Here is a 72,089-nt window from a genome sequence, read left to right on the forward strand (position 1 = left end):
CAAACTAACTTTAAAATCCATGCTAATGTACTCCCATAGTGTATTTGGTATGGGTAAGGGTTGGTACAATCCATCATTTGTAGAAGTACCCTTGGCTTTATGACATACCACACACTAACCAAAAATACTTCCTAATATATTTTTGCATCCTTGGCCAATAGTAAAATCTCTCCACTATCTCTAGTGTCTTATTTATACAAAAATGCCCACTAAGGCTCCCATTATGTTTCTCTTGGATCATAGTTTCTCTCATCGAGCCTCTAGGAACACACAATTGGTTTCCACTAAACAAAAACCCATTTTAAAAGATAAAATCAGAATACTTACTATGAAAATAATTATTAAATTCTAGGAATACCTTATAGATCTCCAAAAAGTGTTCAACTTTAGCATACATGTCCTTAAAATTGTCAACTATAATGCTTTCCAACTAGATTTCTTGAGTGGTTAACAATATTCTACTTAAGGCATCATAAACCTTGTTAGTTTGACCTTTATTATTCCTAATTATAAAGTTATATGACTATATGAATTCCACCCATTTGATTCTCCTTAAACTCAATTTCTCTTGAGAGTTGATGTAAGTGAATGCTTGGTTATTTGTATGGACAACAAACTCTTCTTGGTAAATCGTAATGCATCCATTTCATGAGTGCTTGGACTACAACATACAATTCCAAATCATAAGAGGATTATCTTAACTTAGCCACATTTAACCTTCTTTCTCTTACTAAAGAAGGATACTAGTCTCCTATCTTGACTCAAAATTGCTCCAACAACAACATTTCTTGCATCACATTCAACAATGAAAAACTTGTCAAAACTAGGTAATACATGTATAGGTTTGGTAATTACCACTTTCTTCAATATTTAAAATCCCTCATTTTCCTCTTTGATCCATACAAACTTGGTTTTAAACCCACCTTTCATAGCTATCCAAGAGAGGAGCACATATCTCACTAAAACTTGTTATGAACTTTCTATAAAAGTGTGCCAAACCATGAAGAATTTTCATAGTCGTACCTATCTTTGGTGTAGGCTAATTGAGTATATCTTCAACTTTATCCTCATCCATCTTCAAGTTAGCTTATGAGACAAAAAATAAACTAGTTCTTATTTTAGAAACTCAATCTTCTCTAGATTGAAGCCTAATTTCTCTTCTTGTAGTCTCCTCGAAACAATTTTCAAGTGCTTAAAGTTTTCTTCATTATCATCACTCTAAATAAGTATATCATGATCAAGATATACCATCACAATGTTACCTATTTAGTTCTTTATCACTCCATTCACAAGCCTTAGGAATGTACTAGGTGCATTGGTGAGGCCAAATGGCATGACCAACCATTCCTATAGTCCTTTATTAGTTTTGAAGGTTGGATCCATTCATCACCTTCTTTCATTATAATTTGGTGGTAAACACTCTTAAGATCAATCTTGGAAAAATATTTAGTACCCCCTAGACAATGCATCAAATCCTTTATTCTAGGGATAGGAAACATATACCTTATGCTTATCATATTGATGGATCTATAATATTTACATAACCTCCATCTACTTCCTTTCTTAGGTTCCAGCATTACAAGATCAACACATGGGATAATTCTATTTTTAATCAAACCCTGATCTGGTAACTCCTAAACTTGCCTAGAAATCTCCTTGTTTTGTTCTAGATTCATCTTTTAAGAAGCCTCATTTGGTCGTGGAGCACTAATTTACCTTTTTGGAGGAAGTGTAGATTTTTTACTATCATTAAAATTATCTAACAATGATTGTACTTCTTTTAGTAAGGTGGTATGTTTCTTCACTTCTTCCTCTTTAGGTTTTAGCATTATTGCAAACCTGACCTCTTGTTAATCTTTGAAATCACACAAAAACTCTTTCCCACCCATAAGTAGGACATTTGGATCTTTGATTATATTGAAGCCTTCTTCAACAAGTGACTGAATCTTATATTTCATTAAATCTTTCTTGAATGTATATAAATTATTCTCTCCATGATAGATAGAATCCCTATCATATTGACATGGTCTACCTAAAATTATATGAATAACATCCATGGCTAACACAACACAAATTATTTTTTCTTAATACCCTCTTATTAATAAGTCTACCCAACCTTGTTCATTACCAAAACATTATGGCCTTTATTCAACCATGTAACTCTATAAAATGTGTGCATTTGCAATTATTTCCAAATGAAGGTTTTGATAGCCTCTTCAGATATGATATTACCAGTTCATTTTGAATCCACTAGGACTTTAAAAACTCTGGGTTGCATCTTGCATTTGACTCTAAAAAGTGCTCCCCTTTGTTTGGGTTCTTCTCTTCTTGGTTCTTTAAGAAAAACTCTTCTAAACATTAGGCTTTCCTGTTTCTCTAAATCAAGCTAGCATCATGATTATTGGTCCTATTATGGTCCTCTTGAACATAGTTAACCTTTATTTTACCTTTTGAAGGTTATGCCTTCTCATGATATCTATAAGAAGGATGACCTAGTTTTTCACAATGATAATATTTCATACTAGAAAATTGTGAACCTCTACTATGTTAAAAATATTTAAAATAATTGAGAGGGGTGTGGTTAATTAGCTACTCTAGGTCCATACGTACCATTTGCACAATTAAACATCAAAACATTCATAGTTCTTCTTATACTTATTTTTCTTGGTCTATATTGTACTCATAAAAATATTATTGTTCTAAACATAACATACTTTTTAATGCAAACATTTAAATGTTAACCACCATAAAACTTTAGGCACAAGTTCTACACTAGGATTTTATGTGGAAACCCAATTTGGGAAAAATTGCCAGCAACATGTCACCACTTTTTCAGTTTTTCAAAGTAATATCTATTAGGAGCCAACCTTTTGCAAGTTTAGATCATGATTCATTGTCTGTGTTGATTACCTGACAAATCCCCTTGTCAACTCTATCTCTTAGAGTAAAAACACAGATCTATGTCACCTTTTAGGATACACATACCTATTTTGGCCAAATTTTATTTCTCTATCAAAACTCATATTTTTTCAAAATCTGAAAATATCCTTTTATAGATCTCATATTCAATGTCATAATTATATAGATTATTGAGTTTTTTGATTAGTTATCATATGATTTAATCTCAAAATATTATAAGTTGATATTTTAATATTTTAGAAGATTATATCTCAAAAAAAGAAAAATATATTATTTAACATAAAAAAAAAAAAAAATTATATTTATCTCTAGAGGGGAGAGTCATCTTCACGAATATGATTTTTTTTTCCAAAAAGGTGTAGATTTGATAGGGAAGTTTTCATGGGAGGAAAAAAATGTTGGATTCTAATGAGCTTGATATTTTGTATTTATATGAAAGAAAATCTCAATAGAAAATAATTATTTCTTCTTTTGTTTCCTAGATATATATATATCATATATAAGATATGTTCAAATTAGAACAAAAAAAGGTGATATGCATATACTTGCTTGATGGAAACTACACCTATGTTTTTGGCAGTTAAAAAGGGATTTTAATTTTTTTTTAAATGAAAAAATTCTTACCCCAAAAAATTAAAAAAATAATAGACATAAAAGTCATCCAATTCTACATATTTCATTAGTTTACATTATCTTCAAATTCTAAACATAAATACTTTTTTTTATGTCATTAAAGTTGACCAAACACATTTTGATAACCATTTTCTTTATAAAAGGTGATATCTCTTAAAGTAGTCATCGCCCTTCACATAAAAATTTAAGCCTTCTCCTCAAATTCACTTATCAACTTCAACAACATTTGTGCAAGAATCTCCTTTTACTTTTCTCTCACTCTTATAAATGTGTGTTCACCCTTGTATGCATATTTTCTACCTTTCTCTATGCACATACTCTTATTGTTAGGCTCTATACCTCCTTAAATAGGTATTTCTTGCTTTTCCATTTTCTATGATGAATGTAGATCTTAAGGTTTATGATCTGGTTCATCAGGTTCATCATATCTGTTCATATTCCTTCTTCTCTAGAATCTTCTCATCCATTAGATTTGAGTATAGGTACTTTATATCTAATTCTCTCCTTGAATTTAATAATCCAACTCATCAATCTTATCTTCAAAAAAGTTTCCATATACCAAGAAATCAACTAAGTTAGCTGGAAATCATGATTCTCAAACACATTCAAAATACTATCACTCAGTAATCACTAAGTTCTGACACTCAATCATCACCTAATCACTTGGTCACTGTAGAACTTATTGGGTTGGCATCAACTATCTTGATCAATTGATAATGATGCTCAGTCAAAACTAGATTTTCTTAGCACTTACTATGGCTCATTTGACACTAGCATGACTCAATATTCCTTTGTATTTTACTCTATTGCTTGGTTAAGCTTTACATTCATGATATAAATAAACACTTTGTCCCATCAAAGTCCAACTAGTCAAATGTCCATTATAGCTTTCTTTCCATAACTAAACCTTTTCTCTAGGTTATATTGTGATGAGAAATCTCTCAAATACTCTTCATCAATCAAAAAAATATGACATTTAAATTAGATAGAAACATGTCTCATTAGTAGATTTGACATCAACGAAAAAACAATAATTGGTCCAACTGTAAGTTTCCAAAAATCTCCCTCATTAGAGTTGATGACAACACCTCAATATCTTAACACCTCAATGTATCTTAAAATTCATATCTTTACAAAAATCTAGCTCTTTTATACCATGTAATCTAAAATATTTCATTATTATGAATGATCAATATCCTTAGTTTTATTTTGACTCTCACCTCTACAAGTTCATCATTCTTCATTATGATTTTCTCCCTCTCTAAGGTACATCTCTCCCCTTTTGGTATATTTCTCTTCTTCTTTGATGGTTCTCTCCCTCATTAGTGTATCTCTCCCTATTTAGTGTATTTCTTCCTCTTTGACAATAATGCCAAATACACTTAGCATCCATGCCTTCAATGACTTCATACATTTGGATTATGTAGATATTTGCATGTCTAGTTGAGTTGTTTGTCATTTTTTTATGACTCAATTGTTATGTTTTCCTTGACTGTCTACCTTAGGCATCTCCCAAAGTAGAATTGTTTTTTTCTACAAGATTCATAAGAATCTATCCATGTCTCTTTTAAAGATATGACCAATAGAGTGGTCCATTCCCCAATGAACATATATTTTCTAAAAGGAATAAGAGGGGTAAATTAATTAGTGAGAAGGAGTGATGAAATATGATATTATTCATCTATCTAATAATATAGTGGCATTTTAAAGAATCAAATGTCTCACTTGTTTTATTTAAAAAATTACTTGGGAGAGTCAAACAACAATGGAGGAAAACTTGAATCTCTAAATCAAGAAAAATATCTTGAATTTTGTTGTAAGTTATAGATTATAGATTGAGGAAGATTTTTAAAATCAATAAATAAATCAATTTTCAAAATTTCAAATTATTTTATAGAGAAGAATACATGAACACAAAATTGAAATATGCACCAATGAGTAAATATCTTAATTTTAACATTTTTTCTTAAATGTGATGATGACTATAAATGTTTTATCATGAAGAATTGCATTGAAGGGAAATTTATTTTTAGGGCTTATCACCTTCTTTGTCATGTCCACCTTAGGGATAAAATTAATGTGTCAGGAATCAATTACTTCCATTTAGTATAATTTAGACTATTGATGTATCCTTGATAATTCTAAGTTCAAGTTTAACAAAGAAGAATTAGCTAGGTGAAGCCCAAGTTTGATGGGAGTATATTAAGGATTACATAAAGTTGTGGAAAGAAAGTCTAAGAGAAGAGGACACCCTTCAAAAATAGTTAATGAAGAAAATATTATTGTTAAATAGAGGTGATCACTAGAAATAAGGGGGAATGGTAGTAAATAAAAAATATCAATAAGGGTCATAAGTATTAGATCATTTTAAAATATTGGTATTACGTTAACCGTACTTTTCACATGATGCTTTTTCAACTCGATCACTTTTTCAACTCATATGATGTTTCCCCAGTAACCACTTTTCCAGCTTAATATCATATTTCCTAGATGATCACATTTTTTACCTCACAACCATTTTTTGAATTCAATATTATGTTTCATAGATTACCACTTCTTGAACTTCATGTATGTAATAGAATCCTTATAAAATACATTATAGTCTAAAAGATCACTTTTTCAACTGATGACCATTTTTTGAACTCTATATTATATTTAACAAATGACCAGTTGTTGAACTCTGTGTTTATTATAAAATCTCCATAAAGTAACTTGTAATGTAAAAGATAAAGTGAACATGACTAGTGGTACTACCTCCCACTCCTTTACATATGAGCATAAATAAACCATAAAATTATGGTAAACCTGAAAGTAGTCTGCATCTCTTCCCTTCCCAAAATAGAATAGAAAGGTTCCCCTCAAAGACATATCATAGTCAACTTCTTTGATACTGATTCTCATCAGAACATAGCAATGGAGAAAAAAAATTCTAATTTGACATCAACTAAGGTGAAGAAGACCAAAAAAAGAAAGCAATGTGATATTCCATATGAACACCATTGCTAGTGCTCAACTAGAAAGAAGAATTGGCAATGCACAAAACCCCCTGCTAATCACCTCAACTATCAATATCACATGGATTTGCTAGCAAAAATTATTTAGCAAGGTGAGAGAGGAAGAAGCAAGTTCATCTCAATTCCTTTGAGGAAAACCTTAATGAGGTATGAGAACCAATTTCAATGGGAGGAAGTCTGGAGGTCCAACTAAGTGAATGAGAGACTAACAATATGGTACAATAAGAAATTTGGAGATAGCTAAAGTAATTTTGGTTTCCTTGGACATATAATATCTTCAAAAACCTCTACCTACCATAATGATTGAAGCTTGGAATAGAGAGCTTACTTTAGATGAGGGAGAGTCTTCATTGTCTTTTAAATGAAGGTCACAGTGACGATTCTTCTGTAATGTCTATTTTCTTTGGAGCTTCTTCAAGATTTGGAATAGACTATGCTGGTAACTTGTTCAAAAGCTTTTGTAAAGGAAAGAAAAATATAGATGTAGTCCTAGAAAGAGAAAATTGTGGAAAAAGTTAAATCACAACCCTAAAAAAATTTCTCGGTAACAACTAATGCCAAGTGACTATTTTTCTCAGCACCAATGGATGCCAAGTGATAGAAGCATGATGTTGAGTAAGCTTGGCACAAGAGGAAGTTGAGTGAACTCGACACACAAAGGGTAACTCATCACAAGAGTATGTTGAGTGAGCTCATAGAAAAGGATGTTGAGTGAGCTTGGTACCCACTATAAAGTGGTGCTTAGCAGAAGAGCATGTTGTGTGAGCACGATAATAACTATAGAGAATGAACTAGGTCAAAGACTAGACCGAGTGAGCAATATGATAGACTACTATTAAAATGTAGAGAGCCAAAAGTTGAAGCTTTTAACAATGAATTTCACTAATACAAAATATCATGAAATGATGAATAGAAGAAGAGAACAACAAGATATGTTTGCTTGCTTCCTTGCTTGCTTATATTCTATTCAACAACACTATTACAAAATTTGGAAGCATTTGGCCTCAACCAAAAACCCCTAAAAATCTTCAAACTGGTAAAACTTAAAACTTATAGCTCTATTGGCTATATACAACAATTCCTAAAGCAATCACTACCTCATATTTTGAATCAATGACAACTTACAGGATAACAAAAAGCTTGACACGTGCACTACAAATACCAAGCTAAAACCCTTCTATCTTTTGAACTCTAACTTGATCTACTGATCAATTTCCATTTTTTCTCTATGCTCTTTCACTTCTCTACTCTACCCTCCTACAACTCTCTGATCTATTGAACTTAAACAAATGAATCAAAAAACTTTTTTTTTCTACTCGCAAGAACGCTTTCCCCCATCTTTTCAAATTTGAACTCACCTACCCATATTCAAGGTTTCTGACATTATCAAGGTGGTAGGTGGGTGTTTGGCTATAGGGTTAAACAACTATCTACATTAAGTATTTCAAAACTCCCACTTTGTCCCGAGCCAAACAAAACAAGGATCACTCTTGATCCAAATCAACTACACAAAGACTCTCTCTTAGGTGCACAAAAGTTCCAATGCCCAAAGGCTTTGTGAAAATGTCCACTAGCTGCTGCTTAGACTTGCAAAATCCCATCTTAATATCCCCATTCTCCACCAACTCTCTGATGAAGTGATATATAATCTCTATATTCTTGCTTCTCCCATAGAAGACTGGATTCTTGGACAATGCAATTGAGGAGATGTTGTCACAATAAATTGTGGTTCCATCCTCTTGCCTTTCATTCAAATCTATCAAGATCCTTCTTAACCAAATAGTTTGACATGCTACTATATTTTCTTCTATATATTCAGCCTCTATTGTAGATTGAGAACCAATAGGTTGCTTCTTGGATGCCCATAAAATTGTACATGATTCCATATGGAACATGTATCTAGAAGTGCTCTTTCTATTATCTAAACTTCTAGCCCAATCACTATCAGTGTAACCAACCAACTTAAAATCATTTTCTACAATATACAAAATCTCAAATCCCTTGGTACCATTCACATATCTTAGGATTCTCTTTCTTGCTTACTAATGGAAATCCTTTGGTGTTTCCATAAATCTGGAAATTAAACTTACTGCATGCATTACATCTGGCCAAGTTGCAGTCAAATACATCAAACTTCCAACCATAGTCTTGTATAGTGTTGGATTCACACTTTTCTTGCAATCTTCCTCGCTCAACTTCATACCTACTGTTGTTGGTGTTGGGGCTACCTTACTATTCTACATTTTGAATCTCTCCATGATCTACCTTGTATATTTTCCTTGAGAGATGAAGATGGCATCATGCATTTGTTTTACTTCTATGCCTAGAAAATACTTCAAGAGACATAGGTCTATTATTTCAAATTCATTTTTTATAGCCAATTTGAACTCATCGATTAGGAAACTTTCATTGCTCGTGAAGATTAAATCATCTACATACAAGACAACAATCAACACATTACCATTTTCTACCTTGATGTAAAGTGTAGGCTCGCCATCACTTTTGCTAAAGCCATCACTCATCAAATATGAGGCAATCCTACTATACATTTCTCCTGGAGTTTTCTTGAGCCCATATAGAGCTCTCTTTAATCTATACAATTTATGTTCTTCGCCTACAATTTCATAACTAGGTGGCTGCTCCACATAAATTTCTTCTTTCAATACACCATTTAGGAAGGAAAACTTCACATCCATTTGATATACTTTCCATTTGTGCTAGGATGCAATTGCTATTATAGCATGCACCATTTCCATTCTTACAATTGGGGCATATGTCTCATCATAATCTCTGCCATACTACTGTTAGTACCCTTTGACCACTAATTGTGTCTTATGCCTGTCTATTTTTCTTTTAACATTACACTTGGTCTTGTAAACCCATTTCACTCCAATTACTTTTTTCTTGGGAGGCAAAGTAGTTAACTCCCATGTTCCATTCCTTTCAATAGCATCTATTTCCTCATCCATGGTGTTACACCATTTCTCTTCATTCACAACTTCCTCAAAATAAATTAGATCACTACGAGAAAATAATGCAAAATTTACACTTACATCATAATCCTCTACATACCTTTCTTCTTGGTATATCTCCCTTAGACTTTTAGTCTTTCTTGGTAGTAGGGAGTCAAGAGTGGGATTTGAATTTTCAGTGTTATTGTTGCTACTATTTTGCATACTAGCTTGAGGTTGTCTTGATGTGCTTGGAGCTATTGCTCGGCATGTTAAGGGTTGCTTACATTTTTGACTCTGTCTACAATCCATGTTTGCTGCTCCATCTTCTTGTTGATCACCAATGTCATCATCTTCCTCTTCAATAGTAGGAACTTTACTTGAAGTGCTTGAGGATTCATCTATTGAGCCATCCCATGACTAATTTTGAAGAAACTTCACATCTCTTGAAATGATGATCTTCTTGGCGATTGGATCATATAGCATATACACCTTTGATTTTGAGTTGTACCATGTGAACATGCAGTTAACATCTTTTCCATCCAATTTTTTCCTTTTTTCTTTAGGCACATGTTCATATGCTACACACCCAAACACTCTCAAATTCTCAACTATCAATCTATTCCTTGACCATGCTTCAAGAAGAATTTTGTCACGAACTGACTTTGTAGGACACCTATTGATCAAATATATTGTTTTTGCTATAGCTTCTCCCCAATATTTATTTTGGAGTCCCTTTTCTTTCATCATGCTTCTAGCCATTTCAAAAATGGTCCTATTCTTCCTCTCAACCACTCCATTTTTCTATGGAGTATAACTGGCTGTAAGCTCCTTTCTTGTGCCATTTTTCCTACAAAAATTTACAAACATATTGGAGTTATACTCCCCTCCTCTATCTAATCTAAGGACCTTAATATAGTGTCCACATTATTTTTCAGCCATGACTTTGAATTCAACAAATTTATTAAATGCTTCAAATTTGTTCTTCAAAAATATACCTACGTCCTACAACTGAAATCATCTATGAATGTCATAAATAAGTATTGCACCCAATAGAAGTAGTTTTCATAGGGCCTACCAAATCAAAATGCAACAATTCTAATGGTGATCTAGTCCTTTTAGAATTTTTAGAATTAAAGGGAAGCCTATATTGCTTACCCAAAATACAAGCCTCACACTTGTCATAGGAATCTACTATGCTTGGAAAACCATCTACCATTCCTTTCTTAGATAGCAAATTTAAACCAGCAAAGCCAAGATGTCCATACCTAAGATGCCAAAGTTTGGAGGGGTCTTCAATCACACTCCTAGCAGCTGATTATTGTTGTACCATTGTACATGCATGATTGGGAGGTGCAGCATTTACTTGAGAAGAGAAACATGTCTCTATCCTCAATGGGAATATCTAGTTCTTTGTAATTTGGACTATTGCAAGTAATCTATTACTCCCATCCTTCTCATAAATGACACACTTGTCATTTTTATTAGCACCTTGTATCCTTTTTGAATGAGTTTTCTAACACTCATCAAGTTATGCTTCATTCTGGAGGAAAAATAAAATTTTGGATTTCCTTCGTTTCACCTTGCTTGGTACAAACCATAATAGATCCTTTTCCCACTATGGGAATGGTTCCATTATTTACCATCTTAATTTCAGACTTAAAAGTCTTATCAATGAAAGAAAATAAATTTTCATTACCACTCATGTGGTTTCTACAAGAACTATCGAAATACCATACCTCAGGGCTTCCTTCTCCACCTATGTTACACATGATGAAGGCTATGGGATTGTTTGCATTTTCCATGTTCACATCAGCCATATTAGCATTCTATTTTGACTAATCTCCTTGTTTCTTCCAACATTTACTTTCATAATGCCCATATTTATGATAGTAGTAGCATTCAACATTGCTTTTTTTAGTGTTGTAATTCCTCTTATCTCCTCTAGAGCTATTTTGAGACGTGCTTGCTCCCTCTTGGTTGCTTGCTCATCTTGAGCTTTCTACACTAGCATTCCTTTGAGCATTCCTTCCATAACCCCTACTTCTTGATCCTCTACTAGAGCCATTTTTACTTCTCCCCTTTCCTCTTGAATTCTCTTGAGCCTTGAAAGACTACTCTTGAGAAGTAGTTGCTGATCTGTTTATCTAGTACTCATGGGTTTGAAGAGTTCCCATTAACTCATCCATGGTTAATGTGGTGAGGTCCTTTTCTTTCTCTATGGTCATCAAAAAGTTGTCATATTTCTAAGGTAAAATTTTCAATATCTTCTCTACTATTCTCTACTCATCATAATCTTCTCCATTTGATTTGAGTTGGTTTATCAAAGTGGAGATTTCTGAGTTGAACTCTGCAATAGATTCATCGTCCCTCATCTGAAGGTTCTCAAACTCTCTTATGATCATCTATAGCTTTACTACTCTGACCTTATCAGTTCCCTTGAAGTTTACCTCAAGGATGTCCCATGCTTCCTTTGCATAATATTCTTCTACAATCTTGGGAAAAATTATCTCTATCATTGCTACCTTAATTAGAATTAATGTCTTTGCATCCTTTCCCTTTGACTCCTTCAATTGAGTCTTTTGATTGTTGATAAGGCTAACATACTAAGTTGGGTTTGTCACATCATTGAACCCACTAATAACAAACTCCCACAAATCATTTGCAACCATTATGGTTTTCAATTTCTTTCCCCATGTATCATAATTTTGTCCATTAAAGGATGTTGGCTATGACCATATCTTTCCTACATCTCTTGCCATGTCAAATATCCCAGAAAAATAACTACCCTAACTCACTATGGATGTGGAGCCTCATAGTTCTAATACCATGTGAAAAAATTAAATCACAACGCTAAAAATTTTTGTTCAGCAATAATGAATGTCGAGTGATAGTTTTTCTCTAAACCAATAGATACTGAGTCATAGGAGGATGATGTCGAGTAAGCTCAATACAACAGGAAGCTGGGTGAACTAAGCATACAAAGGGAAAATTGGCATAATAGTATGTATGTTGAGTGAGCTCGATAGCAAAGGATGCGGAGTGAGCTTGGTAGCCACTACAAAGTGGTTCTCAAGAGAAGAGGATGCTGAGTGAGCTCGGTAATAACTATAGAGAAGGAACTTGATCAAAGACTAGATAGAGTGAGCAATATCACAAACTACCATTAAAACATAGAGAGACAAAGGTTGAAGTTTTCAACAATGAAATTCACAAATACAAAATATCATGCAATGATGAATGGAAGAAGAAAACAACAAGATATGTTTTTCCACTTTCTTGCTTTCTTATTTAACTTTAACTAGAAAACCCTAAAAATCTTCAAACTAGTAAATCTTAAAACTTAAAGCTCTAATGGCTACATAGAACAATGCCTGGAGCAATCACTGCCTCATAGGTCAAACTGATGATAACTTATAGAATAACAAAAGGCTCAACATGTGCATTGCAAATACCAAGCTAATACCCTTCTATCTTCTGAACTCTGACTTGATCTATTGATTGATTTCCTTCTTTGCTCTATGCTCTTGCACTTCTCTACTCTACTCTCCTACAACTCTCTGATCTAACAAACTTAAATGAATGAATCAAAAAGAATTCCTTTTGTCTAATGGCAAGAAAATTTTCCCCCCTCTTTTCAAATTTGAACTCACCTACCCGTATTCAAGGTTTTTGGTGTTGTCAAGGTGGTAGGTGGGCATTTGGCTCTAGGGGCAAATGGTCCTATCTACATTAAGTATTTCAACAAAAATGAGTCAAAGAGTTTATATTTGCAGTTTTTGAAGCATTTGATTGAGTATAATTAGGGTTTTATAAAAGATGTAGAATGGTTCAAATAGTTGTGGTCTAATACATGCAAGGGAGATGACAAAATATTCTCTAGGCTATTATGTAACTATAAGCATGACCCAACTCTATATATGTGAATTTTCAATTAGTTTGGCCTGGAAGAAGAAGGAGAGAGTAAGTTATAGGTGCCAAATGATAGACTATTATCATAACTATTGGACGAATATAAAAGAGACCATTGTTTGCTTGGATTATAGGTTTTTTCTTTTTCATCCCTTTTTGACTAGAGTGTTTTAGGTGATTTTATTGGTGAAACATTTCATTGCTTGGCAGAGGATTTTCATTGTATTTGTTAGTTGTTGCAGCCTTTGTATGTGAAAGGATGAGTTAAAAGGAGATTTTCTATATTCCCGCAGATGATTGATAAGTAATGTGTGTTTTCTAGAAAAGTTAGAATGGTTCTTAGATTGTAGGTTCTTTTTTCTATCTTTGTTTTTTTTTCCAATTCAGTGGTTCTATTGATTTCATTGTAAGTGAGAATGAAATGAGTGAATTCTTAAATATTATGTTTGGCTAATGGAGGGCTTTCTTTTTCTACAATCTTAGTTCTCATTATATTGGTTCGAAAGATTTAGAATTTCATAGGTGAATTAACAAATTATCATCAAATGACACCTTCATTGTATGGATTTTTGTAAGTGACTACTTGCTATAAGAAAATTAGAGTATTGTGTATTTGTTTCAATCTCAAATCTTGTAATCCTTTTTGTTCCTACCAACCATTGTATAAGGATTAAGGGTTTTCTTAATAAATTGTTATAGACTATTACAACCACTTCATTGCATGGTACTTGCTTTGATTTTTAAAGGACTAATGTTTTTTGAAAACCCCTTAGCCAGTGATAGAGTGGAAGACTAGTATGTAATTAAATTTATGTTTGTCTTTTTGGTAAATTTCTATGGTTACTTGGCATTTCACTCCATCAGCAACATGGCCTAAAAATTCTTTATTTTCAAATTAATATTGGAAATGGTCCATGTTTTTCAAGAAGAGTTGAGTATGAGATTAAATAAATACATGGCACAACGAATATTTGTATTTAAAACAATATGGGTTTAATTATTGGTCTGAATTTTTGTTTTCCCTTTGTTCATAGTGATGAATTTTTATTTATTTATTTATTTTTTCATTTTATTCGAGAACACCATCTAAACAATGTTACATTAAAACAAGGTTAATTTGTTTTGAAATTATTTTTAATTTTTTATCTATTTTATTTGTGTAATAAAATACATTTTTTTTTCTATTTATTTTTAAATATATTTTGTTTTCAATTTTTTCATATGTGGACATTATTTTAAATATAGATATCAAGACATTTCTGAATATTTCAATATTTATAATGCATTTACTTTTGTTTTGTGTTATTTTTATTTGATCTTTTATTAAATTTATATCTTAGTCACATGAAAATTTATAGCATTTATTATGTTTGATGTTTTGGGTCACAACATTTATAAAACATGGGGGTGGGGGGAAGATTCTCTTACATGCATAAAGCCTCCATAATCTCTATTGATGGTTTCTCACCAATAATTTGTGGATGATACAATTCTCTTGGGCGTTTCTTGTTGTCTTTGACATGATTGAGATGAGAAACTCATTTAACATTATGCCTTGCTTTGTGGCCATCAAATTAATCTTCAAGATTTTATCTGTTCATTCTAGGCTCCTCTCTATATTCAAAACAACTTTTCTTTCAATTTATAAAGTTTTCTAGATTATCATATTGTGAATCTTCCTTCTACCTATTTAGATGCTACTCTATTTATCACCAACATGTACAAGATTAATTGGGTTTTCCTAGTGGAAAATGTCCAAGTTAAGTATACATCCTTGAAAGATGATCTCCTCAAAAATTTAGGGAATCTCCAAATGCCTACTACTTTTTTCTAAATAAACGTACACCTATGCTATGTATGTCTTGCATGTGTCAATTCTTTGGGTCAAGAATATTGAAGTGATAGAGAGTTAAAGGTGAGAAGAGATTATTTCTTGTTGACTTTTACTAATTCTAAACTTGAAATAGATTTCAAGGGACTAAATTTTCATAATTGTCATAACCCTAGCTTGGCCCTCTTTTTTAAACTTAGAAGGAATCTTATTAATAAAACCTTATATTGGACCAAAATTCTTTATTTCAATTATTTATAACACACTAAAGGACTAAAATTTATATTTATACATTTTCCCAAAGGCACCAATATTAGTAAATCCTTGGTAAAAGTGGGAGTATTTGACAATACAACACAAAGTTGATTCTCTCTCTCTCTCTCTCTCTCTCTCTCTCTCTCTCTCTCTCTCTCTCTTTTGTGTGTGTGTGTGTCCTAGTGAAAGGAAAAATCCAAATTTTATTAGTTTCTAAAATATTTACATTATTTTTTCCAATTCAAAATGAAAACACTAGGGGGAAAAGAAAAATAACACAACCTCTAATGTGGCCTAGAACTAAAGTTTTGCATACGAGGGAGAAAGCATTGGCACCTACACTACATTATTATGAGGAAAAAAAATCTATTTACATTGGCCAATAAGATGGTAGGGGTGGCATACCACTCATTACAATTTCTCCATGTGAGGAATTTGGGTAGGCATACCTACCCTTAAGACAATGAAAGAAGAGAAGAAGGGACTTAAAAATTTAAGATCAAACATTGAATGTATTGTATATGAAGATCTCGGAGATGAGGCCAAACCTCAAGAGTTTATAGTCCTACATTCACTAAAAAAGCAAGGCTTCCAGCCACATGATAATGTGAGGTGGATGGTTAAACATCTCCGCCTCTCTTGTATACAAAATAATAAACTTGTTGCAAAAATAACATTCATAAGTAAATGTTACTGATAAATTAGCTCCAAAATAATTTCAAGCATTAATAAGATATACAATTGGAGGTTTTCTTGGTCAACTTTACAATTCTAAAAATTATCATGGACTTTACATTTGAGTATGAGCTTACTTTCCAAGTTGGAAAAATCTGGTGTAATTCTATTACTTCAAATTGAGTATGACCAGCCCAGAAGACTTCTCCCCACACTTAATAAGAAACAATAGCACTAAATTATGGAACCCCTAAAGAAAAAAAGATAGAATGCCAAAGCTTCTAACTACAATAAAAAAATCATATGAAGATCATGGGCCAAAGAGTCCACATAGGAGCCCCTAAATCCTTTCTTCACCTCTAGTCCAAGAAATTGCAAGATAACATAAATAAAGATAATTCTTCTCAACCCTTATGGATTAAAATGTAATAGTTTCCTTTAACCTAGAAAAAAAAAAAAATTGACATAACCCAAAGAAAACTAAATATGAAATAAAATTTGTAGAAAAAGTTGAAGTAGGTCATCCCTATTCACCCAACATATAATATGGCTTGAAATATGTGGAATCCCCAAATTGAGAGGCAAGAAACTACTCCTCCATAATATCATTTACAATAAGGATGTTAAAAACCACAATGGTCATGATAATTTATCATGGTTGAGCATCATACCTATAGCAGAGTAACATATTATTATAAGACAAAATGGAAGGGGAAGGGAAAGGTGAAAGATTGAGAAGCAAGGGATACATCTACATTTTTTTAAAGATAATGACAGCTAAAAAATCACTAGAACTAAAATATACTATAGTAAACCTAAAGCCAAACACCCAAAACAACATTTTACATAAAAAAAATTCAGAGATAATGCAAATAACAATATCATGGGGCTAGTTGTTCTATCCAAAAGATACAACTTCATACAAAATAAGAGGAATTAAAGGATCATCCAACTAAATCTATATCAAGCCCTATGAATTGGCCTCTACCCATAAAATATTAATTCAAATCTATAAGGGGTGCCCAAAGGGGTTGGTGAAAGAAATCCATAAACCTCTAGAAATTTTATGGTGGAGCATGGTTGATGAGAATAGTCTCATGACCAACATGCAGCAAGAGATTTACAAAAATTTGTGTATTTAAAAAATAATAAAAAGATTAAAATATAATGATATTTGTTCCAAAAAATTATACTTCTTAAGATAATGAATTAGTTGTAGCCCATCAATTTCATAAAGCTACAAAAGTATAGTAAAAACCCATAACTATGTATCAAAATTATTTGGAGATCAAAGTTGAAATATTTGCAAAAATTTAAAGCAATTAGGAATCATCCAAAAAATTATGATAGTTTGTAAGTATCAATAGGGAAAACAAGACACCAGTCTGGTTATACTAATAAGTCCCTTTTGGTCCTCATCCAAGAGAGAGCCATGAAAAACTAGTCAAGAGAGAGCCACTGTCGAGCATTATAGATATGGAGGATGCTCAAATGAACATACTAGTTCATCATTATACATAGGATCCAAATATTAAATTTATCTAGATCCTTAAAGATAAGGATTGATTGGACTTCAAAAAAACTATTTATAACACCAAAATTAGTGCATTTTGGGATGGAAAGGTTTACATCAATGTTGTTTTGGATAACCTTGACCTCTACAACTTGGTGTAGCTTATATAGGTTGCAAGATAACTAAAGGTTAGATATTTTGTCACATACAACATGGAGAATGGTGGTGACACACATCAAGAGTATCTATGAATTTGGTTTTGGCATGTTCTCCAGTAGTGAGAAATCCCTTTCAATGATATTCTCCAGTGATTGAACAATCAAATTATTAGTTGAATTCATCATAAACCTTAATATTCTATCTAAAATATGGCCCTATAATTATAGAACATCCTTGTTAGTTTTCATCTTGATATAAGTATCTATGGTGAAAAATGTGGGAAATGAATAATTGAGCTAGGGTTAAATAGAGAAAGGAACCCATTAAATGTGCCACTTGCACTTGAAAAATAAAGTGCGAGGACATATAGTATTTAAAAAAATGATGATAGTTCATAGAATTTAGCTTATAAAATATTTGCAAACTTTAGTTTGTCAATTCTTAAAATCTAAGTGAGCATTCGAAATCAGTAGGTCATGATTAAGGGGAATAATTGGGAGTTATGGGTTGAAGTATCGATAAGAAAAAATAAGGAAAAGAGGTTAAACGGGTTAAGAACTAACATCTAGGACTTAGCTAATCAAAATTTATTGATGTAAGGGAGGAAAAACTTAAATATTATGATAGGTAAAGGGCATTTGGTAGCCATCCACCCCTATGTTAGCTAGGGAATTTATAAAATAATTCTCTTCCTTGAATATGTGATCAATTTTATAAAGAGAAAATTTATCAAGGAGTGCTATCACTCTATCCAATCTGGAATTAAGTGACCAATTGGGGGTATATTTATTTTTAAGAGAATTTTGAGTAATATTTAAATCACCCAAAATTATAAAATTATGAATGTTTTTATGTTTTCATGTCTTTAGACCTTCAACCAAAGCCTATAACTCTACCACATTATTAGTACTGGGATTGATTGGCACAAAAAAATTACCAGAATTTTTTAATTCTAACCATGAATGATAAATCCTATACCTACTTGACCTAGGTTTCCACTTGAAGCACCATGAAATTTTAGTTTATACCATGACTAGGGAGGATGAGGTGAAACAAACTCATTCCTATTCTTCCCAAAGGTGACCCCACCCATCCCAACATAAAGAGGGGAAATTAATCCAAACAAATATTTGCTCATTAGAGAGTCCCACTCTAAACATGGCCTTCATAACGAGTTGTTTTTCTTATCTATTTTTTTTTTTTCTACTATATTGGCCTCAATCTTGTTGCCAGGAGAAGAAATGTTCATTTTAGAATCTTGAAATATTCTATGATTGCATTCTTTCAATAATTCCCACACAAAGACAAATTTGGCCTATCTCCATGTGGAGTTATATGTGTTACTACTAGACTTTAAGGGCTAAGCATTCGTAGTCTATTAAGGTGGTTCTAAAAGTAGACAAGAAATTTAGATTGTTACTGAGCTATTTCCAATCTTAATGTGCAAAGGAGAATTTAAAAACAAGATGATCCATTAATTCCTCTTGATTTTTACGCAAAACACATTTGGATGGATTTCGAAGGCCTATTTTTCTAAACCAATGTGATGTTAAGATTCTACCCTATGTAACATCCCATAAGAACATTACATATTCAAGAAAGTAGGATTGGTCTTAACATAGGTCTAGGGGAAGTTTGTTCCTTTTTTTGATGTAATAAAGAAGCAAAACTCCTAGTCTAGATCACAATTTTGAAACTCTCCAAGGCTTCATCTAATACTATAGGGTTGCTACTTGACCCTATTCACAAGAGGATATCTATAAATAATCCATTTCTACAAGATATATTACATCAATTAATACACTAATTCTTTCCACTCTTACTTCACCTAGGTTCCTAGCTAACCATTTATTTCTATCTTGCAAGGTAAGGCAAAAAATTCAATGCAAAATCCAATATTTTTCAAAATTTCCTGAACATTATTCTTATAAGATTCTCAATAAATCTTGGGGTTTGACTCACAAACACATGTCATGAAACTCCAAATTTCTCTTGAGAGACCTAGTAGCCTTAGAGCCCCCAATTAGGCCTCATGTAAGGGTTTTCATGCAACAACTCTAAAAACTTGTAAACAAGATATCCCACTAACTATATATCAAGGTACCCTTTTTGAGGACCCTTCATATTTCATAGGTTCTATACTGTCAACCTATTTGTACATAGCTTAAGCAAAAATACCCTATTATTAAGATTTTTGAGGTTTGATTGTAGCATAGAAGTTCTTATCCTCAAAGAATTATCAAACGATCTTTCCTAATTGCCAAAATTGGTACAAGGTATCTCCAAAAAAATTTCTCTACCTCTACTTTTTGGACTAGCACAAACCAATCCTATTCATTAAACTTCAATCTTTGTGGAAACATGTACTCCTAGTTGGGTATACAAGAGTCACCTATGGCATACTTGGAAAAATAGAAACCCAACTCTTAAGAACCCCAAAATGCATATGTACATTATATACATAGTTATGTTGTGGATTTCACAAGCCCATGGTGATTTGATTGATGAAACTTGGGAAAGAGTCATTAAACTTGCTACAACTCAAAATAGGACAACGAACTATATAGTTACAAAATGAATTGTAAACACTCACTTGCTCAACACTTCAAGAAAGAGAATGATTTAGAAAGGTCTATATAGAAACCTCTAAGTATCCATGAAACAAAGTAAAACCAATCAAACCATTCAAATTGAATGTTAGGGTATGCAACGTGACTATAATTAAAAATGCCTTAGAAGTTTCTATTGCCTCAGCTTAAATTTATACTATTTGAATACCAACCCTTCTTGTGGGTGTTTGATAGATTTTTATAGTGTTTATGCATGTGTATAAATCCTCTATATGGACCCAATAACTGAAAAATACAAATTTGTTCAATTCGTGAAAAAGTTGTCAAAGTTGTCTAATGAAACTTTTGCAAAAATAAAAAATTTCTTGAATGTAAGATGAGCCCAAAAAAATTACACAAGAGTTTAATATGGCCCAAAACCAACCTCTAACAACATTCTCCAACATTAGAGTTTTTTTTTCAACTCTTGGTTATCCCTTGACCTATTTAAGCAATGAAAGCAATGAAACCAATCTAAAGACACTTCTTGAGTCCCATCTATTTCACAATAACCCATCTATCTACCTAGCACTAAGAATTTCCTTGAAGATTTACACTTAACCCTTATTCACTATTTTTTGGCTAGAACTACCTAGAAGACAAAATGCTTCAGTACCTTATCCTAGATACTAGGTGCTCATGAGTCATTCTCACCCTGTAACAAGGAACTCATGGCAGATCAACATTGAGAACATTAGTAGTGATACTTTCCTTCTTGAAATCACTCTTATCTATCCATGTTGCCTCATATTCTGGTTAATTCTTCCACTTGATGAGATGTTCCATATAGATGCCATGTCTAGTCTTCTTCTTTACTTTACAATCTAGAAATTTTTCATGTTAAGGTTTGGGTTTGATTGAAATACTAGCCTCCTTAATGACCTCTCTAACCTTTGTTTCTTAATTCCATTCCTTGATTCAGGGCCCTTTATACTAAATCAAGTCTTTCACATTGAATATAGGAGAAATTTCCAAGTCTTAAGGAAGCTCTATCTTGTAAGCATTAGGGTCATATTTAGCAACCCACTTACAAGGCCCTATCTTGCACATTTTTAGTTTTTTTGGAATACCCTTTGGGATTATAGCCTCTTTGAAATGGACTAGCACCCAATCTCCTACCTCAAATTGTACATGTCTCCTTTCATCCATCTTCATCTTCAATGTTTTAGTAGCTTGACCTAATCTCCTCTTGACCACTTCATCTACCTCCCTCATAGATTGTGCAAATTCATCTACATGTCCACTCACTTCTTCATGTATTTTCAATTATTTTATTTCACATATGCCTCTTCATTGGTAATCGTACACTATTTGAAATAGACTTTTCCCTATAGTTATGTTCATACTATCATTATATGAAAACATTGTTTTGATAGGACTTGATCCCAAGTCTGACCATACTCCTTCATTACACATCTTAATAGGTTTTAAAGTACCATATTGATTACTACAGTTTGACAATTTATTTGTTGATGGTAAGCCAAATTGTGAGCCAAATCTATACCTAATCTCCTGCATAGAGGTTTCCAAAAGTGTCCCATAAACTTGACATCTCTATTGGTAACAATGTTCATGGGTAAACCAAGAATTATCACAATCTCATTCAAAAGGAGATAGGTTATATATCTAGCATCATGTGTGGTCTTGAAAGGAATAAACTGGCTAATCTTAGTGAACCTATCAAAGAGAACAAAAATATTGACCCAACCTAATTGTTTTCTTTCTAAACCAACTATAAAATCTATGCTAATGCACTACCATGTTGTATTTGGTATAGGTAAGGGTTGGTACAATCATACATTTGTTGAAGTACCATTAGCTTTATAACATACCATAAACTAATCAAAATACTTCCAAATATCTTTTTGCATCCTTGGCCAATAGTAAATTCTCTCCACTATATGTAGTGTCTTATTTATACCAAAATGCCCACTAAGGCTCCATTATGTTTCTCTTGGATCATATTTTCTCTCATAGACCCTCTTGGAACACACAATTGGTTTCCTCTAAACAAAATCCTATTTTTAAAAGTAAAAATAAAAATACTTACTATGAAAATAATTATTAAATTCTAGGAATACCTTGTAGATCTCTAAAAACTATTTAGCTTTAGCATACGTGTCCTTAAAAGTATCAAGTATAATACTTTCCAACTAGATTTACTAAGTGGTTAACAATATTCTACTTAAGGCATCAAAAACCTTGTTAGTTTTACCTTTATTATGCCTAATTGTAAAGGTATATGATTGTAGGAACTCCACCCATTTGATGTTCCTTAAAATCAACTTCTCTTGAGAGTTGATGTAAGTTAATGCTCAATTATTTGTATAGACAACAAAGTCTTCTTGGTAAAACGCAATGCCTCCATTTCATGAGTGCTTCGACTAAAGCATACAATTCCAAATCATAAGAGGATTATTTTGACTTAGTCTCATTTATCTTCTCACTAAAGAAGGATATTGGTCTCCCATCTTGACTCAAAATTTCTCCAACAACAAAATTTCTTGCAATTTCTCAAAACTAGGTAATATTTGTATAGGTTTTGTAGATACCTCTTTGTTCAATATGTCAAATCCCTCATTTTTATTTTTGGTCCTTATAAACTTAGTTTTGAACTCACCTTTTATTTCTCTCCAAAACTAGAGCACATATCTCACTAAAACTCCTAAAGTACTTTCTATAAAGTTGTGCCAAACCATGGAAACTCTTCACAATTGTACCTGTCTTTGGTGTAGGCTAATTGAGTATATCTTCAACTTTATCCTCATCCATATTCAAGTCACCTTGTGAGACAAAAAAACCAAGGTAAACTAGTTCTTATTTTAGAAACTCAATCTTCTCTAGATTGATGGTTAATTTCTCTTCTTGTAGTCTCCTCAAAACAATTTCCAAGTGCTTAAAGTGTTCTTCATTATCCTCACTATAAATTAGTATATCATCAAGATATATCACCACAAAGTTACTTGTGTAGTTCTTTATCACTCCATTCATAAGCCTCATGAATGTACTAGGTGCATTTGTGAGGCCAAACAACATGACCAACCATTCATATAGTCCTTTGGTAGTTTTTAAGGTTGGCTTCCACTCATCACCTTATTTCATTATAATTTGGTGGTAACCACTCTTAAGATCAATCTTGGAAAAATATTCAACACCACCTAGACAATCCATCAAATCCTTTATTGTAGGGCTAGGAAACATATACCTAATGGTAATCCTATTGATGGATCTAGAATATTTACATAACCTCCATTTACCTCCTTTCTTAGATTCCAACACTACTAGAGAAACACATGGGATAATGCTCTTTTTAATCAAGCCCTGATCTAAAAACTCTTGAACTTTCCTAGCAATGTCCTTTTTTTTTTTGGAGTCATCTTTTAAGAAGCCTTGATTGGTAGCGAAGGTCGTAGAACAAAGTCAACTTGATGACTAATTTTTCTTTGTGGAGGAAGTGTAGATTTTTTACCATCAGTGATGATATCCTTGAACTTATCTAACAATGTGTGTACTTCCTTTGGTAAGGTAGTTTGTTTCTTCACTTATTCCTCTTTAAGTTTCAGCATTATTGCAAATCTGACCTCTTGTTCCTCCTTAAAATCACACAAAAACTCCTGCCCACTCATAAGTAGGACATTTTGATCTATTGTTATATCAAGGCCTTCTTCAACAAGTGACTAAATCTTATATGTCACTCCATCTTTCTTGAATGTATATAAATTATTTTCTCCATGATAGATAGAATCCCTATCATATTGCCATGGTCTAACTAAAATCATATGATAAGCATCCATGGGTAACACATCAGAAAGTTATTTTTCTTAATACCCTCCTATTAAGAAGTCTACCCAAACTTGTTCATTACCATAACATTATGGTCTTTATTCAACCATGTAAGTCTATAAGGATGTGTATGTGCAATTCTTACCAATTGATGTTTTTGAGTAGCCTAGTTGATCTTGAATCCATTGAGACTTTACAAACTTTGTGTTGTATCTCACATTTGACTCTAAAAAGTGCTCCCCTTTGTTTGGGGTTTTCTTTGCTTGATTCTTTAACAAAAACACTTATAAGCATTAGGTTTTCCTCTTTCTCTATATCAAGACTTAGTTCTTAATTATTGCTTCTATTATGGTCCTCTTGAACATAGTTAACCTTTATTTTACCTTGTGAAGATTATGCCTTCTCATGACATCTATAAGTAGGATGACATAGTTTTTCACAATGATCACATTTCATACTAGAAAATTGTGAACCTCTACTATTTTAAACATATTTAAATAACTAAGAAGGGAGGTTAATTGATTACTCTAGTTCCATAAGTACCATTTCAATAATTAAACATCAAAACATTTATAGTTCTTATCCTTCTTTTTCTTGGTCTCTACTGTACTCATAAATATATTATTGCCCTAAAAGTAAAATACTTTTTTGAATGTAAAAATTTAAATGTAAATAATGATAAAAAATTAAACATAAGTTTCACACTAGGATTTTATGTGGAAACCAAATTTGGAAAAAGACACTAGCAACATGTCACCACTTTTTCACTCTTTTGAGGTAAGCTTTGTTAGGAGCCAATCTTTTGCAAGTTCAAATCACAGTTCAGTTCATGTGTTGATTTCCTAACAAGTCCCCTTGTCAACTCTATCTCTCAGGGCAAAATCATAGATATGTGTCACCTTTTAGGATACAAATACTTGTTTTGGCCAAATTTTAAATTTCTCTATCAAAACTCATTTATTTTCAAAATTTAAAAATATCCTTTTATAGATCTCATATTCAATATTATCATTATATAAATTTTTGAGTGTTTCGATTAGTTATAATATGTTTTAATTTAAAAATATTATAAGTCATTTTGTTAATATTTCAAAAGATTATCCCGAAAAAAGGGGAAAAAAATAGAATATATAACATCAAAAAAATTTAAAAATTAAATTTATCTCTAGAGGAGAGAATCATCTTTAGGAATATGTATTTTTTTTCAAATAGGTTTAGATTTGATAGGGAAGTTTTGACAAGAGGAAAAAATTGTTGGATTCTATATCGGTTGACCTTCAGTACTTATAACAAATAAAATCTAAATAAAAAACTAATTTTTATTTTTTTTTAAATTCCTAGATATACATGTCACCTATAAGATATATTCAAATTAAAACAAAAAAAGGTGATTTGCATATACTTGTTTGATGGAAACTACACCTATATTTTTTATAGTTAAAAAAGGGACTTAAGATTTTTTTAGATGAATAAATTCTTATTCAAAAAATTATAAAAAATTATAGAGATAAAAGTCATCCAATTCTACACATTTCATCAGTTCACATCATCTTCAAATTCTAAACACAAAAACCATTTTTTTTGTCATTAAAGTTGACCAGTCGCATTTTGATATCTATTTTCTTTACAAAAGGTGACATAGGTTTGTACTTTTACACCTAAACTGTAATGGACACCCAAGAATGCCCAAAAGCTGAACCAAGGCTGAAATTATATTAATGTTGAGAATGCTGCAATCAATTACAAAGAGATGTATTCCAAAGGCCAAACCCTAAGGGAATGACATCTAGAATGTTACAATAGAGAATGAACATTCTCTATTGCCAAAAGAAGGGAGTGTGATTCACACATCCAAGCTCTTATCAAATATAAGTCATAATCACCCGATGATTAGCAATGAGACTTTCAGCCCTATTTATCCTTTTTTTCATCCTTCTGGAAGGAACTAAAACATTAATTAATTGCAAGAGCTAGAAGCTTCCTCCTTCCATTAATTAATGCATACCCTAAAAATTCCTCCCTGGCAATAATTAATTAAATCATGAGAGGCTTTTGTCCTTCCAATAATTAATACATACCCTAGAAGCTACTCCCTTGTAAATAATTAAATTAATTATATACAAAGTCACCTTTAATCTTTAATTGAATGACTCTATAAGAAAATAATTTAATTTCTTCTTATCCTCCACTTAGACTTTGGAGCACGTGAGAGCTAAAAGATGGGATCATTACAACTTCGCCCTCCTTGAAATTTCTTGTCCTCAAGTAATTAAGTAAAAATGAACTCCAACCTCCACCTGGATCCCAATTGAGGTAATATGTGATATCCATATGGACATTAAACAAACTGCAAATGAAGATCATTAAGACCAACCACATGTCCTAAAAATTAGCTCCCAAAACTTATGCTGATGAAGTATAAGTCTGGATGTCACCAGAAGGAAACTCCATAGAAGATCTATGAAACGTCTTCATCCCAACTGCTACAACACAAAACTAAATCTTTGTAGATGGTGAAAACTAAGGCCAACTCCACTCAGGTGATCAACATCAGCCTCAAACATTAGATTGTCATAAGACAATGTTGCATCCATGTTGAACATAGTACTATCCCAAGAGTGAACATTAACACTTTGTTGATCGATAGTATAATATGACTCTGTCACTATATTTCTCACCTCATTAGCAATAACAAGTGTACTATCATCAGAGCACACATCTACAACTACATGCATACTACCAAACTCCTCGTTGGATGGTTCAACGGCCATAGAAGTGGCTGCGGATATGATAGTATCCTTGCATTCTTCTAATCCCACATTGATGGACTCCATATCACCAGCATCATAGCTAGGTGGCTCTATACGTGTCTCAATCCCACCTGATGAAACAACTTCTTTCTGCACTAGAGCAACATACAGATTATCAATATTGATGCCCATCTGTTAAGCCATAAGCTGCAACATCATATCTATTTGTCTATCCATTCGCCTGTTATGCTCCTATAATGAACTCAATAACCTAAGAATTGCATTTTCTTGATCTAGACTGGTATACATTTTTTCAAACTCTTTTCCCTTTGTATCGCTATTCAAAATTCCCTATAAGAACTCCACAGGATGGCAGGACTAATAGCTCTAATACCACTGTAATGGGCACCCAAGAAATGTCCAATAATTGAACCAACTAATGTCTTTGCATAGATTTCAACTCACTCGAAAACTCTTCAAGCAGTCATCCCGCTTCACATAAAAACTTAAGCCTTCTGCTCAAATTCACTTATCAACTTCAACAACATTTGTGCAAGCATTTCCTTTTTCTTTTCTCTTACTCTTACAAAGTTGTGTTCACCCTTGTACACATCTTTTTTACCTTTCTCTATGCTCATACTCTTAAAGTTAGGCTTTATACTTCCTCAAATAGGCAATTCTTGCTTTTGCATTTTCCATGATCACTATAGATCTTAAGGTTTATGATCTGGTTCATCATGTTCATTGTATCTGTTCATATTCCTTCTTTTCTTGAATCTTCTCAACCATTAGATTTGATCATAGGTATTATACCTAATCCTCTCCTTTAATTTAATAATCCAACTCATCAATCTTACCATCAACACAGTTTTCATATACCAAGAAATCAATTGAGTTAGTTGGAAATCATAATTTTTAAACACATTCAAAATACTATCACTCAGTAATCACTAAGTTCTAACACTCAGTCATTAGCTCATTACTCAATTGTTGTAGAACATCTTGGGTCAGCATCAACTATCTTGGTTGGTCGATAATGATTCTTGGTCAACACTATATTTTCTTGGCACTAAATATGGATCGGTTGACACTAGCATGACTCGATATTCCTTGGTATTTTACTCTATTGCTTGGTTAAACTTTATATTCTTGATATAAACAAGCACTTTCTCCTATCAATGTCCAACTAGTCAAATGTCCATTGTAGCTTTCTTTCCATAACTCAACTTTTCCTCTAGGTTCTATTGTTATAAGTAATCTCTCAAATCCTCTTCATCAATCAAATAGACATGACATTTAGATCAAATAAAAACATGTCTCATTAGTAGATTTTACATCAATGACAAAACAATAATTGTTTCAACTATAAGTTTCCAAAAATCTCCCTCTTTGCACTTGATGGAAACAACTCAATATCTTAACACCTCAATCTATCTTACAATACACATCTTTAAAAAAATATCTCTCTTTGTTACCATGTAATCCAAAATATTTCACTATCATGAATGATCAATATCCTTAGTTTTATTTTTGACTCTCATCTATGCAAGTTTATCATTCTTCATTACAATTTTCTCCCTCTTTCAGGTACATCTCTCCCCTTTTGGTATACTCCTCTTCTTCTTTGATGATTCTCTCCCTCATTAGTGTATCTCCCATCCTTGACAACAATGCCAAATACACTTAGCATCCCTACCTTCAATGACTTCATACATCTAGATTATGTAGATATTTGCATGTTTGGTTGAGTTCTTTGTTATCTTTTTATGACCCAAATGTTATGTTTTCCTTCACTGTCTACCTTAGGCATTTTTCAAATTACATTTTTTTTTTCTACAAGATTCATACAAACCTATCCATGTTTCTTTTAAAGATATGACTAACAGAATGGTCCATTCCAAAATGAAGATATATTTTCTAAAAGGAATAAGAGGGGGAAATTAATTAGTGAGAAGGAGTGATGAAATATGATATTATTTATTTATCTAAGAATATAATGAAATTTTAGAGCATCAAATGTCTCACTTCTTTTATTTATGAAATTACTTGGGAAAGTCAAATAACAATGGAGGGAAACTTGAATCTCTTAATCAAGAAAAAATATCTTGAATTTTGTTGTAAGTTATAGATTATAGATTGAGAAATATTTTTCAATAAATAAATCAATTATCAAAATTTCAAATTATTTTATAGAGAAGAACACATGAACACAAAATTGAAATATGCACCAATGTGCAAATTTCTTAATTTTTACTTTTTTTTTAATGTGATGACGACCACAAATGTTTGATTGTGAAGAATTGCATTGAAAGGAAATAGATTTGTAGGGGTGAACACCATCTTTGTCATGTGCACCTTAGGGATGATATTAATGTGTTAGGAATCAATTATTTACATCCTAGTATAATTTAGTCTATTGATGTATCCTTTCATGATTCTAAGGTCAAGTTTAACAAAGAAGAATTAGCTAGGTGAAGCCCAAGTTTGATGGGAGTATATTAAGGATTACATAAAGGAGTGGAAAGAAAGCCTAAGAGAAGATGACACCCTTCAACAATAGTTAATGAAGAACAAATTATTGTTAAATAGAGGTGATCACTAGAAGTAAGGGGGAATGATGGCAAATAAAAAATATCAATAATGGTCATAAGTATTAGATCATTTTTAAATATTGGTATTACCTTAACCGTACTTTTCTACGTGAGGCTTTTTCAACTCAACCACTTTTTCAACTTGTATGATGTTTCCCAAGTAACTACTTTTCCAGCTTAGCGTTACATTTCCTAGATGATCACTTTTTTTTAACTCGTGACCAGTTTTTGAATTCAGTAATATGTTTCATAGATGACCACTTCTTGAACTTTGTGTATGTAATAGAATCTTTATTAAATACATTATAGTCTAAAAGATCACTTTTTTAACTAATGACCATTTTTTTAACTCTATATTATATTTAACAAATGACCACTTGTTGAACTCTGTATTTATTATAAAATCTCCATAAAATAACTCATAATATAAAAACTAAAGTGAACATGACTAGTGGTACATCCCACTCCTTTACATATAAGCATAAATAAACCCTAAAATAGTGCTAACCCTAAAAGTAGTCTGCATCTCTTCCCTTCCCAAAATAGAATAAAAAGGCTCCCCTTAAAGACAAATCATAGTCGGCTTCTTTGATACCGGTTCTCATCAGAACCTAGCAATGGAGGAACAAAATTCTGATCCGACATCAAGTGAGGTGAAGAAGACCAGAAAAAGAAAGCAATGCGATATTCCAGATGAAAACCGTTGCCAACGCTCAGACAGAAAGAAGAATTGGCAATGTACAAACCCCCGTGCTAATCACCTCTACTGTCAACATCATATGGATTTGCTAGCGAAAAATTATTTAGCAAGCCGAGAGAGGAAGAAACAAGTTCATTTCAATTCCTCCGAGAAAAACCCTAATGAGGGCCAAGAACCAATTTCAATGGGAGCCAGTCAGGAGGTCCAACTAAGCGAAAGAAAGACTAAAAATATGGGTATAATAAGAAATCCACAGATAGCTAAAGGAATGATGGAAGCTTGGAATCGAGAGCTTACTGCAGATGAGAGAGAGAGTCTTCGTTGTCTTTTGCCTGAAGGTCACAGTGACGATTCTTCTGTAATGTCTGTTTTCTCTGGAGATTCTTCTAGATTCGGAATAGACCGTGCCGGTAACTTGTTCAAAAGCTTTTGTGAAGGAAAAGAAAATCCGGATGTAGTCCTGGAAAGCGAAAATGAGTCGAAGGGTTTGTATTCGCAGTTTTTGAAGGATTTGATTGAGTACAATGAGGGTTTTATGAAAAAGGCAGAATGGTTCAGACGGCTGTGGTCTGATACATGCAAGGGAGATGACAAAATGTTCTCTAGGCTATTATGTCACTATAAGCGTGACCCAACTCTGTATATGTCAATTTTCAATTAGTTTGGCCAGGAAGAAGAAGGTGAGAGTAAGTTATGGGCGCCAGATGAGAGACTATTCTCATAACTGTTGGAGAAATATAAAAGCGACCCATTTTTGCTTAGATTATAGGTTTTCGTTTTTCCGTCCATTTTTTGACTGGAATGTTTGAAGTGATTTCGTTGGTGAAACATTTCGTTGGCCGACGGAGGATTTTCATCGCATTTGTTAGTTGTTGCAGCCCGTGTATGTGAAAGGATGATTAAAAAGAGATTTTCTATGTTGACATGGATGATTGATCAGTAAAGTGTGTTTTCTAGAAAAGTTAGAATGGTTCTTATTGTACGTTCTTTCTATCTTTGTTTTTTTTCCAATTCAGCGGTTCTATTGTGACAGAAAGAAATGAGTGAATTCCTAAAGATTGTAGTCGGCCAATGGAGGGCTTACTTTTTCTGCAGTCTCAGTTCTCATTATATTGGTTAGAATGATTAAGAATATCACAGCTGAATTAATAAACTATCATCAAATGGCGCCTTCATTGTATGGCTTTTTTTGCAGCGACTGCTTTTTATAAGAAAATCAGAGCATTATATGTTTGTTTCAATCTCAAATCTGGTAATCTTTGTTGTTCCTGCCAGCCATTGTATAAGGGATAAGGGTTTTATGAATACATTGTTACAGAATATTACAACCAATTCATTGGATGGTACTTGCTTTGCTTTGAATACGTTGTTACCGAATATTGCAACCACTAACGTTTTTCGAAAACCCCTTAGCCAGTGACAGAGTGGAAGACCAGCGCGTAATTAAATTTATGTTTGTTTTCTTGGGAAATTGCTATGGTTAGTTGGCATTTCGCTCCATCAGCTACGCGGCCTGAAAATGCTTTATTTTCAAATTAATATTGGAAATGGTCTATGTTTTCCAAGAAGAATTGACCATGATAGTAGATAAATACATGAGGCGTAGCGAATATTAGTAATTAAAACAACACGGATTTTATTATTGGTCTACAAAGTTTTGTTTTTTTCCTTTGTTTATTGTGATGAAGATTTTTCCTTTTGAAATTGTTTTTAATTTTGTATCTATTTTTATGTGTAATAAAATGTATTTTATTTATTTCTGTTTTGTTTAATATATTTTATTTTCATATGTGGACATTATTTTAAATATAGATATCAATACATCTATGAATATTTCAATATTTATAATGCATTTACTTTTGTTTTGTGTTATTTTTAGTTGATTTTTTTATTTAATTTATATTTTAGTTACATTAAAAACTGTTAGAAAGGTTAATCTTTCCTTGGATATATTAATTGGGATATTCCAAGGGTCCCTAAATGTAGTTTGTCCTCTTGTACACATGTGGAGGACATGTCATTGTTTGTCCTTTATTCCACATATAAGGACAACTCTTGTTTATTTCTTTATTTAGTTTATCCTCCTTAAGAGGATTGTAACACTTTGCACACACCTATTATGAATGTGGCATTCATAGAAATGGAAGTTACAAATGCAACTCCTCTCTCATCTCTATATAAGAGATGCTCCTCCTTCTTTCTTCTACACACTCTTAGCACTTGATGTTATTGTATTGAGCTACTTTTGCTCCAACACTCTCTCTCTCTCTTCTCTAGGCATTTGCCTTCATTCATAATACTCACAAGGGGTTTTCTTTGCTTTCCCCTTATAAATCCTTGTCTCCATTGTTGAACCATCTTGGTGTATGCTCTTGGAATTGCTTATCTTATGGTAACATTGTTTCACACTTAACTTACTTGGATTGTTTCTCGTTCCTTGCTCAACATTATTATTTCTTACATGGTATCAGAGCTTGGCTATTTAATCCTTGTTTTAAGTTTTGTGTTGAAGGTTGCCATTCATTGGAGCATACCTTATTTGGAGACGTTATTGAGAGAAGAAGTTTGTATTGTGGTTTTAGCTCATTTTAACATATCTTGTGTATGCAAGTTTCATATTATTTTTTTACTAACCCTCTTTGGAAGGCTTGCCGCCAAAGGGTTTTTTTATAAAATTTCAAATTTTTTTTCTTGTTTTGGAAGGCATGCCACCAAAATAAGAAGTATTACATGAGTAAAGTTTTCAATAAGTCTATAATTTTCTTACTCCTTTAAAAAAAAAAAAAAAAATTTCTGTATTGTTTTTCTTCATACTATAATCTATATTGGTGTGTTTAAATTTTTTTTTTTCATACTATACCATTATAATTTCTTACTATTATATGTTCCTTGGTCTTATTTCTTACATTAATATCTCTTAATCGCGCGTAGCACAAATCTTTTTTTTAAAATTTTTTTTGTGGGCGGTCGCGCCACCCGCGCGCCACCCACAGCGCCGCCGCGCACCATTAGCGCCGCCGCGTACCCTCCGCTCCGCCGCGCACCCACAGCGCCGCCGCACACCATTAGTGCCGCCGCGTGCCCTCAGCACCGCCACGCACGGCCACCACCATCAGCACCGCCGCGTACTCACAACACCACCGTGCACCCTCTGTGCCGATCAAACCCTGCGTCCACACCGCGCAAGACAATCTCCAGACGTTTATTGTTTTAAATCATCCCACCGCTGAACCACCACCCCCGACTACCGCGCGTCACCTCCTGCCACCCCCTTCTTACCCGTAAACCCTAAGGCGCGGCCTGCGTTCAGGCCACGTGTCACCCGCCACCTGTGCAGCCTCGTCACCCACTCGGCTCCATCCTTATCCTTTTATTCCTTTAAACCGCGCATTTTTTATTTGAAACCTCTGCTTTGTTTGTTAGACCTTTCTTAAAAACTTGTTTAATTTTTTTTTATATATAAGGAACCTTAAAAAAAGTTTATTTATAAAAAAAAAAAAAGAGAATTGTTCATTCTTTTTTTTTAACAAAAAAAGTAACTTTTTCATTTTATAATTTTTTTTTACTCTAACCTTTTAAAACAATATATATATATATATATATTATTAATTTTCATCAATCAAGGAATTTTTTTTTGTAATCATGTCAACCTTAATTCTAGAAATAAAACTTAATTATTCTAATTATCATTCTTGGAAAACTCATATCTCATTTATTTTTCGTTTTAAACACCTCTTCGAAATAGCCACTGATCCTTCTCTTGAACCTGGTTCAGCAGCTACCCAAGACGAGAAAGATACTTGGAAAGCTAAAAATGAAGAAGCTTTAGGGTTAATTGGTATTTCCATTATTCCAGATTTATATGTGTTGATTGCTCACTATTTTAAAGCTCATGATGCATGGTCCATCTTGCAAACCAAGTATGACAGTTGAGATGAATACCGCAAAATACAATTGCAAGATCAACTTGAAGATCTCAGGTATGCAGATTTTAAAAGTATGGATGAATTTTTGTTAAAATTTGATTCTCTTAAAAGCCAAATTATTGCCTTAGGTGTTCAATTAGAGGACATTCGTTTAATTCATCTTATTCTTAAAAAGTGTCTTCCTAGACAGTTTCAACAGTTTATAACTAATATTTATGCACAGCTTGCTATTCCTACTTTAACTTCTCAGTTAACTTATGTTATTTTTCAAACTTTATTAAGACAGGAAGAAGCTAAGCTAATTCAGTTTGGCACCCTTAAATCAACTGAACATGCATTTGTGTCTAGAAATTCAAATACTAATTCTCGTTCTAATAATAATAATAACCACAAACAATATAATACTAATTCAAATAATTCCAACAATAAATTTCATGCGAAATATAATAATAATAACAATCATCATAATAACACTCGCCATACTAATAATCAAAGGAATCATTCCAATTCCAAACCTCATTGTTCCTATTGTGGCAAAGATGGTCATATTGTCAATAACTGTTTTAAAAAGCAAAATGATAAAAAACCTATGAATAATAGTACCAATAATCAAAACTCAAATCATAAAAAGGGTAACTCTACTGGTTTTAATCCTCGTCATGCTTTTACTTGTAGCTTCAATCTTTGTAGACCTTTAGAATGGATTGTTGATAGTGGTGCATCACAACATGTAACTTCTCATAAAGAATTTTTTGATTCTTTACAACCTGATATTGCTAACATTCCTATTTAGTTAGCTAATAATCAGACTTGTAAAGTTGAAGGATTAGGTGATGTTACTATTCCTAATGGTAAATTGCATGATGTTTTATATGTACCTAACTTGAAAACTGATCTGCTTTCTGTTTCACAGTTATGTCATGACTATAAAGTTGAATTCTACAAAGATACATGTTATATCATAGATCCTCAAACTCTAAAAGTGATTGCTCATGCTAAAATGGATAATGACAATTTGTTTAAATTTCATGAATTTGCTACTTCATGATATTCACTACATACTTCTATTGATTTCAATATATGGCATGAAAGACTTGGCCATTTAAATTCTGATTATATTACTTTCATGCAAAAGCATGATATAGTTGATGGCTTGCCTCACATTATTCCTTCCAAGATTGCCTGTACAGGTTGTATGAGTGGTAAGATGCATAGGGAGCCCTTTCCAAGTGAAAAATCATGGCGGGTAACTCATAAGTTGCATCTTGTCCATAGTGATCTTTTGGGCCCCATGGAGAATACCTCCATCCAAGGTTCTTGGTATGCACTTACCTTTGTTGATGATTTTTCTAGACGAACTTGGATCTATTTTTTGCATAGCAAGGATCAAGTTCTTGATATATTTATTGAATTTTAGTTATATGTTGAACGGCAATCTAGTTTTAAACTTAAAATTCTTAGAACTGATAATGGAAAAGAATATGTGAATAATGCTTTTCATTCTTATTTGAAATCATGTGGAATTAAACACGAGCTTACTATTGCTTATACACCACAACAAAATGGTGTGGCGGAAAGAAAGCATCGGACCATTGTTGAAATGGCTAGAAGCATGTTAGAAGTGGAAAAAGAAATTTGTAAATAAGCAATACCAGGAAAGAATCTAAGTGAGTAAATGTATGAAAAGATATTACCATAAAATAGGAGAGAGAAAGCTTCAAGCTCCAACACCATGAGACAAGATATTTGGAAAGGGGAAAGCAAAGAAAACCCCTTGTGACATTATGAATGAGGCATGAAAAGACTAAGAAGAGAGAGAGAGAGATAGAGAGCAATGCTCATACAATAATTGAGAAGAGGAAGAAACCTCATTGTTAAATGAGAGAAGAGGGTCATCTCTTAAATAGAGATGAGAGAGAGGAGTTAGAATGTAACTCCCATGTCTATGAATGCCACCATTCATAAGTGTGTGAGGCCAAGTGTGAGATTCCTCTTAAGGAGGAATAATCTAAAATTAGAAATTACAATATATATTTGTCCTCACATATTTCACTAGATGACAAAATAAGATGTTAAAGGACAAAAAAGAAATATATTAGAATACCTTGGCTTATATCCTAATATATTATAATAATAAATAAAGGATTTCTAACCTTGGTTTATAAACACACCAAGGAAAGATTACAACTTCTAACACCCCCCTTTAATCTTTACTTGGGGTAATTACATCAAAGGGTATTAAACCCATAATTTACAAAAATCTGCAACTTAATCTTCAATATGAAGTAATTTGATTGTCTTCAAGCCATATGGTATATTTGCAGATCCAAGAGAAGTACATGAGTCCTTTGAATGTGATCAAGTGGAAGCATAGACACCTTTCCATATGTGGAAAACCAAGAAGGTTCCTTGATGGATCACCTGAAAAACAGAACAAAAACAAGACAACTATCCACAAGTAGAATTTCCTCTTATATTCAAATTTGAAATACTTTTGAATAAGGATAAGAAAATTTTCATAGAGACATAGAGGAAAATAAAACATGTTACCACAAAACAATGGAGATAACTTGATATCAAGATAAAGTATATGCTCAAAAAAATTGTCAACAAGGACAAATTGAGTAAAAAACTTGATCAATGCTCTCATGAAAAGTATATTATACTAATGCACAAATGACCACAGACAAGGCCAAGTAATGATACTTGCATCAATCTTACATCAATCATGTGGATATAGACAATCCACTTAATGAATCATCCCACTGCAAGCTAATGGGTTGCAAGACCATAACTTGCATGACTCATGATCTAAGCAATAAAGTATGCAGATCATTATCACATTAATATATGAAAATAAAGTAAAAAGAGAGCCATGCTGATCAAATTAGAATTGGCATGATTTTTTAGGATAATCAAAAGAATGGATTATGAGGATATAACAACATATTGCCTTCAAATTGGATCAAATTATTTGAATTTGGAGGGAAAAATCCAATAATAACAACATGGAGGGAAACTCCATATAAAATGAGTGCATACCAATATAGGATGGAGGGATACTCCATGGGCTAGATAAGGAAACTATGTATCAGTTATACTGAGGGGACCTACATAGTTAACCTTGAAAAAATATTAAGCTCCCTATGCAACTCAAAAAAAATCATATAAATCATGTATATCAATGGTATAAAACCATAAAGTGTCAACATGGGCATAGAACAATGCTATAAAAGCATAAAAGTGCAACTATGAGCACATCAAAATATCAAAATGAAGGGAAATGTGTAAGATTACTCATAATCCAATTAAGTAAATATTTAAGGAAGATCAACTAAATATAGATATTAGGTATAAAACGCCATTGAGGGTAAACATGGGTATGAAATTCATTTTGCAAAGGTATATATTAATTTTTGAAATATTATAGTCATAAATTATATATTTATCTGGGCATATATGTTGGGCCCCATATATACTCAAATAAATATACGAAAATAGATTGGTTAAAGAAAATAATCACCTTTCCATACTTAATATTTTGGAAAGTCACAATTTATAAAAAGTCACAATATTTACCTTGATTCAAAAATATAACCTCAAAGTAATAAGAACATAAAGTCATGGGGCAAAAAGATCTCCCCATTTTTCTCATACTATGCCTTCAAGATTGGACGTGATTCAAAAAGAATTTTTTTTGAAATAAAAAATTAAGAAAGATATAACTAAAAAAACTTAGTAATTAATGATAGAGGTCAAATCTGGTAGATAAGAATATACTAAAAGGAATTAAAAAACTTTTCTAAAAAAAGTTTAAATAAAATCTTGTAATGAGTAAGAGAGATTTAAAATAGAATATTGCACTTTTCTGACAATGAATGATTTCATGCCAAAAATAGGTTGACAAGAGGCAATGAGAAAAGCAAATGATGCCTTTGTCAGAGCTCAAAAAGGAAAAAAGAATCTTGCATGCTAAAAAAAGGTTTTGACAGCTATAACGATATGGACGAATTTGAAAAAATGATGGAAAAGTGCAATCGTCCTCCTCGTCAATCTCGGGTCTCCAGACATACGCAACATTGTCGATAAGCATCATATTTCAGTTTTGCAGTGCATACCTTGTAAGGAGCGTAATTTCCATGCCATGCAACAACATTGAATTTAGGAATTCTGCTTTTGCAATTAGTGGCAGAAAATGGTTGGAAGCCATTAAAGTCACAAAATCACAAAGTTGCAAAATGGTTAGAAGTTGATCAGTCCGTTCGGCCAAAAAATCACAGTTTCAAAAATACTGAAAAAAATTACAAATTCACAAAACTAGTCCCATCGAAAGCCTCAATACATTAAAGAACAAAAAATATGTTGAATTGTTCGGGTCCGTTTAGCCCAAAACTCGTAGAAAACAAAAAAAATAAAATTACAAATTCACAAAAACTAGACCCCATCTTGGCTGGTCCCAAGAGGACGGGGGTAGCCATCCTCATTCATTTCGGCACCATTCTTGTCCATCTGAACGGCTTTCTAATCATCATCATCACCCCATTTCGTGCTTTTGTAATAAACGACATATAGAAGAAACTGGCATGCTCCCAAACTAGCTCCCAATCCATTTGGAAGCACAAGATTTATATCAAAGTGTATGGCTCCATAAGCAGTCCAAATTAATCCATTGGAAAACATGGCAATAGACAGGTAGAGGGGCATGTATTTCACGCTGTTCTCCTTAATAACTGATTGCCACTGCCTCACCAAAACTGAGAAGTCTCAGCCCCCAGATATAATCCATGGCTCCTTGAAGGTCACTGTCCGAGGAGAGGTCATAGAACAGTCATTTGGTGAGGAACACTTGTGTTTCAGAACTCTACAGCGGTTTACTGCTGCCACTCTGGAACATGGAATGCATCCTCCGGTTTCTCCAAAACTTGAGTGGTGCAAATTGATGGATGAAATGGTCATTATTGCTACTGAGGAGTACAGATCAATTGTTTTCAAGGAGAGCAGATTTGTTGAACATTTTCATTTCACAACTCCTGAATTAGAGTATGGTCGAATGAACATTGGAAGTCGCCCCTCAAAAAGGAAGCCAAGTGGAGGCATTGAGTCACTCTGTGCCATCCCATGGATATTTTCTTGGACACAAACTTGTTTTCATCTTCTTGTGTGGCTAGGATTTGGTGCAGCATCCAAGAATGTTTTAGACAAGGATATAAGAAATCTCCATACTTTATGGGAGATGTATTAAGAATCTTTTGATACGTTCCCCTTCACTGGAATGGGAGTGAATGGGAGTGAATGGTGATTCACCTTTGCCTTCAATAATCAAAAATTGGCGCCTGGCAGGAGAAAATTGAGATGGAGGGAGGGTACTATGTTATAAAGTTGATCATCGGGCTTTGATTCTATTATCAAAATATAAAAATGCAAAGGTTCCTATTCTGGTACTAATTCCTGAACTAAACATTAGACAAAATACCCAAAATGCAGATCCTGCTTGCTTAACTTATGAAAGTCTTATGAGCAATGCAGAGAGAAATTTTAAAATAAGGTGGCCTGAAGATGAATGGGATTCCATTGCACTAAATTACACATCTGGTACTACATCCAGTCCAAAGGGAGTCATCTATAGTCACAGAGGTGCTTATCTCAATGCTCTTGCCTCTATTTTGTTATGTGAAATGATGACATTGCCTGTATATCTCTGGATAGTCCCAATGTTCCATTGCAATGGCTGGTCATTTGCATGGGCCACAGCTACACAGGGTGGCACAAATGTATGCCTAAGAAATGTAACAGCAAGTGCAATATTTGATGCCATTACAGAGCACAATGTCACCCACTTGAGTGGTGCACCCATAGTCTTAGGTATAATTGCAACGCCTGGAAAAGGATGCCGAAAAAACCTTGAAAGCAAGGAAGGAAAAAAGCGATGCTAGAGAAATGCAAATCTTTTATCAACTACTCGAAAATGTGCAAAATATTACAAGGACAGCTTACTGCAAAAGGCCAAGTTTATGAAAAAAGCTACCCTGGCTAAAATATGATTTGATAAAAAAATATTATATGGAGGCAAAAGAGAAAGAAAGAGCACAGAGTTGCTAATAATGAAAATCCTTTGGCGGCAAGCCTTCCAAAGGGGGTTAGATGAAAACTAATAGAAAATAAGAAGTAACCTACACAAATTAGAGCAAACAAAAGTTAAACGGGTTTGGCGGTAAACCAGCCAAATCCAAAAAAAATTCAATTCCTTCCATCTTAAAAAGATTAAAGAAGAAATTAGTGAAATCTCTCTCAAGAGTCTCCTTCAAATCGTACCTTCATGCAAACACTCAAAACAAAGATTAAACTGCTCTGATACCCAAATATAGTGAATCCCCAAATTCTTACTAATTTTTCTAAATGAACATACATATATGTTGTGTATGTCTTCCATGTGTCAATTCTTTTAGTCAAGAAGATTGAAGTGATCAAGAGTTAAAGATAAGAAGATATTATATCTTATTGACTTTTACTAATTGTGCACTGAAAAAAGATTTTGAGGGACTAAATGTTCATGATTCTCATAACTCTAGTTTGGCCATCTTTTTCAATATTAGGAGGAATCTTATTAATAAAATCTTATATAGGACCTAAATTATTTAGTTCAATTATTTATAGAATACTAAAGGACTAAAGTTTTGCATATAATAAAGAAAGTAGTGGTGCCTCCACTACATGATTGTGAAGGCACACTTTTTGCTTAAATTGGCTAATAAGATGGTACGGGTGGAATAAAAGTCATTATAATTGCTTCGTGTGAAGGCTTTGGGTAGGCATACCTACCCTTAAGACAAGGAAAGAAGACAAGAATAGAATTAAAAATTTAAGATCAAATGTTAAATACACTGGATATGAAGATCTTAGATATGAGGCCAAACCTCAAGAGTTTGTAGTCCTATATTCACTAAAAAAGAAAGAATTCTAGGAACATGATAATGAGAGGTGGATGGTTTACCATCTCTATTTATCTCATATACAAAAAATAATCATTGCAAAAATAAAATTCCTAAGCAAATCTTACTAATAAATTAGCTCCAAAATAATTTGAAGTATTAAAATGATATAAAGTTGGAGATTTTCCAGGTTAGCTTTACAATTTTAACAATTAACATGAGCTTTACATTTGAGTGTGAGCTTACTTTCCAAGTTGGGAAAAAGTGGGGTAATCCTATTATGCCAAATAGAGTATGAGTAACCAACAAGCCTTCTCCTCATGCTTAATAAGAAACCATAGCACTCAATTATGGAAATCCAAAAGAAAAAATGATAGAATGCAAAAGGTTCCAACTACAATAACAAAATCATATGAAGATTATGGCCCAAAGAATCGACATAGAAGCCCTTAAACCCTTTCTTCACCTCTAGTACAATAGATTACAAGATAACATAAATAAAGGCAAGTCTTCTCAAGCCTTATGCATTAAAATGTAATTGTTTCCTTTAACCTAGAAAGAAATAACAATTTGACATAGCCCAAAATAAACTTAATATGAAATAGAATTTGTAGAAAAATTTGACGCAGTCCATCCCTATTCACCCAAGATATGATATAGCTAGGAATACGAGGAATCCCCCAAATTGAGAGGTGAGATACTAGCCTTCCACATTATCATTTACAATAAGGATGTTAAATACAACATTGATCATGATAACCTCTCATGGTCAAACATCATACCTAGAGCAGAGTAACATATTCTTATAAGATAAAATGGAAGGAGACGAGAAAGGTGAATGATTAAGAAGAAAGGGAGAGATCTAAATTTTATTTAACATGACAACAAATACAAACTTATAAAACTGAAACATAATACAGTTAAGCTAAAGCCAAATACCTAGAACACCATTTTACATTAATTTTTTTTAGAGGTAATGCAAATAACAATATCATGGGGCTAGTTGTTCTATCTAGAAGATACAACTTCATAGAGAACAAGACGAATCAAAGGGTCTTCCAAGCTAAATCTATATCGAGTCGTATGAATTGGCCTCTACCCATAAAAATTCAATTCGAATATAAGGGTTGCCCAAAGGGGTTGGTGAAAGAAAGCCATAAACCTTGGGAAATTTTATGGTGGAGCATGGTAGATGAGGCTAGTTGTACCAAACAACATGTAGCAAGAGAATTATCTGCTTAAAAACTATCAATATGATTAAAATATAATAACATTTGGCCCAAAATTTTCAACTTCTCAAAATAGTGATGTAGTTGCATCCCATCAATTTCATAAAGATGTAATTTTAGACTAAAAATCCATAACTATATGTCAACATTTTTTTGTGATCAAAGTTCAAATATTTCAAAATTTTAAGGAAATTAGGAATCATCCAAAAAATTATGATAGTTTTACAAGTATTACTAGTGGAAATAAGCCACCAGTTTGGTTATACTAATGAGTCCCTTTTATTCCTCATCCAAGAAAGAGTCAACCTCATAATCACTATCATCAACATGATTGGCTATAAGAAACGAGTCAAGAGCTAGTCACTCCCAAGGATTTTAGATATGGAGGATGCTCAAAAGAACATACTATTGAGTTGGTATTTTGCATGATGCTTAATGTTAGGAATCCTTTATCTAGGATCAAATCTAAGGTTCTAGGAAAGCTTATGACCTGCTAGAATATGCTCAATTGAAGATAAATGTATTTGTTCATAGGGAAGCCTTTTCTACTTTGAACCAATTTTGGATAAGACATGTGATCTGTTGTTTTAAAAAGTAACCACAAAAGAGATATAATTTTGGTATTTTTTGTTTTATGATGAATGCAATTTATCAATGAAACTATATGAATTCCTAATTTAACCAAGTGTTAGAAAAACAAATAAAAAAGATAAGGTAATGAGAGATCAAATAAAATAAATTGAAAGGGAAATTCCTAATGAACATAAACAAGGGTAACAACATGTTTGTGAGTTAAATTGTCAAAAAGATCATGTAGGAAACCAATCAAAATAGGAGTAGCACTTGCCCAATTCCACTGATCCAATCGTCGATGGGATCTTAGTAATAACTAAAATATGTTTAACTTCTCATTAAATCACAAGGCCATGAAAAGTGCACTCATGTGAGACAAGAAGCTATGCATGAACAATATGATGATCTCTTCTCCAACTCAGTACATCTTCTGAATTTGTTAACATGAGGAAAACACTAGAGCTAAAAGGTCAAACAATCAAATCAACACAAAAAAACCATTGGCTCTATTATTATTCATGAACATGCATTCAAAAAAATGACACACTATGGCAAGAATAACTACACTTAGAATAAGATCACTAAGAGCATATATTATTGGAACAAAATAATGGCTTGGAGTGCATATTGCATCCATGTACTTATAATGATTTATCTCATCGTTTTGTGTTGATTGAGAGAGAGAGAGAGAGAGAGAGAGAGAGAGAGAGAGAGAGAGAGAGAGAGAGAGAGAGAGAGAGAGAGAGAGAGAGTTCTTAACATGAAACTTATGCTAAACACTAAAAAATAAAATCTAGTTATATATACAAATTGACTCTCTAAATGGTGCCAAGTAGGTCTCCACCCTTGTTTACATCAATTAATGGGTGCATGAGTCTTTACATGACTTAAAGAAAAAACGAAGAAGTAGATAACAAGAAGGAAGATGCAAGAGGATTTGAGAGTCACTAGAAGCTCTAAAAATGGAAGCTTGACCTTATCTAGGCTTTTCTAGGAGCTGAACTTCTGTCAGAATGCATTTTTGGTGCATGGAAAGCTCTAAATTAGAAACTAGGAGTTAATTGTCAGTGAACTATTACTTATTCAAAATTTTCAATGCACCTCTATGAATATCATACCTTACACACCTTCTCACCTTTTGTACCTATGCACCTTGCGCACATTCTCACCTTGTGCACCTACATAGCTTGTGACTTTGATGATAGGTTCCAAAAATCCAAAATTTTCCCCCTAGTATCAAAAATGAATTTCTAGCCTCTAGGTTTTGTACCCCTTTATACTTGAGCAATGTCTAGATGTTTTCTTTTGAATTTCTCTATAATCTATGCTACTCTAAAATCTTCCAAAAAATCCAACACTTTATACTTATCTTTAACTGTGTTTCAGTAGTTAATAACCTCCAGACAAGCCTCTGCAAAATCCTCCAATTTAGTGTCCAGTTCCAATAATGCCTCTTCAATCTTAAATGTTTGTCTAATATCTTAATTAGATGAAGCATCCTTAAAAATTCATTAGAATTGTTGGACAACTGATTACACTAAATTGAGTTTTGTTTTCTATTCATCTTCAGAAAACACAAGGGCAACAGTATCATAGTACTTCTTTGCTTCCAAAATCTTCTCTTGAGTCTGGTCTCTTAACCTCTAAATATCTTCATGAAGTCCTTCCATGACCTTATTGATGGTGGCTATCTTTTTTATCCAATCTTCAAGCTTATCAAGCTCTTCCACTACATACACTTCCATGAGTGTGTGATACCTTTGACCCTTTATCTTTGTCAAAATCTACAAGTCTTTTGCCTAGGTATGTACCTCATCCATTAACCAAAAATTCTAGCTCACTATGGACACTAGTTTATCCACACTTGACTGAATGAAATGCAATAGGTTCACATCCCCAGTATTATTTGTATGCCCTTCTATTCAAAATTGTCATGCTATTGCTCACATGCTCCCAAAAATGGATCCATTTAAATTATTCCTTTTTCTTTCCTCTCTAAAGTTGTAGAAAGAGTAATTTTCAAATGATCTAGGTCTATTGGGCCCACTATTCCTTGTAGGTAGCCTCTCATAATCTTGTTTTGTGTCCTCAACATTAGTATCTTTGACTTATTTTTGTCCATCTACTTGAACACTTCTTTTACATTTGTAGTGATCAAAACTTTGGTAGTATCTACTATGGGCTTCCCTAACAAGACTTCCTTAATCTAATATTCTTTGGGAGTCAAATCATTGGTATCAACATGTAGAGGAGAGATGGCTATGCATGCAAAAAATTCCTAATCTTGGTTCTCCATGATGAAGACCAATGGTCGTGCATCACCTGTAGGTGGCTCGGGCTTCTTGATGGCTCTTACTAGCTCCTCCATTACCTCCTCAATAGTTACATTTAGCTACCTCTTTTCTCAAACCATGACCTTCCTCTTCAGCCAAGTAGAGATAGATATTTGACTAAAGAAGAGGTTTTCACTACAGGCCCCTTTGCCTAATTAGTCCCCTCTAGAGTCTTTTATCAGTGAGTGAGATTACTAGTTTGAGTCATTATTTTTTCTTGGGCTAATATCCCAGACACGATATTGTGAGGAGTTTGTTGAGGTTCCTCATGTATTTTCCCCTCCTTTGATACTTCATCAGCTTTCATTTGCTAGGGCTCTTCATCTTCCTTTGGTGCTTGTTCTTATATTTTAGTAGAAGGAGGAATTGTTGCCATAGATCCTTTGTCCATAAATAACAAATCTTCAAATGGTGGTGCGGGTAGGCCCAGAGGTCCTTGATGTAGAGGCAGTAATTGGCTCCAATCCTCTCCTAGTGATTGACTCATTGGAGTATCTTGTATCCTTTCCCCCACCATCTCAGTGCCTACAACCATGAACTAAAAATCTAAGAGGTTAAAGACATCAGTCTCTTAACCCTTCATATCTATGATCCACTATTGCTTCTCATCCTTAGAAATTGTAACCTAAATACTTTCCTTTAGATCAGATGTGGCATTAAAGTGGAAATACTTCTTCTTTTCTCTTCCAAGGATTTGGATGATCAAGTCCTATAACTCAAGAGAACATTATCAATGTTCTCCTCCTCTTCTTTAGCTTCAAGAATGGTTTTAAGCCCCTATGCAAGAGGAGTATCTTTTTTCTTCAGTTTTCTCCTATGTGACCCTTCCATAGTGAACTCAATCCTAGCTTCTTAGATGCTAAGGGGGATGCTTCTTCCTCTTGACTTTCCAGTGGCACCCTTTGTTCTTCCTCTTGCTTTGGCTCCTCCTCCTATCCTGATGTAGGCACTTGCTCAATCTCTTGGACTTGGGCTACCTACTCATCATGATGCTCTACTTCTTCTGGACATTGCTATGGTTATTGAGGCAACTAGAACTAATCTATTTGTTCGCTACCCTTTTTCACTCTCTTCCTTTTGTTCTTTCCCTTATCCACTTTAAAGTACTCAACCTCCCTCTCATGTTGATAAACCATTTATCGCCTGACTAGGGATTGAGAAGGGAAGGTTGGTACTATGACTTTTGCAACTTTACCCCTAGCTAGGCATGTTGCGGCCTGAAGAGGAATAGCCTAGGGAACTAGATCAAGTTTGAATGGTTTTTTGATCCATTCTCTTGCCAACTAGACAATATATCAAGTTTTGTTGTTGACCTTGGCATTCTCATCCTTACCAATTTTTGCATTCATTATGGAACTAACATATATCTTATCCCTATTGTACAATGGATCTAAAACATCTTTTGTGTCCTTGATAGCCTTAAGAGGGATCTTCATCTTAAGTGCCGTTTCCACTAAATTTAGAGTCATCCTACAATAGTCTTTGATTCAGAGATCATAGTCATATATGGAATTCATCTTGTAGTCTTCTAGTGCATCCTCATGTACTAACGGCTTCCCTTCTAGATGTTCCACCCTTCTAATATTATGAAAGTATGGGTGAGGGGAGTTGTTCTCTTCCAAGGGATGTTGATCCCATTTTGAATCAAAGGTAATTATATTCTTCTTTTCTTGACCTCGAAGGTACCTATGGTGATTGGCCACACCCATTTCTTCTTGTATTGTTTCCTCACTCTATCATAAGAAAATGTGAGTTGCATGGAAATCTCGAACAAAATGAGCATATCAGAAGGATATCTCTAGAGCTTCATTGGGTTAACCTATGTCCTTTCTACCCTTAGGTATGTGAATATTTTGAACTAGATGCAGAAGGAAACAATCTCTATGATGCTAGTCATTGCCTCTACTAACATCTATTTAACATAATAACCCTCTATGAATTAGATGATTGCAAATATAAAAATATCATTCACCATAATCTATTCTTCTCTCTAATATGAGAGCTTCTTCTTTACCAGCTAAGGGTATACCAAATAAGGCCATGAATTTGCATCTTGCATGTTACCTCTTTTGTAAAGTCCTGGGTAGTCCATTTTCCTAGCTACCAATAATTACGTAATATACAATGTCATATAAAATCTTGGATCAGATTTTATGTTTACCAGCTACTCATGTAGATTATCACTGAGGATAGTAGCCCAATCCATTGGCATCTTGGTTGTCCTGATGGCTCTATGAAGTGCACCATCCACATATTAAGATGTCTAGCTACTAATAAGTCCATGACTCTTCTCAAGAGCACTATGACATATCCAATATCATCCTTCATATAACTCAAGGCAAGTCTACCTTATGGACTCTATGGCCTACTGGTGTTCTATAAATAAAAAATGATGATTGGATTATCTCTTTGGCTTCCTTCTCATGTTCCCAATACCATCTTTCTACTTGGTCATAGATCATCTTTACATATTGATCATATCTTGGGAGATGAAACACCTAAATATTCCTTAGTCTAAGGTCTAGAACTATCTCCCCTATGATAGACTTGAAAACCTTTTCTTCAGGTATATAATGTTTTGCCAATGTCATAATTAACTAAGAACATTATACAAAAGTTGGATGTGATGTTGCATTTACCAACCCTAAGCTAATCATAGCTAATACTACTATGCATCTTTCTTTAGGTTTATTTCATATGCTAAGGAATGCATTCCAATTGATATGTACAAGCTTAGTGTCTCTAATTTCTGCACATGTCCATCTTGAAAGTGAGATTTCTTTGGTGTTCCTTGGTATTTACAATAGGCTTGAGTGAAATATTTCCTACCATTTAGGATGATGATGATGCCATTTTATCTAAAAAAAGAATAGATATTTGTCTTGAGAGCTAAAAATATCACCCAAAACAAACTCTAATTGTTAAAAAACCTAACCCAAATCACCAAAATAGTGAAAAACTAGCCTAATCCCCCCTAATATCCCTAGAATGCAAACTAGTGCATCTTGCACACCTTCAAAAGTGTGCTAGGTGATCTTACTGACCCCTAGTTGGTCAATTTATGAGCATGTGTACTACTCCACATATTCATGTGGCAGTGCAAAGGGAAAACTTAGAGTTCTTTAGCATTTTCTAAAATGGTGCACACATGCGCACCTTAGTGGGTTGCGTGTGTGTGCATCCTTATACTCTTAGCAGTTTTGAAGAAAGGTGTGCATGTTCTCACCTTGGGGAGGTGAACACATGTTCATCTTGAATACATTGGCATGTGTGCACCTTTTCTAATCTTGATGCCTTAGTTTTAGGTTTCTCTTCTATTTTTAATGTTTTTGGGTTTTTATGAACAAAGGTGCACACGTGCACACTTTGAACAGGTGCACATGTGCGCACCTTTTTTTCACACTTAGTGTTTTTTGTGTAGGTTGAGATACACCTTTGGAAGCATAAAGGTGCAGTCTTTGAAGATGCATGAAGAACAATGAGGATATGGGAGGGGTTCCTGAGAGTATAGAGGCTTGGGCCTAATTTGTGCACCCTTTGGAGGTGTGCACATGCCTAGGTGTGCATGTCCACATCTCCAAAGGATGAAGAGTGCATACTTGTGCATTTAGAATACTTGCATACCTATAATAGGTGTGCATTTAGCACACTTGCACACCTAGGATAGGTGTGCATGTGTGCTAAGTGTGCTAGTGTTCTCTTTACACAAAAAACACTCTTTTTCTCCAAATTTTCCATGTTCCAACACTAGGGGGATTCTCAATAAGAGAAAAAGGCTAGACCCAAAGTTTGAGTGGAGTTCCAAAATAACCCAAGCCCCAGACTATGGGTCTCAGAGGCAAACATTTACCAAAGAGTCCTCATCTCTAGAAGAAATGGGATGTGCACTGTGAAATCACAACACACAATAGTTCATCATCATAGATGGGATCCACATGTTGAATTAATCTATATCCTTAAAGATAAGGATTGGTTGAACTTTAAAAACATTTTTCACAACACCAAAATTGGTACATTTTGGGATGCAAAGGTTTGCATCAATCTTCTCTTGGATAAGCTTGAGTTCTATAGCTAGGTGTAGCTTAAATAAGTTGTGACATAGCTAAAGGATATAAAATTTTTCACCTACAAGTTGGACAATGGTGGCCACACTCATCAAAAGTATCTCTACATTTGATTTTGGCTAGTCCCTTTCCATGATTTTCTCCAATGATTGAACAATCAATTTTTTTGGAAATATAAATCCAAAAGTCAGTTTTGAGAGTGGCGGGGGGGGGAGAGTTTAAATCAGTACTTGAAACTTCTACCATAAAAAAATTTCACCATTCATCCATCTCATAACTTATCAAATAAATTGTGATATGTCTAACTCTACATCACATCCAAAATATAATGTAAATCAACAATCCAACATTAAGGTTTTGGTTACCCAAAAACCTTCCAAGATAAAGGTAAAACTAGGGTGAGGATGAAATCCACAAATCTTCAGTACTGGATGAATAAAGTATTGCCAATTATGGCTACAAATTTTTAATCATAATTTATGATCTACCCTATGAAAGGTCTACCATTTGAAAGGCTTGCAAGACTATTGGGTCTTACCTTGATTAAAGGATTTAAACTCAAAACTAAGTAAGCACTCTATTAGTATATTTACAAAAGTTTGTTAGGACTACTCTATTAAGAGATTTATCCTGTATCACCTATCAAAATGATTTAGTACTAGATCCTTCAATTAGCACCTTCTACTAGATAACAAATTCCTCTTTATTAGTTGTATCTTGATCCTTCTGATCTAATTTCTTTTCTCTGACCATTCACTACCTATGTTCTCAACTAACTTTTTTCTAATAAACTAGTTCTACATTATTGATCCTTCACTTAAGAATCTTCTCCATCATGAATGCCTTCTCTCCACTTAGTATTCATTGTCCTTTGCATATGAGTATCTCAGTCACAATGATGACTAACAAACTTTTCTAGATAATGACTAAATGTTTTGTCACTAGTCAAAACTACAATGAGATCAACAATCTCCCTCTTTGACATCAGTGGAAAAAACACTTTTTCATGGCATATATTATCTTATAACATGCATAAGTCAGACAATCTAGAATTTATTCTTGGTCACTATACAAAATTTTCAAAATACTGTCTCATTACCTTGTTACTCCCCCTAAGTAAATACTTCATGTTGGTTTTGTAACTCTTGCTTCAAAAATATATTAAATTTTCTATCTGCCTTGACATAAAATCCATAAAATTTACAAAATCCCCCCTTTTTGACACTAATGTCTATGAGGATGGTACACTTAAAGTGTATTTATCCAAAAATGGTTTGTGTACTTGTATAGTTATTCCTAATGTAGAATCCCAATTTTCACTAGCTGTATCTCAAGATCATATCTATATTTTTAAATTAGTTGCCATGTCCACTAGTTCTTCTTGAGTTATAAGATCAGAATCTTTCTTCAACAATGTTTCTACAAATGCTAGAACTTTCGGTTTGCAAAACTTCCATGTGTGGGGTCAACATGGACTGAATAATGATAAATGTTGATCTAATGTTTGCATCTTTATCTTGCAACTTGGTAAGTCTACTTTGTGTAAAAAATAATCTCTGAAAATCTAATTGACTGGTACCAAGAGATGATTTCAATGTAGCTCTAGTAGACTATAAATTTCCTTGCAGCCTATCAATAGTTTGTTGAGTTTCTTGAGTGGTGCGGGAGCACCTTGTCTCTTGAATATTTATAATAAGTTTCATATTATTGTAATATCTTAGGCATTAAGGTTTTGTAGGACATTGTCTAAAGAATGTGGAAATTGTTTTAAATGGCATTATAATGTACATATGATGTAGGGGCATCATGCGACTAGCAATTATTCCAATGATTCAAGATTCTATATGCATTTTTCATAATTTATTTTAATGGTTGGATTATGTCTTAGTTTTAAAATGATTTTTTTAATGATATAATCTGGAGGAAAAACATTAGTTTCATTAATACAGTAATGAGTTGCTTAGAAGTTAGAGTTAGTTGAGGAGTCTGTTATGGGAAGTTATTGGGTCTATTCAGTCTTTGCAAAGTTATATATACAATGCAATAAAATTTGATAGTAGTAGGGTAGAGTAGGAGAATGGTATGGAAAATCGATGAAGAATAATGAGGCAATGTATTGGAGGATTGAACAATGAAAAAAGAAAAGACTAAATTTTCTTTAAAGAACTTCAGTTCTGTAATTTCTTAGTTGTGATTCTCTCTTTATAATTTAGTTTCAAAAGAGCTTTGTTTTTTGGACTGTTTGTGTTTGGAATCGATGGTGTTTGCCGATCAAGATATCATGTTTTAATATTATTTTGTGCTTATTCACCCTTCTGTTGTGCGCTTTGCATCAACATAAAAATGGGTTCCAAGGCATCTATGACCATTTGTGGTAACCATTTGTGATTGTCTATTATTAGACAACACGATGTATTTGTTAGAGCAGTTATGAGGAAACATTCTTTCCAAAGACAAGCATGTAGCCGAATAGTCATAGAAAGTATATAGTTATAACTGTCCAAGATGGCCTTTAATAGGCATCTTTATGTAATCAGAAAAAGGAAGGAGAGAATTACGAGACGTAGAGGAAGAAAAGAATTATGAGAGAGAGAGGGAAAAAGGATTGACAAAGAGTCGGTTCTCTGGCTTTTAGCCAGAAAGCCATATATGTCATACAACAATTATTATTTTAATAATATATCTCAGTTGTGATTGTATTTGTAGTTCAGTGTCATCTTTTCTTCCTTGCATTCGGTTTTATATGTTACTGTGTTCTCAAGTTTTCCATGATGGATTGTAGTTATTGGAAAGAATGGCAGTGTACGAGCATTGTGGGTGCGGCATGGATTCATTCAACATAGAGTTACGCTGGATTAGTTCCAGAATAATTAACCGTGGCCACAAAGAATGTTACGGGTTGTGATTGTAAGAGCATGATATGCAGAAGGATGTCCGCTTGAGATAGAGATTGGGTAGAGAACTCGATAACAGCAAGGCTGATGATTGAAACCTGATAATGAGGTAAGTTGGTGGGTTATTGGAACCCGGACACATAGCTAACGGTTTTCCTAAATATGATGGAAAAGGTGGCGGCAAGAACATTACATGCACATTTGTAAAGCATGTTCTTGTTTGCATGTTTTTGTAAAGCATGTTCTTGTTTCCTCACCCAAACGCGATAATGTGAAGAGGAAGAATGGTTGTTAAACCCGATGCCATGGAAAACTCGATCTACACATACCCACATTGTTAGTATTATGAAAAGGACAATACTTCATAGGGTGTTATAATACTCGTCTTGTTAGTATTATACTGTCAACTAGAACCCGATAAATCTAAGGAGTTACATGCAAGGAAGAAGTGATAATGTAACATGGATTCCGTGAAATGGAAAGGTAGCAGTATCAAAGTCTCGGCTAACTAATAGAAGAGCCAATGAAGATAAGAATCGAGTGTAGAAGGTCATGGAGTTGTGGTACAATAGTGAAGAGTGAGTGTCTAAATGCCATCATACATCAAATGAGGCACGGAAATGGAAAATCTCGAATGGAATTTGTTGATAAGTTAAAGAGAGTGGAAAGCTTGGATTTTCTCCGCATCATTGAGGCACGGAAATGGAAAATCTCGAATGGAATTTGTTGATAAGTTAAAGAGAGTGGAAAGCTTGGATTTTCTCCGCATCATTGAGTAAAGAAATCAACATTGCACATTTTGATAAACAGAAAATATATATTATCCAAAAATTTCTTCACACTCTCCATCTCTGTTGATAAATCAACCTATCTAAGTTCAATGGCACTGGATATTTCATCCATGACTTTAGCGCGAAACTTATTTTCAGACAATTCCAATAACTTGACATTAGTCTCTATGTCCTCATCTTTTATCCTATCAATTGTATGTACAAGTTGTTCAATGATAGAGTTATTGGATAATAAATCTGAAATATCAATGCCATCTACAAAATATCTTTAATCTCATGTAAAACATATTTTTGTTTGTGCTCCCTCCTCATCTTTTCATCTAAGTGTAATTGTTGTAGGATTGAACTGTGGCAACACAATCACTTCATCCTAACTAACTACCTCCAATGATGTAGTGTTAGTACTCTTGGGTGTGCTAGTACTTGGTCTTGATATTTGCAATGGAATTTCTTGAGTACTCAGTCTTTAAAGAGTTTGGTTGCTACAAGTGATGTGGTAACTAGCAAAGTAACCAGTATCTAAATAGATACCTACTCCTCTATTTTGGCAGTCTTCTTATCCTCTTCTCCTTGTTCTTCCTCCTTTTGATCTTCAATAGGTTTTAGTGAGGTGGATTTAGAACTAACTTCCTTACCCTCATTCTCTATATTTCCCTCTTTATCAATTACCACAATTGTTGGTAAACCCTAAATTTATAGAGTAGACAGTAATATAGCTCTTGTATTTGCCTCTTTCTCTTTCATCTCAATGAAAAATGTAGGCATTGAAGATGGTTCCTTTTAGAACTCATCTTTCTTCTTCAAAATTTCATCTTGACATGTATTTTTCTCTTATGACTCTTTCTCCGTAACTTCTTCAACATGTCAGGGCATAGTAGATGTATCTTGCTCTGGCTTCTCATAGGGTAAAGTCTTAGCATTAGGAGATTCTTAAACCCTTATCATTATAGGATTTGCACATGGTATAGGTGCATCAATAGACTCTTGTTGTAGTTTCTTGATGTCCTCATCACTGATTGGATTAACATTCTGTGTAGTTTACTCAGTGATGTCCTTAATGGCTACAAAGTCCTATTGACTCTCTTGCTCTTCTAGTGGAAGACTAGTGTTAGGCATATTTGCATCTTTATCCTCTTGTGTGTCTTCCATTGTTGTTTCATCCTTCTCTTCCATTGTTTCTTCCTTCTCTTCCACTATTTTAGTGATCAACCCATAGATTGGTTTCCAAAGTAATGTAGTTTAGGTTACTACCTCTTCAACTTGATTCATTAGAATGTGAAAATCCCTATATTTAGGAGTAAATCTCCCTTTGTAATTTTCTATAGCTTTTTCAAGCATCCTCTTATCTAGAGTAGAATAACTTTTGTTAAAGTAGCCTCTCTTATCTACTTTTCAATCATCATGCTGAATTTCCACTTCTTCTCTACTCTTTCATATAAGCTCTTAGGTATTGAATTGGAAATTTCAAATAGAGTATTCTTGAATGTAGTCATCATATCATATATAGCCTCTTCAATATTATTTTCATCTCCATTGTCTAACTTATCAAAATCAAAATGTTGAAATCTTGATAGATGTGCATTAATCTTTATATTGTCACAAAAAATATCTATATAAAATGAGGGATTGTGACTTATCACTTTGAATTGACTCATATCATCTCATTATGTCTTTCATTTATCTACTTCTTCATGGGGTTTGTATATCCTCCTTGGTTTCTTTGTAGGCTAGCTTGGGTCTACAATATCATCCTTCTTTCCTTTTGATGATTCTTCTTTGGCTAATGTAGTGGCTTCCCTTGTTCTTGACCTTGTTAAAGGTGCAATAGGATTATGTTAATTCTTGTTTGAAATCATCTTGGGCTTTTGAGTCTTCTATTATTTCTTTCTTTTCTTTTATGTTTCCTTTTTTTCTTCCTCGGCTTCTTCCTCATCATAATCCTTGTGTTAATTGAAAGGTTCCTTGACCTTCTTCTTCTTCTTCTTCACTAAATTGCTCTTTAAGTTTCTTCACCAATTTTTTTTTCTTCCTGAAAATAGTAGTAGTATGTAAGTTGATAGTAATCCTTGACTTTTCTTCTTCATAGTTTCCAAATGATGTAGCATCCTTTTCTATCTCCTTTTCCAATAATGCAATGATGGTTGTTGATGTTTCATCTTCATTCACCTCATAAGGAAAATGTCTTAACCATATTACCCTTGGAATAACTTCTTGAACATAAGTGTAATTAGCATATACTAGGAAAAAAACATCATTATAATGTTCCTCCACTAGATATATATGTATTCTTTATACTTTCTTCATTGACTTCTTAAAGTTCTCAAAATAGCTAGTCATAACTAAACCAATTTTTTCTCCCAATTGCTCAATGTACTCCCCTATTTTTTGGGTAATGGATCAATTGGTCTTCTATATAAATTTACCAAATGTATAAAATGTGTTTTACACATAGAAAAATAAAATAAAAAAATAAGTAAGCCCAATTTACATGAAGAATTCTTGGCTTTCCTAATTTATTCAAGATTTTTTGATAGAACTATTGAAGTTGTAACTGGATGAGGTCATAGTTATGATCCATAATGACAAATTTATAATCAAGGTCTATTGCAATAAATGGCACAATATTGAGTCGACTAGATTGTTGAAATTTGTGTGCAATCACACATACTGCAAATGCAATAATAGGGTTTGTGACAGTGTCTATGAACATTCCCCTCTTATTCCATGTAGCTCCTATAGATTTTTCAATTACTTCCTTGGTGTTATACTTAAAGTTCTTTGGTCTATCTAGGGTAGGATACTCTACTACCTTATGTATGATTCCCTTCAAGATTTTAATAGGACCATTCTCCAACCATAGCTAATTATCATGAATTTAGCTCAAGGTAATCTTAATCCATTATGTCTTGAATACCTATAGAAAATCTAGGGCATGGGTTAACCCTTTTCTCTCAATATTTTTGTACTCCTTTAGAATTCCATTGCCACATAGTTTTTGATATGCTTCTTTGATTTCAAGGTCCCCAACCTCTCCAACCTCACACAAATAAAAACATCTCACATCTTCTATCATTAATACCTTCAATAGAATCATTGACAATGCACCTAATGGATCTCCTTTGTATGTTATCTTAGTTATTTCACAAAATGGAGGTTGTTGAATGTCATTACTGATCAGTTTAACATTTGTAACCTCTTTTCCTTCCTTCCTTACTTTTGTCAATGAACTTGCTCCCATTTTAACTTGCTAGGGTTTGATAATTGTGAAAATAATGTAACTCGGTATAAGTAAAATACCTTACAATTTGATGAAAGAATTTGAGTAGTAGTTGAATTTCCTTTACAGTCACTTGAATCTATTTCACAAATTGTGTGGTTTCTCTTGATCATCTAGTAGATGAAAATGAATTGAAAATTTGATTATATAGCCTTGAAAACCTTGCATTTATTGTTTTATTCTTACACAACTGTTAGTTTAGTTTCCATAGGACTTACACTATGCTCGAACAATATAGCCTACTCAACTATCATAAAAATTACCTTTGATACTCGACACTAACATAGAATATCTCACAGTCATAGAATGTCTCAACCTTTTAACAATTAAATTGCATCTTTATTTATGTTGATAAAACCTTTTTAAACCTTACAAGCTTGGAATTGATGCAAAATATATCATTTTAGATGTCAGTTCCATACATAGCTCTAATTAATTAGTTGGGGGTGATGTGATCACCTGATCTATTGGATAAAGTGATCTCATCTTGTCTTGATGTGTTGCAATCTTCTTTCTTTCTCCATATTTTGTTCATCTAGATCTTTATCTTTTTCAATGTCTACCTTTCCTTTGTCATTGTTGAATTCACTGCTTAGTGTAGGTGGCCGAGTTGGGAAGTTTCTTCTTGCATGACTACTCTTAATACAACTGGCGCATAAAATCTCTCCATTTAACCATTTTTTTAAATTATCTCTAAAGTGAGTCCTTATGCAATTTATAGAAACATGACTATATTATCCATAATAGTGACAAATGTACCTTGTATTGTAATCCTAGTTGTAAGAATTCCCATGATGATGTACATTTGTTTGTTTGTTTGATGTCCACTTAGGTCTAGATTTGTATTCATATGCTTTGTGTCCATATTTTTGACAGTTGTAACAATATCCTTCAAATCACTTGAGTGTTGATGGTCTTTGTCTTGCATTCATGTGCCTGATGTCCTTCCTTCTTCTAATTATGGTAGTGTTCCTTTTATTTTTTCTTAAGGATTTGGTATCCAGTGTTACTTCTCCAAAAATTTGTTGTGTGACCTATTCTACCGAAATGGTGACAAGTGGGTTTTTTGTTCTTTCCTTTATAATTCCTTTGATCACCACTTTTAGATGATTCTCCTTTCTTAGGAGTGGAATATCCCAATCCAGTAGTGTTACTATTTGTTCTTGGTGTTTTCATCAATTGTTCAAAGCACTCTATGGCTTCATTAGGCTTATTAAACCTTTCAATCGATTCCTTCTTAGTTTTCAATTCCTTCTATAATAGATTATTTTGTGGTTTTAATTTTGAAATCTCAATGTCTTTTCTATTCAATTCTTGATTTGCAAGCATCATCTAATTCATTAACTCTGGTTGAGTGTTTGTTAGTTTTTGCACATCTGACAACTTGTCCTCAAGTTTGTTTGCTAGTAATATTTCTTCTTCTTCAATAATGCCTTTATCTTCCTTGACACTCTTTTTCAATTCAACTATCTCAAAAAATAATATTGCTTGAGTTTCTTATTCTATTCCTAGATTCCCGACTTCTTCAATTAGAGTACTATTCTTTTCCATCAAATTTGCAATTACTACATCAAATTCTATAGAGTTCTTGTCCTCAAAAAATCCCCTAGTGTCTTCTTCTTTATAGTGTGAGTCATTTTTTTGAATAGCCAAATTCTTTATTCTCTTTAATGATTGTTGCAATTCATGTCTTGCCTCCATTAGTTGATGTAGGGAAAGTTGTATTTCAATCTTTTGATTCTCAATACTCTTTCCCAATTTCTAGACTTTCATCTTCAAGATGTTACCTCTCAAGCTATCAAACTTTACTTTCTAGAGAGCAAGGACCAAACACCAATTGTTGGAAATATAAATGGGAAAGTAAGTTTTGAGAGGAGGGGTGGGGGGTGAGCCAATACTTGAAAATTTTACCATAAAAACTTTTCACCATTCATCCCTCTCATAACTTATCTAATAAATTGAAATCTATCTAACTGTGTATCACATCCATAGCATAATGTAAATCAACACATAATACAAAGGATTTTGGTTATCAAGAAACCCTCCAAGCTGAGGGCAAAACTAGGTTGGTGATGAAATCCACATATCTTCACTACTATAGCAATAAAGTGTGGCCAAATATGGCTACAAATTTTTGATCATAATCTATGATCTACACTATGATGGCATGCCTTGTTAAAAGCTTACAAGATTGTTAGGTCTTACCTTGATTAAAGGATTTAAACTTACAACTAAGTAAGCACACTATTAAGAGATTTAAAAATGTTTGTTAGGACTAATCTATTAAAATATTTACCCTGTATCTTCTGTCAAAATGAATTGGTGGCTAATTGTTTGGTTAGCACCTTCTTCTATATAACAAAACTCCTCTTTACTAGTTGTATCTTGATCCTTCTGATCTAATTTCTTGTTTCTGACCCTTCACTGCTTGTCTTCTCTACTAACTTTTTTCTAATAAACTAGTTCTTCATTGTTGATCCTTCACTTAAGAATCATATCCATCAAGAATGTCTTCTCTCCACTTAGTATTCTCTCTCCTTCACATATTATACTTCTCTTCACTTCATAATAACTTTCCCTGAATGTTTACTTCTTTAAATAGACATTCGAAGATGATCTTAGGTCATAATCAATGACTCTAGTTGATTATTATTGTTTCCTTAAGATTCCTTTTTCCTTATTGATTTCTTAAGTAATCTTAAAATACATGATATGGCTTGATCCTTATCTCTTAATACCACAATTTAAAGATTATGTTAAAAAAAAAGGTTTACATTCAAGTTTGTGCCATTACAAACTTGCATGTCCAAAATTAGATACTCAACATCAATAAGCTTCTAATGATCGACCTAAACTATACTATTTCTACTATTACTTAGATTCTAACTAGCTTGACAAATACTATTTCTTGGATCCTAAATTACTCAGCACATGATGTTTTCTTGGCACCAACTATTTTCTTAACATCTAAGTGAGTCATCCTTCTCTGGTCACTCGGCCTATGTAGTAGTTCAGTCATAGTGTTTTGTCACTAACATACGAGACTTATCTAACTAAAAGTTATTAATGAAAGAGAGGATGAAGTTAAATATTATGAGGGGTAAAGGGGATTTCACAACCATACACCCCTAGATTAGCTAGGGAATCTATTAAATAATTCCCCTCCTTGAATATGTGACTTTATTTATAAAGAGAAAATTGATCAAGGAGAGTTATGGCTATATCCAATCTAGAATTAAGTGACCAATTGGGGTTATATTTATTTTGGAGTGCATTTAAGGTGATCTTGAAATACCCCTAAATTATAAGATTATGAATGTCTATATATTTCCATGTCTTTAGAGCTTCAACCAGAGCCTCTAAATCTACCACATTATGCATAGTTGGATTGAGAGGCATGGAAAAAAGACCATCAATGATAAATCCTACACCTCTTTGACCTAGTTTCCTCTTGATGCACCATGATATTTTAGTTTATATGTGTTACCCATTTTTATCACCATGAACAAATGGGTAGGTTGACTAGCCATATTTCCTAGGGTAGTAAGGATAAATTTTCTAACTCATTAACTACCCATGCAATTAGGGGATACATAATTTTTTTTTATCATTCTTTATCATTATATCCCTATGTTTTAATCTTCTAATTTTGCATGTCCTATGGTTATGAAATTTTTATTTATTAATGTTTTAGGTCCCTTTATGCCACAAAATTAGATGGATCACACTAACCCTCAATCTTCATCAGATCAATAGTGGTTGCTTTGTCACTTTGGGGAGTTGAAAGAACTTTATCCAAACAGACATAGTGAGTGCTTGCCACTTGGATATATAGGGTCAACTTCAAATCGTGGGCCATAATATGACAAAGGAAAAGTTAGGATAGGTTGGAATATAGAGACATTCCTATTGTCTAGAAGATTCAAGGGGCACAGAGAAGATTTGATGACATTTCTATTGTAGATCTCTAGAAGATCTATGGTTATCCATTTTTTGCCAAAAAAAACTATAGGCTCTTTATCTATAGTGACAAAGCAAGGAAGTTACATGTGTCTAGGTGGGGTCAGTGTAAAGGCTTAGGTAGTGTAGTATTAAGAAGATTAAAGTAAACCTGATGACATGGCAACATCTGACTAGCCAAAGGAGTTGAGAATACAAGAAAACTTTAACCTTTGACGTCCATACATCTCAAGTGATTTGATGGATGTCACTTTGTCATTGTGTAGAGTTGTGCATTCATTATCCATGGTGACAAGGTGAGGAGGTGACATGTCAAGGTTTTGATATTGCTACATATAGTCGTAAGATTGTAAAATCCAGAATAAAGAGGCCCAATGGCATGAAAAATCATAGTCATAAAATCATAAGTGATAGGGAAAGGTGGGCATAGGGGCATAAATGAAAGAAGGGTGCATTTATTATTTTGTAGCCCCGGTACTACAATAAGTGGTGTATTGTGAGATCTCAAGGGTCATTCACATGGGTTACAATCTTTCGATTGTTGTTTGTTGTAAGACTATGAAGGTTAAACATAATACCATCAATGTTATGCTAGTGAAGGAAAAGGGTGATCATAAGGTAGTAAAGGGATAGGAAAGGCATGTCTCAATGCTACGATGCATGGTTTTTCATATGGTCATGCAACTATTTTCATTGGCTCATGACGCTACGATATAGAGATGATTTCCAATGATCATAGGATCGTAAGACTAGCATTTTCATGGTGAAATTTTATGAGGACTCAAGAGTCAAAGTTAAGGTTGACTTTTCAATTATGTGTATGATAGTGCTAAAATCGACCAAAGGTGGTGCAGTTGACCTATCATGTTGCAACACATGGACATATCTTGGCAATCAGTTAAGATTTTTCCCTGGGGTGGCATAATAGCATTGGAGAAATGAAGTGGTTCTAGTTGGCATTGATCAAGGGGATAAATTGACCATCCAAATGGCCTAGTTTAATGAATTTCTAATATGCACTTGAGTATGGGGCTGACAGAAATCAGATCAAATTGCTTCTGTGGGACGATCACCAAGAAATATACGATCCTTTCTTAAATACACTTGCGACTATTAATGTTATGCTAGTGGGGGTGGTTGTGGATTTGATCCTTGAATGCTACAAGGAGCAAAGGGCAATTAAGGTACTCCTACAGCATGTAGCACCTAGATTTTTGTGATTATTCTCTTAGTGTTATCCATAATGGGAGGTGTAAAATTTAATGGTGAATGTAATTCTCTAAGAAATTTGTACTCTTCCATTTATTCTCTGGTAGGAACCTCTCCTATCTGAAGCTTGTTGCAGTCCAAGTCTATTTAAGGATTCCCAAGATGTGGACAAAGGCCTAACAATTTTGAAGTCCTATGCAACATAGCATTTTCAAGATCTCTTAGGAGTCCGTCATGCTTTTCTCAACACATCACTTTATTTTTTATAGTTAATCTAGATGAATTTTATTTAATGACCTTTGATATCTAAATGAAGGAATAGTCTTACAACCCTTATTGTGCCTACATGTGGTTTAAGTTTTTTATTTGATAGAATCTCTTGAGATTTTTTCTCTTTGAATCCCTGGATTCCATCTTAGTTTTAACTATAAGTGGGATTTGGTTATTCATATCAATTACAACTCAAGATATTCTTTTTCCATTCAATTTTGTCACATTGTGAATGTTTGAATTCCCTTTAACATCTTGTCTGAATTGCATCCTTCTTGTGAAATATTTATATGTGAATGATTCTTTGCAATAGTGAGTTCTTGTTAACTTCTTGGAAGTTTTCATCGAGTCAAACCAACAATATTTTCATCCTATCATTCAGTGTATCACCCCAGTTTACATTTTCAGTATTTACTTTCTAAGCAATCCTTCTATCCCTTTCCCCTTTCAAGTTTATTTTCCTATTCAAAGAAGTAAATCAGTGATACATTAAGAGGATTTGGCCTATAATCAAGAGATTCACTCCTAACTTAGATATTTCCCACTACCTAGGAGTATTTCCATGTTACTTAAAGTTGACTGAGTTAGAATTCAATCATTAGGCACAACTTTTAGAGATAACAATACCATGACTCGGGAGGATGGGGTGAAATAAACTCATTCCTATTCTTCCCTGAGGTGGCCCCACCCATCCCAACATAAATGTTGGTAATAAATCCAAACCAATATTTTGTCATTAGTAAGTCCCACTCACAAAAATGGCCTTCATAATGAGTAGTTTCTCTTAATCTATCTTTGATGGTTTCTACTATATTGGCCTCAATCTTGTTGTAGGGGGAGGAAAGGTTCATTTTAAAATCTTGAAATATTCTATGATTACATTCCTTCAATAAAACCCACACAAATATAGTTTTGGCCTATCTCTATGCTGAATTATGCATTACTATTAGACTTTGAGGGCCAAGCATTGAAATGGTCTATAAATGTGTTTTAGAAAGTAGACAAGAAATGTAGATTGTTACTAAGCTTTTTCCAATCTCGATGTGAAAAAGGGGAATTTAACAATGAGATGATCTATTGATTCCTCTTGTTTTTTGCATAAAACACATCTAAATGGACTTCTAAAGCCTATTTTAACAAACCAATGTGATGTGAAGATTCTACACTATGTAGATTAATTTAAGAAAATATCATATCTAAGAAGGGATATTTTGTCTTAACATAGGTCTAGGGGAAGTTTAGTAGGGTTTTTAATGTAATAAAGATCCAAAACTCCTAGTCAAGGTCTCAATACTCAAACTCTCCAAGTCTTCTTCTAATCGTATAGGGTTACTCCTTGACCCTATTCCCAAGAGTATCTTCCACAATAAATGTCTTCTACAAGATCTATTACATTAAGCACCACCCCAATTATTTTTACTCTTAACTCTCCTAGGTTCCTAGCTAGGCATTTCTTGCTATCTTGCAAGGTAAGGCACAAAAATAAATGCATCACCCAATATCTTTCAAAATGTCTTTAACATGATTTTCTATAAGCTTCTCTAGAAATCTTGGGCTTTGACTCACAAACCCACTTCATGAAACTTCAAATTGGTCCTGAGAAACCTAGTAGCCATAGAGCTCCCATTTAGGCCTCATGTCAAGGTTTTCACACAATAGCTCTAAAAAATTATAAAAAATATATCCAACTAATTAATGATATAGGTACCCTTTTTAAGGACCCTTCATATATATATATATATTTTAGATCGTCAATCTATATGTACATATCTTAAGAAAAAATGCCCTATTTTTAAGGGTTTTGATGGTTTGATTGTAGTATAGAAGGTATTTTCTTCAAAGAATTATTAAATGATCCTTCCTAATAGCCAAAACTAGTACAATCCATCTCAACACCTTGTTCTCCACCTCTATTTCTTAGACTGGCACAAACCAATCCTATTCACTTTACTTCAAGCTCTATAATAGCATGTATTCCTAGTCGGGTATACCAGATTCACCTAGGACATGCTTGGAAAAATAGAAACCAACTCTTAAGAACCCAAAAATTTATGTGTACACTATATATACAATTATTTTCTTGATTATAAAAGGCCATGTTGAGTTGGCCAATGGAACTCAAGAAAGAGCCATTAAACTTGCTACAACTCAAAACAAGGCAGTGAACTTTACAATGAAAAAATGAATTTTAAACACCTACTTACTCAAAAATTCAAGAAATAAAATTGATATAGAAAGATCTAAATACAACCCTCTAACTATCCATGAAATAATGCAAGCCTAATTAATCCATTCACATTTGATATTTAGGTATTCAAGATGACTATAACTGAAATGCTTCAAAATTTGCTATTGTCTCAACTTAAATTCGTAAAATATTACCACAAAATCTTCTCATAGGTCTGTGATGGTGTTTTATAGTGTTTATACACATATGAAAACCTTATGTACGGATCCAATAACTAAAAAGTGCAAATTTTTTCAGTTTGGAAGAACATTGTCAAAGTTGTCAAATACAACTTTTGCAAAAATGCAAATTTGCTTGACTAACTTTTTACAAATTTGCACTTCGACCTTTCATGAACCAAGAAACATTACATAATATTTTAGTATTTCCAAAAATAAACTTCTAACACCATTCTCCAACATTACATTTTTTTGTCAACTCTTGGTCAACCCTTGGCCTATTCAAGCAATGAAAGCAATCTAAAGACACTTATGCCTCCCATCCATTTCACACTCACCTATCTATCTACCTAACACTAATCATTCCCTTGGGGCTTTACACCTATTCCTTATTCAATAGTTGTTGGCTAGAACAATCTAAAAGAAAAAATTCTTTAGGACCTTATCCTAGATCATAGGTGCTCATGCACAATTCTTCCCCTATTATAAAGAACTCATGACAGATCAACATTAAGAAGATTAGTAGTGATACCTTTCTTCTTGAATTTCTTAGCTATCCATTTTTCCTTATATTTTGGTTGATTCTTCCACTCAATGACATATTCCATATAGATGCCATGTCTAGTCTTTTTCTTCACTCTAGAAGCCAAAAAAAAATCAGCTTGAGGCTTGGTTTTGGTTGGAATACTGACCATCTTAGTGATCTCTATAATATTTTTTTCTTGATGTCCTTATTTGATTTCAGGCCCTTTATATTGAATCAAGTCTTTACCATTGAATATAGGAGAAATTTCCAAGTTTTGAGGAAGCTCTATCTTGTAAGCATTAGGGCCATATTTAGCAAGCACCTTACAAGGCCCTATCATGCACATTTGTAGTATTGTTGGAACACACTTAGGGAGTCAGGCCTTGTTGAAATGGACTAGAACCCAATCTCCTAACTGAAATTATAAATTTCTCCTCTTTTCATCCATCTTTTTATTCATTTTTTTAGTAGCTTCAACTGATGTCCTCTTGACCTCTTCATGTACACACCTCATAGATTGTGCAAAGTCATATTCATGTTCACTCACTTCTTAATGTTGTTTTAGTTCTTTGAGTTAACATATGCCTCGTGAATGGTAACCATAAACTATTTGAAATAGGCTTTTCCCTATAGTATAGTTCATATTTTCATTATAGGAAAACTCTTCTTGTGATAGGACTTGGTCTCAAGTTTAATCGTACTCTATTAGAAATCTTAATAGGTTTCAAAGTACCTTATTGATCACTTTAGTTTTATCATCTATTTGTGGATGGGAAGCCAAACTATGAGCCAACGTTTTGCCTAATCTCCTACATAGAGTTTTCCAAAAGTGTTCCACAAACTTGACATGCCTATCTAAAAAAATGCTAATGGGTAACCCGTGTATTCTTATAATGTCCTTGAAAAAGAGGTGAGCTATATAAGTGGCATCATGTGTGGCCTTGAAAGAAATAAACTAACCCATCTTAGTGAACCTATGAACAAAAACAATAATATTTTCCCAACTTGATTTTCCTTTTGGAAAACCAACTATAAAGTCCATGCTAATGCACTTCCATGGTCTATTTAGTATGGTTAAGGGTTATTAGAATCCTAGATTTGTAGAAGTAACCTTTGTTGGATACAATTTTTCAATTGTCTATTGTCATTGATCTTACACAAATGTTATATCATTTATCAGATAAAGTCTACCGAGCTTAGTTGGTTAGCAAAGCAAATTCCAAAGTCTACCTAGCTCAGTTGGTCAGCAAAGAAAATTCTAGAGTCTACTGAGCTCAGTTAGTCAGTAAAGCAGATTCTAGAGTCTATCAAGTGTTCCTAAAAAATACTCTGTGGAAACAGTTTCTACTAAGCTCACTCAGGCATTGAAGGTTTCTATGGTAGAAGTTAGATTCTACTAAGCTCACAAGGTCAGCAAAGAAAAATTAGTGTTTACCGAGTTCACTTGGTCTCCAAAGGATTTTGCAAAGTTTGGAGTGTTCATCGAGCTTTAGTTGGTTAAAACTGGAAATCATTTCTGGAGTAGTGTTTACTGAGTAGGGTTGGCCAATGAAGGATTTCATTATTTTGGAAAATAAAATTTAATTGTTTCATGTAATGATTATAGCTGACTAATGTAATGATTAATTATAATTGTAACTTGTAAATGATCTGACTTGACCATTTGTAAGGAATAAATAAAAGGTCAAGTTATGAATTCTAAAGTATGGATGAATGAATGAGGAGCATGCAAGTAGGTTTATTGTGTAAAGAGGAGAGTGTGAGCAAATTTTGAAGAAGGATCAGACTTCCTTGAGGAGCAGCAAAGTTGTACATGTTCATAGAAGATCTAGTGAAGTAGAATAGAGATCTGTATCAGCAAAGTTTAGTTGCATCTCATTTAGGTCAACTCATTGTCACTTTCTCACAATTGTAGTAGTGATTTCTAAATCTCTTAATAGAGTTGGTATAAACCATTTTTTTAAATCCTCTAATAAGGTGACAGTTCTATTGAATTATTCTAAAGTCCTCTAGCAAAGCCGCTCCTAGCAGGGTGATTAAATGCTCTAATAGGGTCACACCTAATATTGTGTTTTGTAACCTTTAACAAGGTTGGCTGCTAATAGGGCTCACTTCAGAAGAGTGAAAATTGATAGCTAGTTACTTGGTAGTTTCTCCCATATTGGGTTTCTACGTTAAATTTGGTGTCTCTTGTGTTCATGTTATTTTCTTTTATGCATGCATGTTAAATCTTTGTGAATTCTTAAAGATCAGTAATAAGTTAACTTACAATACATCTACCGAGTTACAATGTTTTTCTATGTGGTTACCAAGTGAGAGCAGTAATTAGTTTTATAAGACATCTAAGGGATCTCTTGACTTATTTTTTTGGTAACTAATTCATCCCCCTCCCCCCCTCTTAGTTACTTCTATATTTGCAACAATTAGTATCAGAGATTTTGGTGCTTCCAATAAGGATTTCAAGGATCTAGAAAAATAAACCGGATGTCTTATAAGATAGAAATTCTAAGGCTTAACAAGGATAACTTTTCAACATGGCAAGGTCTCATGAGACTCCATTTGGCTTCCATTGGAGATATAGGATTGAAATACCTTGATGAAGAATATGTGACTCCTGTCAGTACATTATCTATTAATGACATTGCTGAGAAGAAGACTCATAACACCGTGATGATAGATATTGCATCTACCCTAAGTTGTGAAGAATTTGATGATGTCAAGGACTGCAAAACTACCTTTTCTATGTGGAACAAGCTAAAAGATATCTATGAAGGTGATGATAATGTGAGAAGAGCCAAAGAAAAAATTCTAAGAGAATAATTTGATCAAATGAGGATGAGAGAGGATGAGAACATTGCTAAATATGTTGAAAGAGTCAAAGCAAGTGGTAGTGCAATCAAAGCTTCTGGAGGAGATATCGAAGAGGAAATAGTTGTAAGTAAAGTTCTTAGAACATTGCTTCCCATTTATGCAATTAGAGTTTCTACAATTCAAGAAAGAAGATGTGAAGAAAATCATAAGATAAATTTAGAAGCCATAGTAGGAAGATTGACTGCATTTGAGCTAGATAAATATGACAGCTATATTCCAATTTCCAAGAATATTGAATCAGCATTTGAAGACAAGCTTTCACTCAAGAAAAAGAGCAAGAAGATAAAGGATTCTCAGTCCAAAAGTGTAGAAGAATTAGAAAAAAGTTATAATAGTGATCTTCAGGTGGTTGAAGCTCTATTAGCAAGGAAATATTCTAGAGGCAAAGGAAAATACAAAGGTAAGGTTCCTCTAATCTATTTTTCATGTCAGGAAATTGGTCATATTGCTACTAGGTGCCCAAACAAGCAAAAAAAGGATAAGAAGAAAGGTCACAAATGCAATGGCAAGAAATAATTAAAATCATTCAAGAAAAAAGGTAAGAAAACATGTTTCATGGCTAAGGATTCTAACAATAGTGAAGATGAAATTTTTTACATTGCTATGAAAGATGAATCTGATAATGATGAGGAAGATAAGATGGCACTTATCTCTCATGTGAGAAAAAATTATACATGGATAATAGACACTGGTTTCTCTCATCATATGACTGGTGACAAAACAAAGTTTGAACAATTTGAAGACTATGATGATGGTAGTGTGAGGTCTGGTAATAATGAACCTTGTTGCATAGAAGGAAGAGGAAGAATCTCACTAACCAAAGAACTTGTATGTGATAATGCCTATTGGGTTGAAGGACTAAAACATAATCTATTAAGTGTGGCACAACTAATCAATATTGGATTCAAAGTGGAATTCATGCATGGAAAAGCAAGACTAGTGGATGACAAAGGAAAGTTGATTGGATTAAGCATACAAACAAAGGGTAGCATATTTTATCTTGAACTTGGTGAATGCTCTTGTTTTAATTCTTAAGTTGAAGAAAATTAGTTATGGCATAGAAGGTTGTGTCATGTGAACTTTGATAACCTGGTAAAAATAAGAAAATTCAAGAAAGTAAGAGGCATTCCTAGTATAAAAATACCTGAGGTTGGTCTATGCAAGAATTGTCAGATTAGTAAGATGGGAAAGACTAGCTTTAAAAGTAAGAACTATTAGTCTTAAAAAAAATTGGAAATTGCGCATACTAATTTGTGTGGACCTATTGGAATTGAGAGCTATACTGGAGAAAAAATTTTCATTCTTTTTGTTGATGATTACTCTAGAATGATGAATATCATGTATTTGAGAGAGAAATTAAAAGCATTTGAGAAGTTCAAATGGTATTTGGCCAAAGTAGGAAAGGAAACAAGGAAAAGACTAAAATGCTTGAGGTCAGATAGAAGTGGTGAATTCATCTCCCATGAATTTAACAACTTTTGCATTGAAAGAGGAATCAAAAGATAGGTATTAGCTCCTGGAACACCCAAGTAAAATGGAATAGCTAAAAGGAGAAACAAATCTATCATGGGCTATGTAAGGACTTTAATGATTGAAGAGAAAATTGCTATCAAATACTAGAAGGAAGCTATCAACACTACAATTCATACCTTGAACCACATACAGTTGAAGAAGGACTCATTCAAAACCCACTATGAGTTATGGCATGGCTATAAACCAAATGTAAGTTATCTAAAAGTATTTGGAAGAAAATTTTACATCTTGAAAGAATCTAGAAAAGGTGAATTTGATGTGAACAGTGATGAAGGTATAATTTTTGGATATTCTTGCAAGAGTAAGGCATATATATGTTTTAATTTGTCTATTCACAAAATCATAGAAAGTGCACATGTGAAAGTTGATGAGTTTGTAGAAAGGACTAAAGAAGAAAGAAAAAAGGAACTAGAAGATTATAGGAGATTTTTTTTTCATTGAAACTAATGTAGTGCCAGATACATCTGTTAATCAAGTAAATTCTACTCCTAAGTTTTCATTCACTGAGTTGCAAGAAGTTCAAACCGAGTCACAAGAACCCAAGTCACATTTAGATGCTACCGAGCCAATGCCTACCAAGTCTGAAGGACCTAAGCAATAGTTAGATCAGCCAAAGATAGAAGTTGAAACTCAAAATGAGGAGAGTGGAACTCAATCAAAAGGCAAAGAACTTGTATTAGCAAAGTATGTCAAGAGACATCATGCACTAGATCAGATTATTGGAGACAAATTTGAAGGTACTATAAAAAGAAGTAAGCTAAAAGGTACTTTTTTACTTGCTGATTTTGAACCTAGAAATGTCAAAGATGCATTAGAAAATGAAAGTTTGATTGAGGCTATGAATGAAGAGATAGAGAAAATAGAGAAGAACAAAACATGGACTCTTGTAACTAGGCCTAAAGACAAAAATGTGATTGGAATAAACTGAATATTCAAAAATAAGTTGAATGAGTATGGTAAGGTATCAAGAAACAAAGCTAAACTAGTATGTAAAGGATATTCTCAAGAAGAAGGAATTGATTATGGAGAGACTTTTGCTCCTATTGCAAGATTGGAAGGTGTCAGGACCTTACTTGCATTTGTTGCATACAAAGGATTTAAGGTTTATCAGATGGATGTCAAATCTACATTTCTTAATGGTATTCTTGATGAAGAAGTCTATATTGAGCCACCTAAAGGTTTTGTTGATCCAGACAAGAAGGACATGGTCTGAAAATTAGACAAAGCATTTTATGGTCTGAAGCAAGACCCTAGAGCATGGTATGAAAAATTGCATAACTATCTTATTTAGATTGGTTTTTAGAGAACTAATGATAACAGTAGCTTGTATATCGAGGAAGGAATAGATAAGAAGATTGTTTTGATAGAAATATTTATGGATGATACTTTGTTTATAGGAAATGATGATCTATGCAAAGAATTTTCAAAGAAAATGAATAAGGAATTTGAGATGTCAATGTTTGGTGAGATCAAATTCTTTGTTGGTATTCAAATTTAGTAGAGCAAGCATGGAATCTACATTACTTAGTCTAAGTACTTCAAGGAGTCACTTAAGAAGTTTGGTATGGAAGATTGTAAACTAGTTGGGGCTCCTATGTGTACTGGACTAAAGCTTACCAAGGATGATGAATCAAAAGAGGTAGATTAGACCTTATATAGATCAATGATTAGAAAAAAATAGTATGTAGTTCATAAAAGGCCTAATATTGCTCTTGCAGTTGGCACTGTAGCAAGATTTTTAGAAAAACCAAGAGAATCACATGATAGAAAACAAAAGGATCATGAGATACTTGAAAGGCACTAAAGATTATGAATTGTGGTACAAATTTGGAGGAAATCTAGACTTGAAAGTGTTTACTAATGTTGATTGGGGAGGAAACATTGATGATCAAAAAAGTACAAGTGGAGGAGCATTCTTTCTTGGAAAAAGGTTGGTTTCTTGGACAAGTAAAAAGAAAAATTGTACATCCCAATCTATAGCAGAAGTAGAGTATGTTGTTGCAGCAGTAAATTGTTCTAACATTGTTTGGTTTAAATAGTTATTGAAAGGCATGAAGGTTGAGATCAAAGAACCTGTTGTTATGTTTTGTGACAATAAAAGTTCCATCAACATATCTAAAAATCTAGTGATGCATTAAAAAACCAAGCACATTGCAATAAAGTATCACTTTGTAGAGAATTGGTGCAGGATAAGGAGATCAGATTGGAATAAGTTCATACAAAAGAGAAAATTTCTGACATATTCACCAAGCCATTACCTAAGGATGTATTCTTGTATCTAATAGGTAAGTTAGGGGTCATTCCCCTATCTAAAGCTCATTAAAATGAAGTTTTAGTGATGCATCAATAGGTACCAAGTTGAAAATCTATCACTTGATGTAGCATAATCATTGCATATGAATCTGTACTCAAGGTACATTGTTACTCATTTGGTTTTTCTTTCCTTTGGCATGTGTTGTCAAAGAGGAAGAGTATACCATCATATCTTTTTGAAATTTGAATTTTTTTGTGGAAATTTTTTTGTTTGAAAGAAGCTATGTAATTCCTTCTTAGAGGGAAATTACAACATTAGAGAAGTTTGTGGCATAAAATCTAAAAGGGAAAAATGTTCTGTTAGAGAAAGACTTGTTTTCAAATTTCATCTACTATGACATGTTGTGTTGCCATCAATGCCAAGGGGGGAGATTGTTGGATACAATTGTTCAATTGTGTGTTCTCTTTGATGTTACACAAATGTCATATTAGCTATCAAACAGAGTCTACCAAACTTAGTTGGTCAACAAAGAAAATTCTAGAGTTTATCGAGCTCAGTTGGTCAGAAAAGAAGATTCCAGAGTCTATCGAGCGTTCCTAGAAAATACTCTATAGAAATAGTTTCTACCGAGCTCACTCGACCATTGAATTTTTCTATGGTAGAAGTCAGCTTCTACCAAGCTCACAAGGTTAATGAAGGAAAGTCAGTGTTTACCAAGTTCACTTAGTCTCCAAAGGATTTTGCAAAGT

The 72,089-nt window shown here is 33.3% G+C and overlaps 2 pseudogenes; both read left to right on the plus strand.

Annotated features, from left to right (window-relative positions):
• Positions 1–38,923: 38,923 nt before the first annotated feature.
• LOC149546064 (phosphoenolpyruvate carboxylase 2 pseudogene) lies at positions 38,924–39,463 on the plus strand (annotated as a pseudogene).
• A 110-nt stretch (positions 39,464–39,573) lies between these two features.
• LOC149546065 (butanoate--CoA ligase AAE1 pseudogene) lies at positions 39,574–40,154 on the plus strand (annotated as a pseudogene).
• The last annotated feature ends 31,935 nt before the right edge of the window (positions 40,155–72,089 follow it).

The sequence above is a fragment of the Cupressus sempervirens genome, chromosome 7, assembly GCF_028749045.1.
Source record: "Cupressus sempervirens isolate cs-2001-9-10 chromosome 7, ASM2874904v1, whole genome shotgun sequence".
In the NCBI taxonomy this organism is placed as follows: Eukaryota; Viridiplantae; Streptophyta; class Pinopsida; order Cupressales; family Cupressaceae; genus Cupressus; species Cupressus sempervirens.